At 37.1% G+C, this 61,023-nt stretch overlaps 2 protein-coding genes across 4 annotated transcripts in view; both read left to right on the forward strand.

Moving 5' to 3' along the window:
- Positions 1-6,835: 6,835 nt before the first annotated feature.
- Positions 6,836-40,098, forward strand: DSC1 (desmocollin 1). Of its 2 annotated transcripts, none has more exons than XM_004386895.2 (16): positions 6,836-6,898; positions 9,711-9,795; positions 11,286-11,488; positions 12,870-12,989; positions 13,796-13,951; positions 21,240-21,384; positions 23,729-23,895; positions 24,374-24,508; positions 25,316-25,501; positions 27,489-27,748; positions 27,907-28,049; positions 35,883-36,095; positions 36,525-36,767; positions 38,084-38,205; positions 38,704-38,958; positions 39,807-40,098. In XM_004386895.2, the coding sequence occupies exons 1-16, from the start codon at positions 6,836-6,838 to the stop codon at positions 40,002-40,004; spliced, it is 2,694 nt and encodes an 897-aa protein (XP_004386952.1). In that variant the 3' UTR covers positions 40,005-40,098. The 2 variants fall into 2 exon arrangements, with proteins under 2 accessions (XP_004386952.1, XP_004386953.1); XM_004386896.2 differs by having other exon boundaries at positions 39,676-39,919.
- Positions 40,099-56,973: 16,875 nt separating this feature from the next.
- The window catches only part of LOC101349838 (desmocollin-2), a 34,307-nt gene continuing 30,257 nt past the window's right edge, over positions 56,974-61,023 (forward strand). For both annotated transcript variants that reach the window (XM_004386897.2, XM_004386898.1), the window contains exon 1: positions 56,974-57,042. In XM_004386897.2, coding sequence (XP_004386954.1) covers positions 56,974-57,042 — 69 coding nt within the window. The remainder of the gene's footprint in view (positions 57,043-61,023) is intronic.

Genomic DNA, 61,023 nt, shown 5'->3' on the forward strand with positions numbered 1-61,023 from the left:
CAATGATTGTGAGGATGGCTCAGGACCAGGCAGTGTTTCGTTCTGTTGTACATGGGGTCACTATAAGTAGGAACCACCTCGACAGCACCTAACAACAGCAACAATACACAGAAAAGGGCTTTTTATAAAGATAGTCTTTATAATAATGAAAATTTGAGAGCAACTTGAATTCCCAATATTAGGAAGCGGTTAAATCAATTATAATGCGTTTATTTGAAGGAATTTACAACTAACAACGTTAGAGTCACTAACATAGACGCTTGTCATGATAGGAATAGGACAAATGTTTGTTTTATATAATTAAGCTGGCAAGCAAGCTAAAAATTAAATTTATATCGTAAGTATAACAGTGTTAAAAATTCTATACAGAAATTAGATTGGAATAATACATACTGAAAGATTAACTTTAAATGATGGATGAAGTGTTCTCTACTAATTTTCGATCTTAACAATTTTTAGGTAATGAATATATATCCTTTTGTTTAAAAATCAACACTTAATAATGTGATTATTAATATCAAAGATAAATCATTGCCAGTAAGAGTCCATCAGTCATTCAAAAAATTTTTTTTCAAATATTTAACATAGAAAATAAAAATTGGAAGAAATAGCAGGACATGCAAAAAAAGTCTAAAATATTTATTATATTTATTTCAACAAGATTTTACTCCTGATGGTCATGAGAACCACTTTAGCTATTTTTTTTAATGCATAATGAATGTTAAGCTCCTTGAGGGCAGAGAGCCTGTTTTCTTCAGCTTTGTATCATCACCGCTGTGCATAGTGCTTAGACTATAGAAGGTGTTAATAAATGATTGATGGGTAGATGATAACAAAGAAGAGGTCAGTTTAGTGAATGTTGATTTGTCAGTCCATCTCCTATTCTCTCTTTTTCAGTCATTTGCCCACGGTTTCCTTTGTGCTACCACCTCTCCATGACTCTTTGCCCATGTGGTTCTGACCCACAAATGCCTTTAGGTTTATGTACAAGATTCATACCAGACCAATCAAAGCTTTCAATCATCCTGGCCAACTGATTGGTGCAGGGAGGCACAAGTGACTAAGTACATGCCAGTGGGATTGTGTTTTGCTAGAACTGTTGGGAACAGGATATGCTTTTTTAACCACAAATGACTAAACCAATAGAATGTAGTCTTGGAGCTGGTGGCTGTCTTTGCTTTCACACTGGGAAAACTGAGTAATAATGAAACCAACACAAAGGAAGGCAAAGCTGAGGAATGGAGACAATCTTTTAGTGACATCCTTTGGACACCTGGCTCTGGCTATGCTTGAATCTAGGTTATCCCTGAACTTTCCAATTACATAAGCTAAGAAATTCCCTTGTCCTCAACAATTCTGTTTTGTTTCATTTTGCTTAAGCCAGATTGAGTTAGGTCTGTGTGTACTAATAGAGAGAGTTCTAAAAAACACAGAGATGTATGCTGAGATTTCTTTTCATAGATCTGCCAACAGTTTTGATAATAATGGAGAGTGATCATTTTAGGCCCAAATTAATCAATATTCTGTGAAAATAGCCTTAAGAAATCATTGCTAGTAATTATCACTTGAGTTACTTTTAATTTTCAAAAACTCTTTCACCCAGATAAAAGGCTACAAGTTCAGCGGAATTGAAGGGGCTTCAATCACACTACGATACATTGAACTCATGGGACCCAAGATATTGTCTTTTAAATCTAAGACTTCCTTTCTCTTTGTTCAGCATTCATTCTGTTCTATGAAGCTGACTGCCACATCTTTCTTCTGCAAAGCCGCTGGTGGTTCTGAACCACTGACCTTTTGGTTAGCATCCGAGAACTTAAGCACTCTGCCACCAGGGTGTGTTAAATATTATATGCCCTCTTTTTACTCCTGTAGTTTCTGATATGTTCAGTCATGTGTATTTAACACAAAGTGCCTTGATTGGCTTCATTGGTGTTTACAGCTTTCCTACCAATCTGAGGTTTTAGAATAAACTGGGTCACCTGACAGATAAGAGCTCCTTTGCTGAGTGGGTTTTTTGAGGGCTTGAGTTTATTCATAGTCGTCCTTTTCTGCAAGCTGGCTATGCATAAACAATTGTTGTGAAATTTGTCACTGTATTTCAGATAAGACACCGTGTTTGAAATGTGTAAGAAAGCATATTTTCTCAAAGTGCCTTAAGCTACAAATTGAAAAAAATGCAGGGTAATAGTGGTCTTTTTAAATTTAAATCTTTCTCTGCATGATCCTGAATTTGTGGTGGAAAACAGATTAGGCAATATTTTTATATTTAGAATATATTCTCCTCTACAAGAATCTCTGCACTAAGAGTTAAATCATCATCTATTCTTAATGTCTCTCTAAATTGCTAAGGAATTTAATATTTACAGCCGTGTCTGTTTTTACCCTCTCTTTTGAACCAGAAGGAGAAATATATTTGTGTTCTCCTACACAGTGTGCTTTTTTTTTCCCAAATAATAACATTTTTGTCTTTTTTTTTTTTCTCTCTGAAGCCTAGTAGATGTCTGAGCCAGCATATGGCTCTTTAAATATTTTCCCAGTGAAAAAATATGCTGTATATCTTTGGATGGCTTCTACCAAAAAGAGCCTGAATTTGCACTAATGATGTGTTGTTTCATTTGAAGTTCAGTCTCTTTAACTTTTTATTGCATGCTTAGACAATTAGATGGTGTATAACATTAGTGCTTGTTATGAACCAGATATTGCCCAAAGTGCCTTTTATGTAATATAACATTTAATCCTCATAATAATTTATGAATTAGTAGCTATTATTATCTCCATTTTATAGATGAGGAAACTGAGGCACAGAGAGGTTAAGTAACTTTCCTAAGGTTATAGAATAGTTAAGAGGTAATAAAGGCAGGATTTGACTCTAAATGGTCTAGCCTCAGAATCCACACACTTAACCACAGTATCAATCTTTCAATTATATCTGTTAATAGTTTTTAAAAAATACAATAAACAACCATACAGATAAAAACAAAACAGAGCTCTAACTGAATAATCCGATGGCAGAAAATTGGAAAAGCTATATCTTGTTTTCATTAAACATAATTTTTAAAAGTAGAGTCAATTTTACTATAATAATATTCTTTTCCTACAAAGTACTTAGATTTTTTTGGGGAAAACTTTGTGTAAAAGTAGCAAATGTGGGAGACATATTACTGATTGGACACCTTTGCAAACCAATGCTTCGGGGTTAGCTTATGTACAAGTTTTTCTGTTACGTTTGAGAAAGAGAGATAATGTGAGAAAAGAGCATAGCAGGCAGGCTAAAAGAAGTAGATTCAAGAGAATCATATTCCAGAACCATGGAGAGTATTCTGGATTCACTTGAACTGTTCAATCCAATACCTGCTAACTTTTGTAGTATCACCAATATAACTTTTGTTTATGCATCTTTTCTCATTTCACTGGAGAATGTCATTTTACAGGAAGGAAGAGGTAATGACAACTCCATTAGCCAAAACTGTATCCCCACTTCCCAGGGTTGGAAAATTTGTCTTTAATTCTTTGAGCTACAGGAATACACACATATAATTAGACATGTACTTAGATATTTATTCTTAAGTGCAACAGAATTATACTTAGATCTGCATATATTGCTCTCATTTCTGTTTCCCATTCTTTTCTTTTCTCCCAAAATATCAAACATAAAAATATTAAATTACGGTGATTTTTTTTCTGATTGACAAACCAAATTCCAGTTCAGATACCAAGTATATTTGTTGGTGATTGTGTCTTTGGCAAGGTCATTTATTTCCCAAAAGTCCCTAATTTCTGATTCCAAGAAGCTGTTATATTGTTATTTCCGCATCTGCCCACAAGAAGGAATTTTTCTTACTGTCAACTAAGCAAAAGAAAATCTTTCATTCTTCCTTTCTCAGCAGCATGGGTATTGCACTGTACCTTTACTTTTTAGTCAAACATGGTGCAGATATGTAAGTAGCAAGAGCTGGAAGAGTGATTTCTTTTATAAAAACTTACGCATTAAGTAGCTTAAAGGTCATTTTATTTAACCATAGAATGACTCTCACCAAACAGGATAGAAAGTCCACAGGATTCTAGTATGACTGGCTGTTGCTAGAGTTGTAGGTTATAACTGCTTCTGAATATATTTTATTAGTCTCAAATTTGCTTTTGTTCAGCGAACCAGGATTCTCACTTACTGGACCATCAGTTTCTGTTCCTTTTCAATATATTGGCATCAATTTGTTGTAGAAATGACATGAAGGAGTAAAAAGAGTATCACTTTGGTGGCAGACAGACTTGGGTTCAAATGTCTACTTCTTCACTTTCTGTGGATCCATGGGCAAAGGACGATTACTTACTTTCCAGAGGTTTTATCATCTCCTGAATGGTGTCCTCATTGGGCTGTTAGAAGGATTCACTGAAATGTCTGCCATGGGGTAAAAATCATGTGTATGGACAATGCTGGTGTCTGACCTCCTCTAACTTCATGAGGCGGGAGAGAAATCACCATCAACATCAGCCCAAGGTGGATTCCTATGATGAGGTGGAGGTCAGGCATACCTCCTCTCTCTAACCTTTTTACCAATTCTGACACTAGCTGTCCCTTCCACAGCACTCTCTATTTCTCTGCTGGGTTCATTAATTTGTTGCAATGGCCATACAGAATTCACAGGCCATACTCATAGTTATGGGGTTTATTAGGGATGTAACAGGTCACAATTCAGGATCAAGATCAGGATCGGGAAGCATGTAGGCAAAGTCTCCCTTCTTCAGTGCAGGACAGCTATCTTTGCAGTTCCTCTCGGCCATGCAGGGCCCCTCCTCACTCCCTGAAGACAGACTCTTCTCAACCCCTTGAGGACAGGCTCCTCTCAGCCCCCATGAAGACAGGCTCCTCTCAGCCTCCTGAGGTCAAGCTCCTGTTGGCCCCCTCAGGACAGGTCTTCGAACCATGGGCAAAGGATGATTACTTACTCTCCAGAGGTTTCATCATCTCCTAAATGGAGTCCTCATTGGACCATTGCAAGGATTTGCCTGGCCTCTGTCCTGTTCAGTCAAGTGTTACAAAGCTCTTTAGCTCTGCCAATAAGTTCCCAGAGGCACCCCCACTCCTTCAGCAAGCCTCCTGCCCGAGGGCACTCAACTCTTGCACTCCGTGAGTCAGCACGCCCACTGTAGCTGTCTTGCTCCACAGGCTGGGAAGCCAACTGTGCCGTTTTGTGCCAGTTCCCTTGGTCTAGGAGGTTCTCAGTGCAGGCACCCTGGGTCCAAAGGACACACTCCACTTCTGGCTCTTCTTTCTTGATGGTAGTGAGGTCCCCTTCCTCTACTTCTGGGATTGGCTGCCCTTAAGCTTAGCGGGATGGCAACACTGACCAATCCCCTCGTTAGGGTTCCATAGACTTTATTTGCATGGTCCCATCCCTGCAAGCCTCCCATGCACCTTATTTGCATTATTACCAGGCTGTCCAATTCTTTTGGTGGGCCATAAACACCTTATTTGCATAGTCCCAGCCAATCATTTTGGTGGAGTCGCAAGACCATGAATGGCTAAAATGGCCACATTAAGTAATTCACTGCACCGCGTATGGCTTCTGATTCATAGCGGTGGCTCAGTAAATATGAATTTTAGTTCCCTCTCTGTATATAAAACTAAGTAATTAACATTTGAAAACATTTATCCTCCTCCTCTAACTTCCATCACTGCCACTGAGTGCAACTGATAGCATTGAGCTCACTGAATTGCGACAGGAGAGATAATGCTAAAGTCCTCCTTGCAAAGGTCATTAGTGCTTTAAAAAAGCCTAAAATCGATGGAATTATTGTACTGTTAGGCTAGGGTAACCTGCATCTGATGTACAACAATTTAGGGCAAATGTAGTGATCTTAGTGAGACGTGATCTTATAGATAGTAGTTGTCCGCAAATATACTCCAGAAAAAAAAAAATATATGGCTTCATGTGTAACAGAAAGAAAACAATAAGAAAATCACACCCCAGATATTTATTTATTTTCTTACTTTGTTCATTTCAATCACACATTTAAATAATATTAGGTTTTGATGAGGTCTTTGCATTCTGATAAATTCCCTTGTGGCACAGATAGGACCAAACTGCAATGGACAGACAAATAACAGGGACTAGACACAAAGCATCTGTGAAATTGTTGCTTTAAACTGGAAAGCTAGATCTCTGGCAGAGCTGCAATGCTATATGTGACAGACTACACCTAAATGCCTAGATAGGGAGATAACTTTTGATGGATGTGATTACACATGTTTATGTCTCCTGATTTGCCAATGGCAGCTGAGGAAGGAAGGTGATGATTCCAAACATCACTTCTTGCATGGAGTTCGTGCACAATTTATGCTTGTACCTGGGGGCAAAATAGATTAACAGGGCCAGGAAGGAGGGGAGGACGTGGGAGTGGGTAATAACTGTGGAGAGCTTCATAGCATCAACCTGGGGGGAAAGGGAGGAGGGCTGAGGATTGAGGGTGTTCCCTCCTGCTTCTCTGTCTCACGTGGCAGGGGAAATTTTGAAAGCTGCTGTGAGGAGGAGCTAGTGGCTGGCTTTTGGGGTGTTTTGTACCCCACCCTCCCCACTTGTAGGAAAACCTCTTTACAAGAGGTAATTGAATGGGAAGGAGGAAGACAACCCAGGAATAGGAGGAAAGCAACTCTCGGACTGCTCTTCTCTTATTATCTGCCTCCTGACTCTTCTCCAAACAAGCTCATCCGTGCCAAGGTGGCAGCAGAATACCCTGCACAAGTGCCAGCTGCTGGGCATCGGCTTAGCCTCCCGGTGCATGCCAGGCTGCCCTATTATCCAGTCACCATCCTTGGCCACTGGGACCGCTTCTGATGGCTGTGGCCTCTGCTGCCTCAGGGAGCACCTTCTGTAAGCAGCTCCTTTTCTCTCTCCTGGTGAGTAACAACAAAAAGGATTAGGGAATTCAAGCCTGTTGGTAACCGTGTCCTTGGTCTAGTTTGGGCTTGAAAGAGAGAGGGGTGAGGTGGAAAGCAGAGAAGACAGACCAGGCAAACGAAAGCAGAGCTGAGAAAAATCTCAGGAGTTAAGAGACTTGTGATCTGGGGTGTGAGATGTTTAGCATTCTCGTCAAGTGCCCTGCCATGATGTTAACGTTTTTTTCCAAGGGAATTCCCTGTTCTTGCTATGGTGTTTTTATAAGGAGTAGCAGAGTAATTCATTCCTCAGGCATTTGGCCAGAAGGTTCTGAGGTTTGCTTTTGAGACTGGCCATTATATAATCTCTGGTTGTTTAACATGTGTTGTTCCACTGAGCTTCGGGAAGAGAAAAAGGATTCTGGGTGAAGATGCGAATTATCCAGGGCTTTCTTAATTTCACCGAGGAACAGCCAAGAGAAGGGCAGAAATCTTAATTCAAGCAAGGAGTTTAACCTGAGAAAAATAAGCTTTAAAAAAATGCGACGGTCATTAAACAAAAACAAACAAGAACTTGGTTTCCACTGGGTTTTTAGTAGCTTTGTAACCATGTACTAAGATGTTTATGTCTCCATGATGGGGATTGGGGTAAGAGAAGTTGTCCTATCTCTCCATCCAATATTTTTGATCTGTGAATTTCCTTTTTTTTTTTTTTTTAATTTTAGCAAAGATTTTAGCTTCAAATTATATTTTTGAAATTTGAAGTTTTTACTGTATGGAGGATAAACACTTTCTCCATATAAATTATGTACAATGCAAGACTAATGGTCAAGTTCTCATCCTGTAACTGACTGGGGAAAAGAGAATTCAGAGACCAATTATAATTAGTAAGGTAAAATGTGGAGAAAGCTCCCCAAGGGATTCACTCAGGTTTGTTTTGTTACGGGCCTCTGCCCTGTCCAGTTTCCTTTGATTCATCCCCTGCCCATCCATCACCTATCCACATACTGGCTAAAAGATTGTCTGACCCCCACTCCCTCTAAATCAGTACTTAATGGAAGACTGGAATACTGCTTAATGATTGGAAACTTCCATTGACTATGCCTGCAGAGGCAGGACCACCAAGATGGGGTTCTAGGGCAGGCAAGAAAGAAGATAAGAAATGATGGTGGGAGTGGGAGTGTGGATATACCCTATGAGAATAATGTCATATATGTGTGTATCTATGTGTATATGTATATATACGTACGCAAGTATATGCGTAAGGCATAATGTACATATATAATGTCATGCATGTACACACACGCATAATATGTATGCATATGCATTTTTCTAATTACAAAATACCCTTTCCATGTTATTTATTTAAACCATTACTAATAGGATGGTTTTTGCTCAGAAATTCTTTAGATATAATTTAGTGCATTCCTTGTCATTAGGAACGAACAGATGAAAAAGTAAAATGAACCAAAATGCCTTCTGTTTTTAAAAGTGGTTATTTAAATTAAAACTGAATACAAATGTGACTTTTTATATTCAAGTTTTGATATTATCTGCTAAAAGTTTTCGTAAAATTACAAACTGTTTGAAGAGGCTCCTAGACTTAGACTGAATTAGGGTGAGGAGGAAAAGAAGTGCACATCCTTAATATAGATATTCATCTCTTCTTTTTTCCTTCTCCCAAACTAGAAATTTGTCCTCATAGAAAAGTTGATGAGAAAATAAAACTGTTCCTGGAAAATCTAGCTAAGCTCTATTTTACATTTAAATGAGCAGAACATAGTTATTCTGATAAAGAGAAGAGAAAGCAAATAAACAGAAAATGCCAAGAAAAAGAAGGAAATTATGTTTTGAACTTGTAGACACTTTTAAACTTATGGATTTGATTTTTTGGATAGTATCTGTCTTCTTTCCTTGAACTATGTAGCTTTTCAGCAATAGCTGCATCCTAGAATAGGCAAGTGTATAGAGACAAAAGTTTCTTAGTGATTACCAGGGACTGGTGTGGGGAAGGGAAGGGAAGTCACTGCGTAGAGAACACAGAGCTTCTGTTAAGGGTGATGAAAAAAGTTGAAAATGAATAATGGTGACAGTTGAATGACATGATAAACATAATTAATGTGGCTGAATTGTACATGTGAAGAATGTTGAAATGGCAAATGCTTCGTTACGTATATTGTTACCACAGTAAAAGAGAGAGAGAGAGGCTAAAAAGAAAAAGAAAAAAAATATATTGAAAAGTGGAGGAGATAGCGTAATGGCTACCAATATATACATGTATTTGTATAATTTGAGATCTTTAGACTTTGAAGCTTATGCAAAGCCAGTATGAAGAGTGATTTTTTTTAATGAGTTTAAAAGTAATCCTCAAATATTTTCTGGATATCATCAACTATATCCTCAAATAGTTTAGCTGTGAAAACGATGATTTGATAATTAGTACAAATATGTGACTATTGTATTCCAGAATCAAGTACCATTTTTCATGCTAAACATCAGAATGGCATTTTGAAATGGATTTAAAAATAAAATCTGGTCTTAGAGATGATAACCTTTACATGAAGTCAATAGCTAGTAACACTTTTCTTGAAATGATATAATATGATTTAGATCCTAAGAACTACTGTTCACTTTAATTTTTTTCATTGATACTAAATAACTGTGGTGCCCCTAAAGCCACTTTTATTGCTATTTCCTTTTAAAATGAATATGAAAAAAATCGAAGGTTTGAAAGAGTATTTGTTTCAGAAACTGACAAATTTTTATCAGTAAGACAAAATGGTAATGTGAAAACATGACCAAATGTTAATTCCTGACTTTTTCTTTCTTTGAGGTTCTAATATTATTTAGTGATGCTTGTAAGAAAATTTCTCTTCAAGTTCCTTCTCATCTTCAGGCTGAAACACTTGTAGGCAAAGGTAAGAACTGCATTAGGAATTTCATAGTTGTAATTTTCAGCATTTAGCTTAATGCTATTCTTGTAAAGTTTTGGGATAAAAGCTTCCTGGCATTAAAATTGGACTTACAATGAAAGATGCACTGTTTGTTTTTTGGTAGTAGTTAGAAATAATTAAAGTAACAAAGTTAGTTGTGTATTTTTCTTGCCAGAAAAATTAGCAAGCACCAGAGGGCTAAATTATTTTAGCTTAGTTTAAACAAAGCAAGTCATCAAAAACAAAAGCATATTTTAATCCGTATCCACAAATCTACTTCTAAATTTCCAGAGTCCAGTTCTTCAACTGATTAGACATAAAACAGAAGTGTCAATTTTTTAATTATTTTATTTATTTTAAATGCTTCAGAATAAAAATTGTATTTGAGGTTGATTTACAATGAACAAGTACCTGCCAACAATTTATATGTGATCGATTTCACAGAGTAACTTGGGAAATTCAAATAAAATTGTGATGGGTCTTACTACCACAGCCACCCTTGACTTATGGGCTGGTTGTTCTTCTGAATCCAAAGGTAACATTCCTTTCATCAAGGTATTTCATTAGCCTTCAGTTTACAGTTAGAAAAATACACCCTGAATATAAAAGTGGTATCCTTTTCAAGATAGAATTGTTTCACAGAGTGCTTTGAAGTATTAAATTAATGGCTTATCTTTCAAAAACATTTAAAAGATATATAGTAAATACTATAAAGACATAATATATGCTGTAAATGTGTTGTATATGAATTGAGTAGGAATTATTTTGATAGCAGCCACAATGTATATGAAGCATTGGGGTAATTAAACCTCAGAAAAACTATTATAGAATGATTATTTACAATATTCCTGGGAAATGTTACATAAGAATAGACCAGTTTTCTTATTTGTTACAGGATAGTTTTAACTATTAAAAGAATATTGTGAATAAGTTCAAAGTTCACTGACTTCATACAGTTATACTACAAAAGATATCAAACAGCAAATTTGCAGATACATATTTAAGGACAAACTATAAATAAGAATGAAAGTAGAAACAGAATAAGTCCAGTGGCCCTAGAAAATATTTTATATCTAGTCATAAATTAATTTCTAACAACCAAAACCAAAACCAAACCCATTGCCATCGAGTTGATTCTGACTCATAGCAACCCGATAGAACAGAGTAGAACTGCCCCATAGGGTTTCCAAGGAGCAGCTGGTGGATTCGAACTGCCAGCCTTTTGGTTAGCAGTCAAACACTTAACCACTGTGTCACCAGGGCTCCAATTTATAACAAAAATAGTGGAAAATATGACTGCATTAATTATTTAATTTTCCTGGGCTCTATGTTTTAGAATAGCTGGTACTCAGCAAACTCCAAGTGCAACCTCTCTCTTTCTGCTTCTCGTGCACTAACTCACTGTCGTCACTCCTGCAAAACCAGTTCTATTCCTGTTTCACCGTACAAATTACTGTGGAATTTCTCCCCTGCAGTGAATCTGGAAGAGTGTCTCAAGTCCGCCAGCCATATCCTGTCAAGTGATCCTGACTTCAGAATTCTAGAAGATGGCTCTATTTACACAACAAATGACCTCATGTTGTCTTCTAAAAGGAAGAGCTTTTTCATTTTACTCTCAGACAGTCAGAGGCAGGAACAGATAAAGATCGAACTTGTGCTGGCAGCAAGAGAAAATAAGGTATAATGAGCAAAGGCTTAAGTAGCTTAGCATATTAATCTGCTTACGAAATCCTTCATTTCACCTCCTTCCAGGTTAAAATCAGTGTTCTTGAATGCTCATGTATTGGTCTATTCCACTTATAATTTTACACACACACACACGCACACACGCACACACACGCACACACACACATACACACCATACTGGATTGTTTTAAGGAGTGGCAGAGCTATATACAAAATTATGTAAAGTAAACAACTCTGTATCCAGGCAGCAAGGAATATCAAAAGTTTCAGATAATGTTTTGAGGCGTGGCAATGAGAACAACCAACTTGAAGAACAAGGCAGGGATGGGTCTAAAGCTCAGTGAAAATTGGTTCAGACTGAAGATGTGGCACTCCACCCTGAGTGGCTTTCTCCCAGTTCACTGTGGGTTGAGTCTTGCTTTGAGGAGAAGAAATTGTCTCAGGCTTACTCATGTGGTAATTGAAACTTCTATGGATTCCCTCTCTTCAGAGTGGAGCCATGACCAGTCCACATCTAGGCTCATTTTCTTGCAATGAGAGTGTGACTGGTTCAGGGAATGGAAGAGAAGAAGATTACAGAAATTAACATAAATCTCACTTTATGCACACTCAGCACAGTGATTTTGATCTTAAAAAAATCATTCATTAATAAGTGATTCAAATTATAAGGGGCCAGCAAAATTACTTTTGATTACAAGAAAACGTCTTCGTGGCATTTAGAATGACTAAGCCCACAAAACATCATTTTATATTCAAATTGTTAAAAATCTCTACATTATGTAAAATAAAATATATACTTGAACAAATGCTGACCTGTGTCTTTATACAGGTATAAAGATATGCTTGTAACTTTTAAGAAATTTTGACCACATTACTCCTAAACCCGTTGCTATTGAGTCGATTCCAACTCACAGCGACCCTAAAAGACAGAGTGGAACTGGCCCATAGGGTTTCCAAGGAGAGGTTGGTGGATTCAAACTGCTAACCTTTTGGTTAGCAGCTGAACGCTTACCCATTGCATAAAATTAATTCATAAGTATTTATTAATGGATTATCTATTTTTAGGGAGTCTGAAGCTTCTCAAGATGGCATTTTTTACCAATACCCAGTAACGTTCTGGTTAAATAACTGGTTAAATCAGAAATTAGGTAGAACTAGGACTAGAATGTAGTCTGAGGTCTTATTTATGTATGTGTGTGTGTGTGTGTGTGTGTCTGTGTATCTTACTACCAAATAATAGAAATCATTTTGGGATTATCCATGACATTGTTATGTACACCTCTGCTTATTTTCTCCATGTCAATGTATAAGTAAAGTCACAGTTTTTAGAATGTTAAATAATTCTATATTTCTTCGTTCTGCATCAAATACAGGCTGGTAGGAAGAGACATACCAAGGACACCAGCCTTAAGCGCAGCAAGAGACGATGGGCTCCTATTCCATGTTCAATAATGGAGAACTCATTAGGTCCATTTCCACAACGCATTCAACAGGTAAATACCAACTCGTTTTATTTTTTATGTGATAGAATTTTTGTTGTTAAAACTTTCCATTCGAACTGCCCCAGTATATTGAATCAGGGCTTTAGCCTAATGGTACGAATAAGATCTTATACACCAAACCAGAGTCACATAGTAGTGAGGCAGTGTCTGTTATCACTTTCTTTCATAAATCACATTTAAATATTTAGAAATAGGTCTTATACTTCGAGTTTCTGATGTCTTTAGTTCCGCCTTCAAATCCTTCCGGTCACTCTGCCAGACTTTAGCAGTCATGTATAGAGGGCATGTCTAAAGATTTTGCATAATTCAACTCTTGCTTAAATTAGCATTTATTCTCCCAAAAGATGATGAGTATTTCTATTTACCAAGTAAATGATGTAAATATAAACATAGGCCAGCTTTGAAAGTATGCATTCTTGAAGAATTAATTGTGGAAGGGCAATTGCATTATTTCTACTCTTTTAAATCATACAATTTTCAATTCAAAATAGTTCACTCACTGAAAGAATGAGAATAAGTGGGTGGAAGTTTAAAAATATATTCAACTTCACAAATTTTCCTAAATATGTAGACAACTCAGAAAGAAGTTTCTGATCAAATAAACGACCGAGTTTACGACTTTGTACATTGCAGAATGCAATGAGAGATGATGGGAAGATAAGCAGAAAAGAAAGAATAAATGAGTAAGAGGGATATGAGCGAAAGGATAAAAAATATAAACCATCAAAATAATTTAGGTTTGAAATCTTCAGGATGGCATATTTGTTATAATACTAAATTGTCACTTATTGTTATAGATCGAGTCTGATACTGCACAGAATTATACCATCTTTTACTCCATAAGTGGACCAGGAGTGGACAAAGAACCCGTCAATTTCTTCTACATAGAGAGAGACACTGGGTATATATTTTGTACACGAAGCATAGATCGTGAGCAATATCAACAGTTTTCGGTAGGATCATTGAATTATTTATTCAGAATTGTGTTTTTTTATTATTAGTTTCATTTTTTCAATGCTGCTTGCTTGCTTGCATAATGGGCTAACCAAATATTTGATTTAGTATCTTGAACATTACTAGCTTATAACATAAACTTCAAATTTGTATTGGTTGCATTGATGAAGAATGACAGGGGGTATTACAAGGGAAAGAAAAGAGGGAAAATGGTAAAGAAAATTTTAAAGAATTTTAAATAATGATAGAATTTTAAATAACTGATTCTGATCTATAGACTCCTAGGAGAACAAGAATTTTATTGAGTTCAAAATTCCGTATAATAAAATAGCTGATCATTCTCAACCCTGGCTCTGCATTATAAATCACCTGAGAACTTTTTAAAAATGCTGATGCTTGGGCCCATGCTCAGAAATTCTGATTTAATTGTTCTAGATAGAGCTCAGGCAATCTATTTTTTTTTTTTTTTTTAAGTCTTCCTAGGTGATTCTACGTATATAATAGGGTTGAGGTCCATTGCTTTAGCTGGCACAGACTGTATTCTTCTCTTTCCTTCCCTGGAACTGTTTTCAGCAATGAGCCTTTGGGCACCGTTTTATTTCCTTTATAATCCAGAATACTTTACACACTTATCTGCTTATTTCATTCAATCAAAGGAAAATTCTAATTCCTCTGAAAATGAAACTCTTTTATTTTTCTCTTCCAAACTTCACATATTTCCTTAGTGTTCTGATTTCTAAGCTGACGTACAAGAGAACTTTACAGAAGGTGTTCAGGGTGATTGTGAATAAAACTGATAAAGGACTTACCATCTTGAATTATAAAAAAGTTTAGTAAAGAAGCTCTTTGCTAAAGAAGGATATAAAAGGGAAACTCATCGCATACTTGGGCAGTCCAGAGAGTAACTAACATCTTAGCAGACATCTGAAAAAGGAGTGGGAGTTGATGGGAGTCGGTAGCTAAGTGTTTCAGGCGGAGACAGCAGTAATATAAAGATCTAATAATGAAAAAAAAAACAACAACAACAACAAAAGCAAACTCTGACTGGAGTGTAGCTTGAAGCTAAAGAAGAGTATGAACTACAAAGCTTGAAATGTAAGTAAAGACTAGAGTGGGAAGGATCTTATGAACGTACCACAGAGATTGAGCCCTGACCTAAGAATGTTCACCAAAGCAATCTGCATGGTAGTGAAATTTCTGAAACAACATACATATTTAACTTTAGGGATTTTATAATGAAATACAGTGGTAGGATTACAGTGACATATTTTCTTTATAATTTTATGTCCCTTCCAAGATTCTCTACAATAAACATTCATTAGTTGTAACAATACCAAACTGTTACTTAAAAAAAAAAAAATCTTGCATAGGCTTTTGCAGGAGAGGCATGTTAACCACCATTGCAAACATTTTCATCTTTTTATCAAGAAGCAAGATAGTGATAGAGTATATAGTTTTCTGCAGCTTTTACAGCTGCTTCACCAGAAGAAAAGATCTAGCATTAGCACTCACTCTTGTGTTTGCTCTGTATGTTGCCTACGCTGTATGTTGGGATGTAAACTTCATATCCTATTCTGCTGACAGATCATTTGATAAGTTTCTGTTTGTCAATTTTTGACTCTTCAGCTGCCTCTCATTGGTCATCCTGCTGCCATTTTGCTTCTTATTGTGATTGTTGCTAGAAGAAAGGGGAAGAGAATAGTTTAAGATTGGAAATAACTTGCTCTGTTTTTTTTCACATCTTTTAAAGGATGAATGAGTAAATTCTAAAATTTTTATGTTCCAAGTTAGGATTTTGAATCATGTTCCCTTCAGAATTACCCATATTTCTCTAGTTCTCATTAACATGATTAAGATTGAATAGGCATTAAGAAAGTCCATTTGCAGATTACTAAAATTCATAAGGAAAAGTAAAACAACCAGATGTAAACATGATGCAAGTTATAAAATCACTCGAAGGAGTATGAAAACGAAGCTTTCTTTGTCTACGTAGAGGATGAAATTAAAATGTCTTTGCTTTTCTACCAAATTAAATTTCATTTATTGTTCTATAATAAAAAACTCATTTCTCTGGAAATTAGTAGAGCTTTAGTTTCTTCCACTTTTACTTTTAGTCTTGGACAAGTCACAAGCATCTCTGTTTTACAGGCTACTAGTAACTGTCTTGCTGTCTCGGGGCTGTTGTGGTCATTGAATGCCATAATGTTGGTGAAATCACTATGTATACTGTAAAACTCTTAAAATTTTCTAATAGTAGATCAAACAATTCACATACTCCAGAATTTTGTCCTAAAGACTAGGATTTTGCTGGGATGTCCCAATTCTTTATTTGCATCTAGCACATATAAATGTTAAGTATCAATAATAGATTGTTGTCATTTGACATAATTTTATTTCATAGATGAGTGAGAATAAAAGCCATAGATCTAAGTTGATGCATATTCTATGTGCTCCTCTTACTTCTCTTGCTCCATATTGACTTGTCTTGGCTGATGAAGATTTTCCTGGGTGAGTCACACCATTATTACGCTTTGAGGAGTTTACCTTAAACTATTAAATTCATCTAATTTTTCAGGGATTTACATAACTCCCTTTTTTCAAGTTTTTTGAAAAACAGTTCTATAATAAGATTCCAATAATTCCAAATTATTCTATGAAAGGGGCCAGTTTTGATCACCCTTTTGAGTATTGGGTAAGAACTTGTTCCTTTTAAAAGTTGTTAGAGACAAAAACATTTTAGTCTAGTTCTTTCTTACCTATCCATCCAGATCCTTATTATCTTTTAACAAGTAATTTGTTTTTCTGACATACAAGTTTCTATCCATGGTCTTTGTAGACTTCTTATGAATTCAAACTGTGTACCTGCTCAGTCTTGGTGCCAGTGCTAACCCCCTTCTTCTTGTTCAGTCTACACCAGACATACCTCTCAATACAAGACCAAACTCAAGTTCTATCTTGTGTCAGCAACTGTTTGTATCTTCCCAAAGTGCCTAGCATAGTCCTGTTGCTATTATTCTTGTTTAATAGTTGCTATAGATTTTATTAAACAAACGCAAATGAATACTCACTCTGTAATAGGCAAGGTAAGGTATTAAAAGATGAATAAGACACTTTTACTTCTATCTATTAACTTATCAGCTTGTTGGTCAACCAAAATGTATAAATCATTATAATGTGGAACAGGTTAATGTATGAGGTGTTGATTTTATTAAGAGCTGTATCAGACTTCACATAAAGGGTTATGGAATAATAGTGCAAGAAGATATTAATTGCGTGTGAGTTGTGTCTCTATGGATGGACTGGGATTGGAGCTAGACCTTGAGTAACAAATACGATTTTGACAGGCAGCCATGGGAAGTGAAAGGATTCCAAGTAGGAGGAATAACCTCAACAAACAAACAAACCAAAAATATACTGGTGTTTGAAATATATGCCATTTATAAACACTTATTATGCCCATGTGACTGCTGAATAGGATGTGTGTGTGTCAGAGGTCAGAGAAGAGGAACATAGTGGGAAAAAGTAGAGGGGCATGGTATAGACATGAATACTAGAACAAGGAGATTAAATTTTCTATATATTCACATAAAAACATTAGATGGGTCATTGAAGGTTTTATTAATAGGGAGTGACATAATAAGTTCTTCATTTTAGGGGGATTACTGGAAGTGATATTTATATTGGAGAAGGATCAGTCCTAAACGTAAGGAAATGAGACAGAAGGCTATCTCAGAAGTTTTGGTGAAAAGATGGAAGAAGCAGTAGGGAAAAGGGGAGTCAGAAGTTAGAACTATTTCAGCACTTGACTCAGCAGGACTTGTTTTCTGATAAAATGTGGGGAGTTAAAAACAAAAATAAAGGAATAGGGGACAACTCTGAACATTTGAACTTGACAACTGGGAGAATGATGATACTGTTAATAAGAATGGAACATAAAAAATCAAGAGCAATGGATCTGAGGGCAGGGATTACCTTCATGTTGGGTATGTTATGTCTGGAACATATCTGGAGCATCTAAATTGTAAAGGTCAATCAGACAATGGAAGTAATAGTTGAGTGAGAGAAGACAGGAGTACATAGATGCAAGAGCTATTTACACAGAAATTATAGTAGAAGTCTTTCCTGTAAGAACTCATAGAATAAGAACAAGGTCAAGATAGAACCTTAGGGAAATAGTTATAGCCAAGCAGTAAGTGGAGGAAGAAGATCCATACTTAGAAAGAAAAGTCTGAAAAACTGAAGGAGAATGAGAAAGTACAGTGCTACGGGAACCAAGGGTACATAGATTTTCAAGAAGGGTGGCTAATAGCAACAATACAGAGAGTTAGACTTCTTATATATCTACTGAGACTTGCTATAATTAGGATACAATGAGAACAAAGAAAAGGATACTGGTTTTGGTGCATTGTTGGCATCCTTTTCATGAGTATTTTTAGCAAAATTACAAAATAGTAAACCAGATCTTGGGCTGAAGACAGGACAAATTGAGTAATAATGGAGGCAGTGAGTATGGATCGTTTTTCAAAAAGTTTTGGGCAAATGCAATAGTAAAAGATAAGCAATTTCAGCAAAACAGTGAGAAAGGGCTAAAAGAAATGAGGTTCTTCAAGCTATATAGAAGAACTCAGAAAGGAAACCTGACCCACATGCAACACCCACATGTAATTTAAATAGCAACATTTTAACTCACTGCAATATTATTGTCTTTGATATATAATAATTGAAACAAGACTGAAAGACCATTCCTTTTATTGAGTTATTTGAAAAATATTGCTTTCATAACTAAATAAGAAAATATTTGTTCCGTTCCTCTATTATATGAACATAAGTGGATTATCCTAGAGAGCTACACTATGCTTTAAAATTTAACTGCATTCTTATTTAGATCATTCTCTTTATAATAATGATTTCAATTTTTATTTACTCTGGAGATAATTGGCTGATTTTTAACAAAAAGTAAAACCAGAATAGTTTGTGGAAAAAAACAACCAAATCTGAAGCAGTGGAATTTGAAATAATGATATTTACTTAAAGTATATGCAGGTACTATTATTTTAAACCCAAGTGATTATGTGGTGGGAAGCAGCTGATCTTCTTTTCTATTGGGGTGAAAAACTAGCCAGAATTAGTGTAAATTTTAGCAAGATGGACTTAGGTTAGATAAGGAGACATTTTAATGCCAATGTGATGAGTTAGAAGAATGCATTACCAGTTCAATAGAATCTTTATGACAATTTTTACAGAAGACAAATTTAAGGGTAATTTTTATTTTCCTAAAAGAGTAAGATAGATGTAATTGGATGTAAAAAAAAAAAAAAAAAAAAACTGTTTATGGAAGACTTACTCAATTTAAGGCCCTGTGTTAATTGTTTCTGGGATATCACTAATTATCCTGAGGACAACTGTAATCTAACAGAGATAACACTGTCATAGTTTTTTTTGCCAGTCAAGAATCTCCAAATGGCAGCAGTTTAAAGGAAGAAAAATTTGTACCATCCGTGTGAGGGACAAAAGGGGAGACTGTTAAGAAAGCTAAATAGTGTAAGTGACATCTAGATATGATGATGGTGATGATGATGGTGGTAGTGGTGAAGATGGTGCTGCATGCACTCCTATATACTGCTCCTGAGTTCATAATCTGTTGAGAAATAAGCCAGAGGATTAAGATTGGTGAAAATCAAAATATAAGTTTTATGGCTGGAAAAAGCCCATCTGAGAGTTGTTTGAAGAAAAATAGGTGAGGGGCAGAGAGAACATGGGTGGTTATTTTGATACGTTCCATCCCAGAGAGGGGATGGAAATTCCTTTCCCTCCAGGTTAGCATGCGGAGTAAGACACAACGTTGCCTTCCATCACAATGATGAGGATTGCGTGGTTACTTTGGTAGATGATGATGGATCACTGAAGATTTTGATTAGACAGTATCATGATTAAAGTCGTGCTTTATGAAAATGAATCTGGTTCCTCAGTGCTACATAGATTGGAGAAAGGACTGTCAGTTAGGACAAGGGCAGGAAGATCAGCAGGACATCATTCAGGATATACTTGGAGGCTAATGAGCCGGATGGCAGTAGGAACAGAAAGGAGAACATGGATGATAGAGACACAGAATGCCGTGATCACTAGAATTTAGCTACCAACAAAGGTAATGAGGGAAAGGGAATAGTTGGATACCTGAGATTTTGAACTTGATTCACTCTGTGGAATGATCGTTGTTATCGTTAGTTACTGGGAAGTCAACTCTGATTGATGGCCACCTTACGTATAACAGAACAAACGCTGCCCAATCCCACACCATCTTCACGATCTTGGATATGTTTAAGCCCGTTGTTACGGCTATTTTGTCAGTCCATCTCACTGAGGGTTTTCCTCCTTTTCGCTGACCCTCTACTTTACCAAACATGATGTCCTTTTCCCACAGTTGGTATTTCCTAATGACGTGTCCAGAGTAAGCTAGCTGAAGTCTCAACCACTCTTGCTTCTAAAGAGCATTCTGTTGTAATGGAATGGTTACAATAAGGAAATAATCAGAAAGAGCTAGTTGTGATGAAGAACTGAATTATTACAGGGTTCACTTTTGGCAGGTTCAGTTTGTCCTGCCAGTGAAGAAAATCCATGTAATTCAACAATTATTTAGTGAGCACTTATTATGCACAAACCACATAAGACGAGTGCAAAAATGATTTGACAGGTTTTAAATGGAAAGGATATTAAATCCTGGTATTTGGAGCCAAGATACATCATTTTGAAAGAGGAAGACTTTGACATGGAATTTTTATATGCTTTTATTAGCTTTTTTATTAACAAGAAATGCATGTTTATAAAAGAAAAATGAGAAAATTCAGGTAAATAGAGAAAACAATCCACAATTCAGTCACTCAGAGATAGTCATTATATGTATGCATATATGTTATGTATAAACCTATAAATAAATAAACATTTTTACACACTTTTAAGAAATACTTGTTACTAGTGTAACTGGGTGAAATTTACATGCATTCTAACAAATAGAGCAGCATGCAGTTAATTCAGGGAAGAGAATAGGCTCATTCAGGAGCAGTGCAGGGTACTTGGTGAGAGAATAAAAAATAACTCTGAAAGAAGATTGAAGTCATGTGGTGCGTATAGGCTGTGCCATCGTGTTATCTTTCAACCGTTTGATTTCTTAGTTTCATACACCTCTGTGGAAGTTTTTTATAATGTTGCATCTTTCCTCACCTGCTAGGTTTAAGTGTGTGCATAATTTGTCATTTAAGAACAAGTTCATGGGGTATTTCTACCTTTCAGCTATATGGCTATGCAACAACCCCAGATGGTTATGTGCCCGAGTATCCACTCCCCATCGTAATCGTAATTGAAGACGATAACGATAATGCACCGTATTTTGAAAGCAAGTTGACTACGTTTACTGTGTTGGAAAATTGCAAATCTGGTAAGTTCACATTTTAGAGTATGATAAGATTATTTGACACTTGGCTGATTTTTAAGTGTTTAATTTTATCATTACATGTCATGGTTTTTTGGTATTTCTTATTAAGAACCCATTTCCCCTTTAGAAATTGATGTTGTAGGACATCATTACGAAGGGTCTTAAATTACCCTGAGAAAATTTTCTTAAACTAAGGCATATTTATAAGGTAAAATTTCATGTATGTTCCGCTTGTATATCATGGCTTTATAATTCTAGCAATATTTACTTGACTCAATTCTTTCTATGGTGGGGTTGGCGTCCGGTGTACATGTGCAGTACTGGAAGTCAGTTATTTAGCATAAAAGACATTAGCTAGGAATTCACAGAGAGCATGACAAAGGGGAGTTAGGACTGGGCCAAGAACCATTTTGTCTTTCGGAGAAATGAGGGGTCATTTTTAATTTTTTCATTTGGTTTTTAAATTGTGATTATGTAAGGATATGTGAAAAGTTTAGGAAAAATTAAACTTTCCCTTCTAAACCAGGAAAATACTCCAAAGGAAAGTGATATGAAAAAATCTATATGAAAGTTTATTATATGGTGCTGAACAATATTTTTATTTAATACACATTTGAAATTCAAAGGGATTGATTGTCTAGGCTATATATGTGTAATACCACTTCTTAGTGAAGTCTTATATGCTTTCGTGAATTCCCTTTATTAAATGACTGGTGGATATTAGCTTTCATTTTAGCCTAAACTTGTAACCAGTGTATCATATGATAGCAATTTTAGGGAAATGCTAGATTTTTGCTTCTATCGAATTCCTCATTAATGTTTTTAACACAGTAATGTAGACTATTTTTAAATGTTTGACTTTTAGGGGTATACTATGTAACACTTTAAGTAGTCCCAGGGTGGTGCAAATGGTTAAGTGCTGGACTACTAACTGAAAGGTTGGTGGTTCAAATATACCCAGAGGCACCTTGGAAGTAAGGCCTAGCAATATACTTCCAAAGTTCACAGCCTTGGAAACTCTATAGAGTGCAGTTCTACTCTGTGCACGTGGGGTCACCATGAGTTGAAATCGACTCGACAGCAACTAATGACAACATATAATAATACTTTATAGTCTTGTAAGATCATACACTTTTCCAGTTAAACCTCTTCATGCTTATCTTGCTATGCACTTGCAGATGGTAGCTAACATAAAGTCACTAACCAGCTAGAGTAATCTACAATGAATATGGAATATGTGACAGATGAATGTTGCTTCAATTTACTTTATTTTTGCCACGTACATATGTGTCGGAGCCCCGGTGGTGCAGTAGTTACGCATTCAGCTGTTAACTAAAGGTCAGCAGTTTGAATCCGTCAGCCGATCCTTGGAAACCCTATGGGGCAATTCTACTCTGTCCTATAGGATAGTTTTATAAAGTAATAGATAATTTAAATATTAATAAAGAATGTTTAGTATATTTTCAAGGACCAGAATTATATCATGGCATAGAAATGCTTATCTGATTTATAATGACATATAAATTGTTTTGCTTGGCATATCTTCCAAACAAATTGAAAAAGAAATTTTAAACTGGTTTGATGATATAGTCAGTCAAGATTGTGACCTAACCATACCAAGGGTCATAACAACATTGTCCAGTTAATTTAAAAAAATAAAAATAAAAAATTGGCAAGAAATGCCATTAGTTCTCATGGCCTCTTCCATTCTGTTGCCATGCACGTAGGTATATACAATACTGCTCTCCTCACAACAAGAGTTTTGTTAAAGCAACATTGCCAGTACTGTGATATCTGGACTATTAAGATTGTACAAGGGATAGTCAGACTGGTGCATAATAATGTTTGCGATATTACAACATCTATTACTTGCATATATAAATAACACATTTATTTAAAAAAAAATAAAAGCATAAAATCTTTGCTGTCATGTGCAAATCGGTGCTATACCTCAAATTAACATTATCAAGTTGGGCTACCAAAGAGACAAGATATACGAGAAGGACCTATCCAAAGACAGTTCATGAAGTGGGACAGAGGTAGGCGGGAAGAATTTGGAAACCAAGGTGGAAAAAAACCAAAAACAAACTCTTCTCGTATACATAAAGAACAAACCAGGTAGCCACTTAACTGAGTTTCAAGTTAGGGGCATGGAGTGAAATGATGGAGGGGCTCAGAGAAGTTTCAGAGAACATTTACACATGCCTCTATCTGTAAAACGAATCTACTTGTAGCCTTTTGGGAGAGTTTTCTATAACAATGCCTTGATTTTATTTTTTGTTTGTAATTCAATTCTATCATTATTTTAATTTTTTTTTTTTTTATAATATTGGATTTATCTAAACAGGAACTTCAGTGGGACAAGTGACTGCCATAGACAATGATGAACCCGACACATTACATACTCGTCTGAGATATAAAATCTTACGACAAATCCCAGATCATCCACAGCACTTCTCTGTACATCCAAACACAGGTGTCATCACAACAGTTACATCTTTACTGGATAGAGAAGTAATTAACTGATTAATTTATTTCCCAATCACTAAATTATATTTAAACGAATATGTGAATAGAAACGAATAGTGAGCTCTCAAGAGTAGTGACAATATGGCCATTGTGACCTCCTCTTCAAGCATGTTTCTGTACAGCTTTGATTAGGGTTGATCTAGAGAATTCCTTTGTACCTGCAGACATGTTGGTAAGGTACCAGGTGTTAAATGAGGTCTCACTTGAGATCATTGTGCTGATTTGATTTGTTGAGAATAAAAAAGCTTAAAGATTTTAAATGTTATATTAGACACACTGACTTTCCATTTTACTGATTGGCCCATCTCTTGTTCTGTATTTGTATTTATGGTGGTTTTTTTTTTTTAAAGATATAATAAAAAAGAACGTTTGCCAAATAATTAGAGGCTGCACAGTGATGACGAGAATTACAAGTTATAGGAAATAGAAGTGTTCATCAATGTATCTTTTCCCTTTATTTCAGTCCTGTGACACGTATACGTTAATAATGGAAGTGCGAGACATGGGGGGCCAACATTTTGGTTTATTTAATACAGGAACAATTACTATTTCACTTTTGGATGAAAATGACAATTTACCAGTGTTCACAGAAACTTCCGTGAGTATATTTCTCTATTCAATTACTTAGATTCATTTATTTTTTCAAAAAAAAATCAAATCGTTAATTTGGTAGCTCTGTGATATTCTAAGTTTTGGTTTCAATATCTGCCACTTACAAATAACATAGGGAGAAAAATATGATCTCTGTAAAAATAATTGACCATGTGAGAGAAAAAGCTGAAATTAAAATCTAGATCTGTTATGTTCCAATGGCTGCCAACCTTCTACAAGTTCATCTTATACCTCTAGCAGATTGTGATTTGCTGTTTTTTTTTTTTTTAGTCTTTTAATATTTTTGGCCTCTCTGGGGGAAGAACTATGATTTAATTTATCAAAAGGCTAAAACATTTTCCTTACATTGATTGCTAGTTAATCACAAGTGAATTTAAAAAGATCGACGTGATAAGTTACCCAGTAATTATAAGAAATCAATGTATGTTATAATTATCTACAAATATTGAGGGCTTAAAATATTAATATAAAACATTTATTAAGTCCTTACTATGTCTAAAAAGGCAGAGATAGTAAATATTGTAGGGGTTCAGAGAAGGGACAAATCTGAGTGTCAAGAAAATTGACTCAGAGAAGTTGAGAAATTGAGGCATGAGTTAGTCTTTGAAGATTGGGTAAGATTTGAAAAAGCAGTGTGTGCTGGAAAGAAGAACGCTATCCGTTAAATTTACAAATTCTTTTCCAAAAAATGTATGCACATTTCCACATCACTTTTCTTTAAATGCAAATTTTAGAGCAGAAAATCACATTGTTAAAGCTATCAATTTATAATAATAAGAGGCAATTGTTTCAGTACTTTGCAGAGGTAGAAGAAAACAGAATTGATGTTGAGATTTTGCGAATGAAGGTGTATGACAACGATCTGCCCAACACTCCTCATTCAAAGGCTGTATACAGGATCCTACGGGGAAATGAAAACGGAGCCTTCAAAATTTCCACAGATCCAAATACAAATGAAGCAGTCTTATGTGTTGTCAAGGTAAACAAATAAAATAATCAAGTACCGCTTTTAAAAAAGTCAGCTTATGTTTGGGCATTGATATTCACATACATGGCTGTAATATTGCAATGTAATGTAACGCTGAAATGATTTACATTGGTTTACACACACTTATTTTCACTTATTATTTTACTCTCATTTCCTCTCTTACGGGAAAGACATGGAAGGTACAAAACCCATCTCTCTGTATATGAGGAAAACCAAAGCAGAGAAAGATGGAAGTAGTAATCAAATATTAGCCTTAGACACACACTTGTCCAAATCTCTCATTTTATAGGTGAAGAACACACAATATAGAGAAATGGAGGAATCATTATTTGAAATCAAACCTCTTGACTTTTCAACTCCCTTCATGTTCATTATATATTTTACCTCCCCATAACGTCTTTTAGGGAGCCCTGGTAGCACAGTGGTTAAGAGTTCAGCTGTTAACCAAAAGGTTAGCAATTCGAACCTTTCACCAGCTTTCTCCACAGGAGAAACATGGGGCAGTCAGCTTCCGTAAAGATTTACAGCCTTGGAGACCCTATGGGAGCAGTTCTATTCTGTCCTATAGGGTTGTTATGAGTTGGAATCAACTCAATGGCAATGGATATAATGTTTTTTATAAGATAGATCACTGTATTAAATATTCAACAGCTAGTCCGATTAATAGGAGCCCTGGTGGTGAAGTGGTAAAGAGGTTGGCTGTCAACTAAAAGGTTGAAAGTTCGAATCCAGTAGCCACTCCTTGGAAAACCTTTGGGGCAGTTCTACTCTGTTCTATAAGGGTTCTGACGAGTCGGAATTGACTTGACAGCAACGGGTTTGGTTTTCGGGTTTTTTAATTCCCATTAATCATCCTATGTTTGAGGAAGCCAGTGCTTTGGGATTTTTAAAAAAAATTTAATTGCAGTTGCTGGCACCTAGAGTGACTGATTACTTTAACAACACATAGTTCCTTTCTGCGTCTTTCTACCCATGCCCTCACTGACTTCTTGCATGTCTTCCCTCATTACATTCTTCCAGGTGATGTATTTTCTTAGACGCTTTATGCAGAAACTGTGTTTTCCTGATAAGATTTTTAGAAGATGTTCTTTAATTATTATACTGTCATTTATTTATCTACTTATTTATTTATTTAGCTCCTAGATTTCTTTCTCTTCCTTCTCCTTCTTTTGTTATCATGATAGATTTTAGACTATAACCATTTTAACTGTTGTTTCAGGATTCTTTCTAATTATTCACTTGTGTTTTTATTAGGAACTCAAACCCAAACCAAACCCATTGCCATCAAGTTGATTCCAATTTGTAGTGACCCTATAGGACAGAGTAGAACTGCCCCATAGGGTTTCCAAGGAGCAGCTGGTGGATTCGAACTGCCTACCTTTTGGTTAGCAGCCTAGCTCTTGACCACTGCGCCACCAGGGCCCCATGTTAGGAGCTAAGCAGACCCAAATCTAACATGTTTTGAAAAGTTTCATAGGTGCTGCTAAATAATGTCATCATATCAGTTGACTCAAGATAACTTAAAGTATCTTCTCTATTATGACCAGATCTCATGTCCTAGTGATCTATATAATTATTTTATATACTTAGCCTGGAGGGACTTTGGCTATTATAGTTATCACTGTTATCCCACGTGTTAAATAATAAAATTATGAAGAAAAGTAGTCCATTTGAATTTTTTCAAACACACACTTGGTATTTCTATTAATATTTAAAACTTGTAATGAAAAAATGAGGCAAAATCTTCTCACATAAATGCGAGAAGAAAATTTTATTAAATCTTAAAATTGACAGTTTTGGTAGTGTTTGTCATTATGGAAACCTAATTATTTATCTTTAACTACATTAGCACCAACTTTTGGTAACATTTAATACATAAAAATGACTTTCCCTTTTGGGCTAAAACTTGCAATTATAATCATAAGTCTTCTATATGTAGTATTATATATTGACTAATAAAAGTATGTGTATTGAACAGCCATTGAACTACGAAGTCCATCACCAAATTATTTTGCAAGTTTGTGCACTTAATGAAGCACAATTGTCTAAAAAAACGAACTCACAGACTCCTACTACGTGCACTACAACTGTCACTGTTAAAGTTAAAGACCGTGATGAGGGCCCTGAATGTCGGCCACCTGTAAAAGTTATTGAGAGTAAAGATGGCCTCAAAGCTGGTACAGAGCTCATTGGATACAAAGCAGTGGATCCGGAAACGGGCAGTAGTGAAGGCTTAAGGTAATGTAATTTTCAAAAAGCTCCTTATTTTTAATTGTAATGTAAGTTGATTTCAAATTTAGGAAAGCTCTACGTATATTTCAAAATGACATTTTTAAAGACTGTGTTCCTTGGCTTGTCCTTGGCCTGACCATTGACATTTGATTTCTCAAAATTAGATATACGAAGATAGGAGATGAAGATAACTGGTTTGAAATTAATGAAATAACTGGTAACTTGAAAACTGTAAAAACACTGGATAGAGAATCAAAATTTGTCAAAAATGACCAATATAATTTTTCGGTGATTGCAAGGGATGCAGGTGAGTGCCATTTTCTAGAAATAAAACATAAACATATCATTTGTTTTTCATGTTGACAGCATTTTACCATGAGACATTAGGTACAATTGGATTGTGGGGCTAAACCTTTTGCTGTCCAGGTTTCTCCATTCACTTGGCATCCACTCCTCTGTGCCCACCACAATCCCTCCTTCCTCCAAGGTATCTGGGAGGGTGTCTCGTCTCCCACCTTCTACATAACATGTGTGTGTGTGTTTTTTTAAAGGAAATCTTATTTCCAGATCACAATTTAATGCAATGTTTGAAGTATGATTGCTCAGTTTTTTGAAGACCACTCAATTTAGGCTCCACTGCATCAGTAAACCCAAGGTTAGGATGTGAAAGCCCAAATCTAAGTTTCAAAGACCTTTGCTGTGGACACGGTGACATACTGGAACACCTCCATTTTGTCCAGGAGTACAGGTTTGGTTATTATGATATGAATTTGCTGAAAGGGGTCAACCCATTTAGAACAGTTGAGTTCAAGGTAGGTTTGTTCTGAGCCTTTCTGAAAGGGGAACAAAACATTTATCTTCGTTCCTAAAGAAATGATCAAACTACGGCTCGTAAGTCTTTTGCTATGGTTTGCAATTCCTGTGAAAGTTAATTCTAGGACCCATGTTGTAAAGAAATGCCCTTCAAATGTCATAAAGTAATGATCATGAAATACTTTTGAACATACAGTCTTATCAGTAAACCACATTTAAATACGTACCTCCATATGTTTAATAGTATGTTTATTTATATACATATACTATTATACTGGAGCCCTGGTGGCAAGGTGGTTGAGAGCTTGGCTGCTAACCAAAAGGTCGGCAGTTCAAATCCACCAGCTACTCCTTGAAACTCTATGGGGCGGTTCTACTCTGTCCTATAGGGTCGCTATGAGTCAGAATCGACTCCACGGCAGTGGGTATGGATTAGTGTTATATGCATTATAAAAATATACAAAATAGATACTAAAAGAAGACAATCAAAAATATAAATAGAGGTTACAATATTTAATTCTATCACACAAATTAATTACATACTCACTCATCTGGGGAAAATTGCCATAAATTAACTTAGATAAGCTTTTATGACAGACCCTATCCTTCTGACTGTCTGCCTAATCCAAGAAGTTTCCACCGTTTTTACCTACATACGCTGGGTGTTAGCTGATTTACCAATGCTGTAGTCTTTTTCTATAGAATCATTGAATTTCTTTAGAAGAAATGGGTGAGTGTATGAATAAATATATATCAAATCTCATGGAAATTAACAAAAATTGAAAGTAAGTAGTAAAAGTTTCCTGTTTATTCACTTCCCACCTTCATATTTTGATAATAAGATAAATAAAAAATGTTTTCTCATATATTACACCCCAGTTGTTTTCCTATAGCTTTAAAATAAAAGCCACATCTACTAAAGATGATTCTCTGACGAGAGAAAAAAGGTAAAATTAATGAAGTTCCTAGCTGCTTACAGTTGATAAGGGAAGGGCAAGCTAATATGTCTAACACATCTATCCCATTCAGATTTTTTCTTCCTCACTCAGCTTTGGTCTGTTCCTATTACCTTTGGTATGGGAACACTGTGTCTCAAGTCTTAATCAGTGAGACAACCAATAGGTTTTAAATAAATATTCCTATTTTGGTTTCAAAATATAAAATTTCCTCTGAAAGAAAACCTAGATGTGAATGTCATTGCTTAATCACATGTATGATCTTCCTTTCCTCTTCATACTTTTCACATATGTCTTAGTTATCTAGTGCCATTATAGCAGAAATACCACAAGTGGATGGCTTTAACAAAGATAAATTTATTCTCTCACAGTCTAGGAGGCTGTAAATCCGAATTCAGGGTGCCAGCTCCAACAGAAGGTTTTCTCTTTCTGTCAGCTCTGGGGAAAGGTCCTTGTCATCAATCTTCCCCTGGTCTAGGAGCTTCTCAGAATAGGTACTCGGTCCAAAAGACGTGTGCTCCTGGCTCTTCTTGCTTGGTAGTAATGGAGTCCCCCGTCTCTGCTCGCTTCTCCCTTTTATATCTTGAAAGAGACTGATTCAAGATACAACCTAATCTTGTAGATTCAGTCCTGCCTCATTAACATAACTGTCTCTAATTCTGCCTGAGTAACTTCATAGAGGTAGGATTTACAATGCATAGGAAAATCACATCAGATGACAAAATGGTGGACAATCATACAATACTGGGAATCATGGCCTAGTCAAGTTGACACACATTTTTTGGGGACACAATTCAATGCATAACAACATACTTTTAGTGTAGTTCTTTCAATATAGCTATAGGAAGGGGAAAAAAAAAACCTGCTAAAGAATGGGGAAAACATTAGTATAATCCTGATGATTTGCTGTTCTTTTACAAAGTTAAGTAAAGCTGAATGGGTTTAAGAGTACTATTATATTGTCAAACAAGGATTTATGTTTATTCATTTATTCCACAAATGTTGATTGTCTATTAAATTCCAAGTACTAGGCAAATTGTCATGGAAACTAGGATTCATAAGACAAAGCAAAATCCTCTCATGTTATCGGTTAAATATTTAGATTAGGTATTGAAATTATTATATTAAAGGATATTATATTCTCATAAGAGATTCTAATGGTATGAAAACTTTCTTACTCCATAAAGTAATGTATGGAAATCATCAGAAGTGGAGATCAGTTAATTGCTGCCCAGATTAAAAGATAAATGGAGAAAATTTCCCAGAAAAGTAGAGGCTTGATGAAAAGAAAATGAAATATTATTTGGAGAGAAGGAAAATATGGAGAACAAAAATATAAGAAATTAACTTTGTCTTTTGGTGCTAAAACACAACATCAGCACAATGATCGTAGTACAAGGAAATAAAAGCCAAAGTCTGAGCTCTATGAGTATACGTCACAAGGTCATGGGTAACTGGTGTACTCAAGAAGAAATAAAGATCAGGATGTTAGAAATTTTTAATGGAAGACCATATGATGACATGAAGATTTGTTTCCATGAATTTTAATCCATTAATACATACTTCCAACAACCAAATAAATAATTACTTATATTTGTGCATGAACATTTTGTTTTGATATTCATAAATATTTCTGTATAATGATCTAAGTATTCTAGCTTTCTTAGTACCTCATTTATTTCATTGTGTTTCTTTCGTTGATCCTCTTTTTCAGTCAGGCTGATTTCCTTGCTGTCACTATAGAAAGCATTATTTTATACACCCTCCACCTAGAAAAGCATTGTCTCTTCTGTTTGAAATTCAGGTCCCTCAGTGTCTTCAAATTAATGACAATCACAATTTCTGTGATTGTTCCCACTAGTCTCAATTCTTCTTGTAATACCTTGTAAGCATGCTTGCACTGGTAATAATATGTTAATTCTCATATTCATGCGTCTTCTATATAAAAGGGGGCCTTCATTTTTTCTAATGTACATTCTGTTACCCTAACTAGATTTTTTTTTTCTTTTTCTTTTGGTAAACCAACCCTTTATCAGGCATAGAATTTGGTATACGTTTGCTTAAAACAGATATTTGCCATCCCTTTATTTATTTGAGAGTCCCCAAAATCTCCAGGTCTAGGTTGTGATTTTCTCTGCCAAGAGCTTTGCAATTCCAAAGGTATAATTGGCTCTTGAACAATTCATTTTAATATAGAAAACTGACTTCAAAAGCTTAGAAAATGTTTTGTTATATTTGACTGTGCAAAAGTAATTTTCTTAAAATAAATATTTAAGGGTTGTCATGTGGGAGAAGTAAACATTTTGAAGGCATAGTCCAAAAAAAAACAAGCCATGAAAAAATCGTTGGAGAGTATTAGAAGGCATATTGTACTGTGACTTAATAAGAAAGAATCTAAGAATTTTCTAACAATTAAACTCTGTACATAGAGTTCTGATTCATAGTGACCCTATAGGACAGAGTAGAACTGCCCCATAGGGGTCTCAAGGAGCAGCTCGTGGATTCGAACTGCCAACCTTTTGGTTAGCAGCTGAGCTCTTAACCACTGCACCACTAGGGCTCTATCCGGTCCCTATGAGTCGGAATCAACTTGACAGTAATGGGTTTTTTAACAGGTTTGGTACACGGAGGGAGCCCTTGTGGCGCAAGTGGTTAAGCATTTGGCTGCTAACCAAAAGGTCGGCAGTTGGAATCCACAGGTCTTTCCTTGGAAACCCTATGGGGCAGTTCTACTCTGTCTATAGGGTCGCTATGAGTTGGAATCAACTCGACGGCAACAGGTTTGTTTTTGTTTGTTTGTTTTGGTACATGGAGTTGGAGTTCCCGGGTGGCACAAACAGTCGTTCTTGGCTGCTAACCAAAAGCCTGGATTTTTAAGCTCCCTCAGAGGCACTTTGAAAACAGGTCTGGCAAACTACTTCCGAAAAATCGGCCAATGAAAACCCTGTGGATCACAGTTCTACTTTGACACACTTGGGGTCACCATGAGTTGGAATCAACTCAACAGAACCTGGTTAACTAGTTGGAATTAGGTGACTCATAATGCAGTTAGTTATGGTTACTGAAAACATCTAAGTGGCAATAGGAAACTATTATTTTCAGAATCCTCGTTGTGAACATGTTGTGAATTTAGATTTTAGTTACCGTCCAAGATGTGCTTTCCACCTCTGAGTTTGTGGTATTCCTTACTCGCTGATGCTTGACATTTGTTGTGTGCTTAATTTAAAGTAAGATTTAGACGAAAACAAACGTGCCATTAGTTACCTTTTCACACTCTTCAACCATTACCAGTAATTATTTATTTTTGGTTCTATTTCCCAGAGATAAGGTGAAAACTTAACCTTTCGTAGTTTTAGAAGCCTATTATAATTTTATTTTCAGCTTTGGTCTTGATTATCATCAGATTAACGATTTCAAGCATCTTTCATTGTTTTTAACACCATCCTTAGAACAGAGACTATGATGGAAAAATAATAAGTTATGTGATAAATTTTAGTTGAATATAGGGTTAATAAGTGATGATATGCTTTCTGACAGATGGCATATTTCTTTTTAAAAATATTTTATTGTATTTTTGGTGGAAGTTTACACATCAAAGTAGGTTCTCATTTAATAATTTCTATATATTTTGCTCCCATTGCCGTGGAGTCGATTCTGACTAGAGTCGCTATGAGTCAGAATCGACTGGAGCACAACGGGTTTGTTTTGTTTTGTTTTTACATATGTATTGTTCAGTCATATTGGTTACATTTTTCAGCGTGCCAGCATTCCCATTATTTCCATTCTGGTTATTCTGTTTCCGTTAATCTAGCCTCCCTGCCCCCCTTACCTTCTCATCTTTGGTCTAGGGTAAATTTTTACCGTTTTGTTTCATTTAGACAATTATTTAAAGGAGCACAGTACTCATGGGTGTTATTTATTTTATGAACCAATTAGTAATTTGGCTGAAATGTCCTCCAGGATGGTTTGAGTTCCAAGTTCAAAGGGTATTCCAGGATAGATGCCGTATTTCTTTCAGATTTTTAAAGTGTGATTTCTCTCAATTTTTTCCATAGAGAAAAACTACTCTCTCCTTAAATTTTAAAAAGTAAAATCAGAGCACACATGTTGACTCATGTGTAGAGACTATAACTACATTTCTCAATAAAAAAAAAAGCTTTCTTTTCACATTACTCACTTCTTTGTTAGTTTGCTAATTTTGAAGTTGTTACTTGTATTCAGAGTTATTTACAAATTTCTGGAAGTCTCAAAATATTAATATTCTATTATGTATTTCTTCTTATAAGATCAATATCTCTTTTCTCTTTCTACCTATTTTAAAACTTGTTCAGATAGACTAGTTTTTAAGTAGCTTATACGGTAGTTACCACATATAAGTAATTGATTTAAAAGTCACTTTGAATAAATCTGTTTTTTTGCTTATTCAACAGAAAAAAAATTTCCATGATATTTACGACATGATCCAGCTTGTGTTATTTCAAGCTAAAAAGAAAAAATGAATTATATTTGCATATGATTTATTAGTAGTCTTTATGATAAATTTAACATCTATGTTTCAAAATTTAGACAAGTGTTCCAAACAAAAAAAGGGAAATTTCATCAATTAAATAATTAAATAATCTGTTTATTTTGGTTTTCAAATCTTATCACTTCTTGTAGTTTATTACCCTATCACAAATGGTAGAATTTGAGCATATTTTTGAACCTCATTCTCTCTGAAATACAAATAAAGGGCACTATTTTAACTAAAAATATTTATTGAGACTGAAGTGTGAAGAGTTAGGCCAGTAATAGTGGCACTGTAGAGATTAGTTAAGCGTTACTATTCTTGCAAACATCTCAACTAAATGAGGGTGGGGGTGCAAACTAATTTCCTGGTTTATTCAATTAAATTTTTGCAAAATATAAATATAATAACTGCATTATGTTCAATGCGTTAATATTAAACTATAAATTAAGCAAGAAATATGAGGCAGATCACTGGGCTTTCAAGATGATAAGACTCAGATCTTGCTATTAAACTGTGCACAGTGTAGTGTGAGGGCCAAGTATGAACAGTGTTTTGAGAAGTCAAAGGAGACAAATGGCTACCATTGTCTGGAGATGTCACATCAACTTATATGAGGAGGTGACATATGAACAGATTTTAGGAGGTTTTGCCAGACAGAGAAGAAGAAGTAAGTATTCCTGGCAGTGGCAACTCTACTGGAAGGGAAGCATTTAATGGTTTCATGAGATTTTTTTTTTCCCAGTTTTTCCTCTTGCTTTTTCAGAAATGCCTTTTTTCCTTCAATTCATTTTATTTTTTGTTGTTGCTGTTGAGAATATACACAACAGAACATACACCAATTTAACAATTTCTACATGTACAATTCAGCGACATTGATTACATTCTTCCAGTTGTACAACCATTCTCACCCTCTTTTTCCTAACTGTCCTCCTCCATTAACATAAACTCGTTGTTCCCTATTCCCATCTAATCTTTCGAGTTGCTGTTGTCAATTTGATCCCACATAAATAGTTCTTAAAAGACCACAGTGCTCAAGGCAGACATTCTTTACTAGTTAATCTAAACTATTGTTTGGTTTTAAGACTTCAGAGGATACTTCGGTTTAAGGTTTAAAGATTACCTCAGGGCAATAGTTTTAGGGGTTTGTCAAGTGGGTGAAGAAAAGGGTCAGGGGAAGAAGTCAAGAAACAATGTAGAGGAATGTAAAATCTTTGTATTCTAAGGCTAAGTATATGCTCTTCATATAGAAAGAAGATGTAAGAAATCCATTTCTTTTTTTAATTATTGTAAAAATATAGGTAACACAACATTTGCCAATTCAACATTTTTCATTTGTACAGTTCAGTGAAACCAATTACATCAATAATGCTGTGAAACCATCAGCAACATTCACTGTCATATTTTCCATCCCCATAAACAGAAGCTGGGTGCTAGCTAAACAAAGATTCCCCTTTCCCCTTCCCTTCTGCCCCTAGTAACCAGTGGTAAACTCTTATCCCTATACATTTGCCTATTCTAAGGGTTTTATATTAGTGAGGTCATACAATACTTGTCCTTTTGTGATTGACTTATTCCTGATTATTCTATAGTGACATTACTTATAATCTCATACTTTTTAGTTGTGAAAAAGAAAACAAATAAACAAACCCAAGAGATCATGTGATCCAGCCCCCAGTCTTCAAGGAAGAGTGAGAGGTCATTATTCTGTTCTTGTAGCAATCATGTCTGAGATGTGGGAAGTGTGTGTGCTGATCTAAGTTCAGGAATTTAGTAGAAAGCAGATGTCAATTATACATTTCAGAGTTGTAGAAAACAGATAAAATTTTAAGCCAATTAATAACCTATTTGTTATTTTCCTTAGATGGTAGATCTTGCACTGGAACGTTAGTAGTTCTTTTGGAAGATGATAATGATCACGCACCACAAATTACTGAAGAGTTGACAATTTGTCATACGGATAAAGACTTTGCTGTTTTGAAACCTGTAGATCCAGATGGGCCTGATAATGGTTCACCATTTCAATTCCATTTAGATAATTTTGCCAGCAAATTCTGGACTTTAGAATCAAAGGATGGTATGTAATTATGCTAAATTTTGTAGTCAACAGGAGCTCAAGATGACTGATGGTCTTGACTTTCACCTTAGTTCATCATAATAAATAAATATTTTAAGAAATTATTTCAATGATTCTAAAAGAAACAAAAGATAATATCTTGCTTTTTTATAGCAATGATTATATTTCTCTTTGCTGAGACCCTTGTTCCAAGTATCTTTTAAGAAAACATGACTCTATGTTAAGATAGACTAACACGAAGTGTAAAGCTACATTAATTTTTTTCCTGCTTTTCTAAGAAATCAATATCATTTTTAAGACAGAAAAATGAACCACTAGAGTGTTTCTTCTAAGCTAATTGTTTGTTTTGTTTTTCTGAGAACACAGAGTAGGAATAGCATTGCTACTGAAAGATCATATCAATATGTATTTTGTCTTTTATCTCCCTAGGTAAAACTGCCATTCTTCGTGAAAAGGAGCCTCTTGATTATGGCTATTATTCTCTGCCTATCGTAATAAAAGATAGACATGGTTTGTCTGCAGAACACTTATTATCAGTGAGAGTATGTGACTGCACAACTCCATCTGATTGTACAATGCCTGCGAAAAAGCAGAGAGATATTAAGACGTCAAATATCATACTTGGAAAATGGGCTATTCTTGCCATGGTGTTGGGTTCTACGTTGTTGTTATGTAAGTATAACTATCCGTAATATGTTGACCGAAGTTCTAGCTATTAGTTTTTTAAAATATATGATAGTTCGTTATATCAATGGGATTTGCAGCCTTTGGTAAAAATGTACCTTTAAAAAATTTTGTACCTACTATATAACTTGGAGTTCTGAGTCTGAGAAGAAGAAAAATATCAGTTAAGAGTAGATTAAACTTAAAGTAAGTTGCAGAAGTTGTAGCCTCAGCTCTTAAAATAATTAGCTGTGAGATGTTGGGTAAATCATTTCCTATGCTTTGAGTTCATTTTTCCATTGCAAACTGAAGAGGTTGGACAAGATTGTTAAGATTATATATAAAATATTATAGTCTTTCAACTAGCCAAATTTATGTAGAGAATTCATAACAAGAATTAGTAAAAACTAGGTAACTCCAAAATTTGCTTAGATGTTTATGATCAATGTTATTAATGAACACAAAAAAGTGATTTAGCATACATCTTAAGACTCCAATGAGTGGAAAATGGTTATATGGTGGGCCACTGAGAAAAAATAATGCACGCAAAGGTTGCTAATATTTTGCATTCTGCACTGTTATTGGAGATGCAAAAGTAATGGAAAGTATGGCCATAGACATTTTATAATCTATTTGATTACACAAAAGCCATTTGTATTTACAAAAGGTTTTCATAGCCTTTACTGTGTCCTAATTCATTGATTGGAGTTTCAGGTATAAACTGGATGTTCCTCTTAGCACTGTATTAGTTGATACACACTTTCAAAGCCGGACACTCGTTTATGTAATTGCTTTTCTTGTTTGCATTTACGCCTAAGGTTGTTTATTTTGTGGTAATAAAGCTATTGGAGTGTGTTCTGTATAATCTTAAGTACCAATAATACCAACTTGTGGTGTGTCTTATTGAGGAATAGAAAATTAGAGCATAGGATAGACAATAGGAGAGACAGGGCTGCCTGACAACTCAAACTTCTGACAAATAAAGTTACTATTTCGGTGTGAAGGAAATAAGAGAAACAAAAATTAATTCCGGACCTGGGAAGGGAAACTATTAATAAATTATGCTCACTTTATCCATCTTACTTTAAATTGATATGTATCTTATGTAGCCTAATGACATAATCTCCTTGAGACAGGGATCATCTATGTATTAATCCATTTGCTAATATTCTGTTTTAAATTTTATGACCCAAGTGATCTTAATTTATTAAAAGAATTTTTAAAAGTTCTATGAAGGAACTTTAGAAAATCATATAATTCAAATGATTTAATATATACCAGCCAGAAAATAAATATTATCTTACTTCAATCTTTTTATATTTTAGGTGTTCTCTTTACATGTTTCTGGGTCACTGCTAAGAGGGCAGAAAAACAATGTTTTCCTGAAGATAGGGCCCAGCAAAATTTAATTGTATCAAATACTGAAGGACCTGGAGAAGAAGTGATGGTAAATTGAATTTCACTTTTATTTGAAATTGTGTGGTGCTCCAACGATGACGGTTTGATTATAGCATCGTAATAAAAACCAAAACCAAACCGGTTGCTGTCGAATCGATTCCAGCAACTCTACAGGACAGAGTAGAACTGTCCCATAGGGTTTCTAAGGAGCGGCTGGTGGATTCAAACAGCAACATTTTGGATAGCAGCTGAGTGCTTATCCATCGCACCACCAGGGCTCCAGTATCATAACAGTAATAATAATAATAATGACTAATGTTCATTGAGCACTTATTATGCCAAGCAGAGTGCTAAGTGCCTTGCATATGCTAATTCATTTAAACATCACAATCATGTGACAGGGGTACTGTTATTATCCACATTTTATGTATGGAGAACTAAGAGTCATTGCAGTTAAATGATTTGCACATGGTGGGAAAAAAAATGAAAGTGTATTCTTTGTTTCAATTTGATTCATTCTTTTTATAACTCTTACTTTATTTTTTAGGAGGCAAATATTCGACTTCCCACACAGACTTCCAATGTTTGTGACACAAGCGTGTCTGTTGGCACCCTTGGTGGCCAGGGAGTCAAAACACAGCAAAGTTTTGAGATGGTTAAAGGAGGCTACACTTTGGAGTCCAACAAAGGAGGTGGACACCAAACCTTGGAGTCCAACAAGGGAGTAGGTCAGGGCGTAACGGACTCTGGCAGATACGCATACACAGACTGGCATAGTTTTACCCAACCTCGTCTTGGTGAAGTAAGTTCCAATGTCTTCAAGTTTGTATTATATGAAAGTTAAATACTATTTATAAATCAGGGTTTCCCAAAAGTTTTACTGCTCCTACACCTGGAGCTCATCACCTTCATGTCAAATTATTATATATGTGGGTGTTAGGTTCAAACTCAAAGAGAAAAATGATCTCATATATTTCAATTTTAAGAATCAGGTTTATAAACCATTACTCAGGAGTAGCATACGTAGATGTGCTTAGGGTGGATAGTTTCTTCTCCCCACATTATCAGGAAGACCATCTGGAGTGATGTATTTGTTACAGAGTAACAAGTAGATCATAAATTACTAGCATTTTTGTAGTGCTCTTGAGTCCTCTACGTGGTCATGAAGTTTTGACTATCAAAATTGCCAGATAGACCGTTAAAATTATATTTTGGGTTTTTAACTCCTAGTTTTGTTTTATGTTCAGATTAATCAATATAGGTTAACATAGGCCAGCTACATAATTGTGTAAAAACATAAGAATCATAGCTTATATTGCTTCCCCAAATATGTGAAGATGTTTTAGAGGTAAACTTCAACTACAGAAGTCTTACGTTCAAATGGAAAATTTTAAGTTAGTTGTGTGATATATGTGCAGCTTCAGTTTTCATAAATGTGTTCACTAGGTGCATATACTTATTTGCTATATCTTAAGAATGAATATAATACAGACCAATCATGTGCATTTTTTATATGTAGGAATCCATTAGAGGACACACTCTGGTTAAAAATTAAACAGTAAAAGGTAAATCAAAAGACATTATTTTTATGCTAATATGTTTAAGTGTTTTTAAAAAAATAATAATAAAATGTGCTCTTTTTTGATACAGAAGGTGTATCTGTGTGGACAGGCTGAGGAGCATAAGCATTCTGAAGACTACGTTCGTTCATTTAATTATGAAGGAAAAGGGTCCGTGGCTGGTTCGGTTGGCTGCTGCAGTGATCGGCAAGAAGAAGAGGGGCTTGCATTTCTAGATCATCTGGAACCCAAATTTAGGACATTAGCAAAGACATGTGTAAAACAGTAAACATGTCTTCATTGGAGTAACATCTGTAAATGGATATGTGGGATTTTATCGAATGTAAAATGATAGCAGCATCTGCTAATGTTTTTGTTTATTGGAGGCAAACTTCGAGTCATGTATAGACAAAGCTATTATAAATAGGAGGCGCCCCTAAATTTTCCTAGTTCTAATATAACTTCAATGTTTTCTATACAAAAAGGTTTAGTTTGTTAATTTTCTTTTATATACATGTATATATTTCCCGTTTCAGGACTGTACTCTGTGCTTTCTTGTACCTTCTAATTGAAGACTTAGACATTCATAACTATGTCAAAGCTATTCTTATAACTCCTTGAAAACTTATGTTACTATGTTTCTATGGAAGAGTATGTGGGAGAGCTGGGTATTGTGGAGGCTAATTAAAAGTGAATTTTCATTTCAGATGTGCAAATTAAATATTTTCTTCAAAACCTTGGGAAGAATCGTTTCTTTGGTGCCAGAGAATTGCTTTCTCTCTAATTGAATGGCTCTGCATTGAAGGAATTTTAAGTATTCTTAGATGTAGTCTTTGGTTTGGTGAATGAAAGCCACATTCTCACTACATTTTTCACCCTGCGGAGATGTTCCCAGTACTGACTTTTTTTCAGGAGCCTCAGAGCTCAGTGCTTGGCTCTCTTCTGTCGTGAGTGAAATAATCTATTTTGGTAATGCAATTTCTGTTGTCTGATGTACACAATGTTGTACATGGAAAATGATACGAGTTTTGATATGTGAGAATACTATGTTATAAATTTGGAGATACGTCATAATATCACAATAAGTTATTTTCTTGAATGCAGGTGTAGAATGCTTTCTGAGCAATTAAATGATATCCTTAGCTCCCAAATTAACTTACACGTGTTTGTTTGTTTCTTCATATTTTTCTTATACTTGCTTAAGTGTGGAAGAGACAATTAATATCTGAACATAAAGTACAATTAATTGCCTAGTGGATTTCTCAGTCAACAAGGGAAGATACTATAAAAGCATTAAAAGGATTTAAAGTGTGGGGAATTAACTTGTATTAAGCAGCTTTGGCTATTTAAAATATATTCCAAATATCGTTTACTCATGGAGGAACTATGACTGTCTTTTGTCTTAGTTGAGCAATTTAAAGTCATTCTCTACTTAAACGCAAAATAAAATGTTAATTTTATGATGGATGAAACTCATGAAACTCTATCAGACTGTTTACAAATTCCATCTGTTAATAAAACATTATATCTTATGAATTTATTTCATGTAAGTTGTCAGTTAATTAATTGTCAATAAGTTAACAGCTATGATTTTTTTTTTCTGTACTTAAAACTATGGTAAGAGAAAAATCTACAATTAAATTTTTCCTTCTCTTGATTTAGGTCACAAACTATTTCATGTGAAAAAATTTCATGGGAACACCAAGATAGGTGAAAATTGATATAATTATTATAAATGTGCTTCATTAAATGCTTTCTTAAGCTTATTGAGCTTTTAATCTCTCCTAAATTTATTAAAAATATTTTATAAATCTTGTTATCTCTGCATAAGTTTACTTGCAGAAAATGTCATATGCTATGCTACTTGGAATATGTTCAGAATAAATGTTTTAAAGGTGAGGGTTTTTTAATGAGAAACTAATTTGCTCTGTAAACTTTCACCTAAATCACAATTAAAAAAAAAAAAACAGATGAGGATTTTTATTATCACAGTAACGTGATACAAACTCCCTTTTCATAGTCTGTTAGTTGTAAGTCCTGTGCTAATTGAAAAATCTAAATGAAATTAGACTAAAGAAACAAACAATGTATTACTGCATCTTTCTAATCTCTTTTATTTGCCTTTCTAAAAAACCTGAAGCAATGTTGTATTTGCCCAGATATTGAAAAGAAAAAAAAAGTACAGCAGGAGAAAGCATAACTAAGAATAGATGGGCCCTTTTATGTTTCATAGGGCCCAATAAAATGAAGTGAGCATAATTTTTTTTAAACTCTTTGAAAGGGTAGTGTTTCACAAAAAATAAAAACTGAACATAAATGACCTCAAATTCTTATTGCAAACAATAAAACAATAATTACTTTCAAATATATACAAATAAACTAAGTGTATAAAAAACCTTATAAAAACAAATGTGCCAAGTTTATTTATAATAAACAACTTTTGTGACGATAAATCAAGTGATTTTACAATCCCTAATTCTTAATGTAAATTTTTTGCTCAATAGGAGTAAAATGTCATTTGATAAAACCAAACTACAGAGTTGAAAGTTATTTAGTTCATAACTTTAGAGAGAGAAAGATGAAAAACAAATATGGCCTTCCATTGGTCTGGATTTGTTCTAAGACTATATAGGATTTCAAAATCTTTTTAAATTTATTCTCCCACGTGTAGCAACTAATACCTATAATTATGAAGTTTTCACTTGTCCATGGTTAGAGTATTTTAAATAATATAAAGTGGAATCATTAATATTAAAAAGAAATGTCAAGGCTTCTTTTCAGAGATGTGCAATTTTACCTGGGTGGTGCAAACAGTTAAGCACTCGACTACTAGCCGAAAGGTTGGCAGTTCAAATCCACTCAGAGGTACCTCAGAAGACAGGCCTGGTGATCTGTTTTTAAAAGATCACAGCTTTGAAAACATTATGGAGCAGTTCTAGTCTGCACACATAGGATCACCAACAGTTGGAATCCACTTGACGGCAATTGACAAGAACAGAGTTATTTTCTAGCAGGTATAGCTGGAGCAAGCAGCCCTGGTGGCACAGCGGTTAAGAGCTTAGGCTGCTAACCAAAAAGGTCAGCAGTTCCAATCCACCAGCCGCTCCTTGGAAACCTTCTAGGGCAGTTCTACTCTGTCCTATGGGGTGGCTATGAGTCGTAACTGACTTGACGGCAATGGGTTTGGGGTTTTTTGGGTATAGTTCAAGAAAGGAGCCCTGGTGGCACGGTGGTTAAAATGCTCGGCTGCATTGAAAATACCTGGAAAAGTCGGCAGTTTGAACCCACCAGCTCCTCCACGGGAGAAAGATGTGGCAGTTTGTGGCAGTCTGCTTCTGTCAAGATTATAGCCTTGGAAACCCTACGGGCAGTTATACTCTATCCTATAGAGTCACTGTGAGTCAGAATCGACTTGAGGACAATAGGGGTTTTTGGTTTTACAGTTCAAGAAGAACCAAAAGAATCCCTGTTGGCCAAAGTGGAAATGAAAGAATTGCCTTGTTTTAGCTTTGCCTTTTCTGAAATATTTAGAAAACTTATGAATTAACGGGTAGATGATATTTATACAGTTCAGAGTCTCCCTTAAAAGCCAAATTCGCAAAAACATTATAGGCATAGTATCTCTCCTACAAGGATACCATACTGATCTAATCCTACCATATTTCTCACCACTTTGAGATCCATACTCTAAATTTCTAAACCAGTGGTTTTCAAACCATGATTCCTAGACCAGTAGCATCAGCATCACCTGGGAACTTGTTAGAAACGCAAATTTTGGGGTCCTTCCCTCCCCCAGGTCTCCTAGCCAGAAACTCTCGAGTGGGGCCAAGCAATTTGTGTTTTAACAAGCCCTCCAGGTATTTCTGATGCACGCTCCAGTTTGAGAATGCCTGCTCTGATGGTATCCGTCACCTCAGTACCTAGCTCTTTGACAGTGTTGTCTGCAGATCAGCAACATCAATCATCACCCGAGAGCTTGTTAGAAAAGCAGCTTCTCAGGCCCCACCCTAGACCTCTTGACTCAAAATCTGTATTTTGACCAGATTCTCCAGGAGATCCATATGCATCTGAAACTTTGAGAAGCACTGCATAGATGATCAGATGACTGGACAAGCAGTGAAAGCTAAAAGGCAAGTGAACGACACAATTAGCCAATTAGCAGAATGAACACCAAAAATAGCCTCAGGAAGCAGTTCCATAGCAGCAATACAGTACTTAAAATTTGTCCTAGCTCAGCTGGTGACCCAAATTCCAGACCTTTTCTCACTACCCATAAAGCAACAAACCTCACCCCTCTCAATTTTTATGTACCATGATCATTGAATCTCTATAAACTTGTAACAGGGCCATATATTGGACGGTATACAGCAACACACAATTTAACCAAATTTAGGTAAAGGATACATACATTCATTGTCACTTTATTTACTTCATTTATTTTGCCCTGGTAACATGGTGGTTGAAGCCCTGGTGGCACAGTGTTAAGAGTTCGTCTGTTAACCAAAAGGTCAGCAGTTTGAATCCATCAGGTTCTCCTTGGAAACCGTCTGGGGCAGTTCTACTCTGACCTATAGGGTCGCTATGAGTCTGAATCGACTCAATGGCAGTGGGTGGATATTTTGCTAACCCATAATTAAGAAAAATCACATTTTGATATTAGTTGTTTTTGGTCAGACCTATCCAACAAATTTGCCAAATTATGCTTAAAAACCAACCTGAATAACCCCGATAGCTTTAGTAACAACGCCCGTTAAAAACGGAGATAATTTTAACAAATAGGTATCTCCATGTAGTCTTTTCTTAAAGGGCCTGCTTATAATTATGCACATTTTTTGAGGTTTTATTTTTGTGGGTGTAGCTGCCTTCAAGTGTCATAGTTGTGGCTGAGAAACTGTCTACACCAGTTGTGGTGCGTTATATAACCGTGTTCTATCACGATTGTTCCTTTTTATTTCAGACTGTGAAATCAGGTAGAAGAAAAATAAGACAAGTTTCCAGAGTTGTTTTAATATTAAATATATTTAAAATTAAATGTTAAGAGGAAACTCGCCACTGAAAAACACAAGTCCCTTGATATTTTGAAGGGGTCATGTCAGAGACCACGGGCTATCTACCAACTATCCTCTCAACCTTTTCTTTCTTAAAGACGAAGCTCAGATTTCATTCAGGATGGCGATGTGTGTAACTATTGTTGCTGATATCTGCTACAGAGTCAGCCCCTGACTCATGGATATCCCATGCACAACAGAACTAAATCTAAACGCTGCTCGGTCCTGTGCCACCCCCATTATCCGTTATGGATCAGACCGTTGTGATGCATAGGGTTTTCATTGGCTGATATGCCTAAGTAGATCACAGGCCTTTCTTTCTAGACCGTCTTAGCCTGGAAGTTCCGCTGAAAACTGTTCAGCATCATAGCAACACGCGGATCTCCACTGACAGACAGGTGGTGGCTGTGTATGAGGTCATTGGCTGGGAATCAAGCCTGAATTATTTCCCATCCCTCTTGAACTAAGTGTGATGATGTTCTAAATTGTGGCCAATGCGAAGCAAATCAAAATGCTGTCTATGAGTCTTCTGTGTAGGTGTCTTAGAGGGAGCTGATTCAGCTGGAAGATTTTTGTTGTTGTTTCCTTCATTTCTGCTTCATGCTGTCAAATGCAGACGTGATGTTTGGTGCCCAAGCAGCCATTTTGTGAGCTTCAGAGTGGAAGCCATGTGCTAAGAATGGTGGAACATAATAAAGATAGGAGACTGGATCCCTGATGACTTTGTAGAGCTCCCTAACTAGCACTGGGCTTTCTGCCTCTGGATTTATTCATGTGAGTGAATAAACCTGTGTGTTTAAGCCAATGAAATTTTAGGTTTTCCAGTATATGTAGCTAAATCTAATCGATACAGGGAGAGAAAATAGATTGAATGGAAATAATTGATTTACCCAAGTTACCATTCAATGACGTTAATCTGCCTCAGGAACTCATTTTCTTTTGACTAAGAGTTCTTAAAACTTGTGAGCCTTTTCTCATATAATCATAACACAAAGATAATTCAGCATTCTCTAAACAGCCTTGAAGCATAGGGAAGTACTAATTCTTTCATGGGAATTTTAAAAAGTATACTAAATAGTTTACTTGAAGATACAAGGAGCGCTGGTAGCATAACGGTTAAGTGCTGACTGCTAATGGAAAGGCTGGCAGTTCGAACCCACCCAGCAACTCCGTGGGAGAAAAACCTGATCTGCTCCTGTAAAGATTACAGCCTAGAAAACCCTATGGGGCAGTTCTGCTCTGTCTCACGGGGTTGCTATGTGTCGAAATACACTCGATCGCACGTAACAATACCTTGAAAATACTGTCTCTGTCTTCTCTAAGCCTGATTTTGTGGAAAGCCACAGATCTAGGAGTCAGGGGACCTGGATTATTTTATCAACCTGTTATACCGTCTTTATTAAGTCATTGAGCCTCGTATATTTCAATCCCTTCAATAATCAAGGGATTTTATTTTTTGGCTTTATCAGCTAGACTGTATGTTTTTCAAAGCAGGGACTCTTTTATTCATTACTGCATTCTCCCTTACGTGTGTGCTTGACAAGGTGTTTTTTTTAAAAAAAAAAAAATACATATAAATGGTATTTAGTATTTAGTTGTAGTATTAAATTAAGCATATAGATGAAAACAGTGCCGAAAGCCACGGCTTTTAAAATATGGGACACTATTTCCACCATTTTCTCCTCTGTCCCTACGAACCGTGTGGTAGAATAGGTGTGTCCCCTTGTGTCTGAGAGATTCAGTATTCGGCTGCATTCTAATAGCCTTGAGGCATGTTCCCATTTATCAGTTAATCAATAGAAAGATAAATAAAACTGAATAAAATTTATTTTTCCTATTAATTAGCCCAATGCATTTCCATCACAACCTAAACTTTTTTTGTATGTCTACCTAAATAGACTTCAAAATGAGTAAAGGTGGGTTTAATAGACGCAGGGAGTTGCCGAGGTTTCAACATGTGACTGAGAAGACAATTTTATTGTGTGCTGTATGACAAATAAGTGATTCGAAATGCTCATTGACTGCACTGGAATTTTACTGTTCAACATCATGAGCAATATAAGAAAGTAGTTTAAAAACCTCAGTGCAATCAGCCAGAATTCTCATTAGGCTGCTGGTAACAGAAACATGAAAATGGCTTAAACAACAGGGTTTTTTTGTTTTTGTTTTTTTCCTAATGTAAAAGAGGGGGCATTGGTGGTTCAATGGTAGAATTCTTGCCTTCTATGCCGGAGACTTAGGCTTGATTTCTGGCCAATGCACCTCATGGACAACCATCACCCGTCTGTCACTGGAGGCTTGTGTGTTACTCTGATGCTCAGCAGGTTTCAGCAGACCTTCAAGACTAAGACCTACTATGAAGAAAGGCCTGGTGATCTATGTAACCATATGGATCACAAAGATCTGCAACCGATTATAGGGATGGTGCAAGACCAAGGCATCATTTCATTCCCTTGTGTGGATGGAGTCTCAGTGCGTCAGTGACCGACTCAAGGGCAGCTAACAACAACAATATAAAAGAAGTTCAGAGTCTTGGACTCGTACAACCCAAAAAACCTGTTGCCATTGAGTCGATTCCGACTCATAGTGACCCTATAGGACAGAGTAGAACTGCCCCAGATGGTTTCCAAGGAGTACCTGCTGGATTTGAACTGCTGACCTTTTGGTTAGCAGCTGAACTCTTAACCACTGTGCCACCAGGGTTCCCTGGACTTGTATGGAGGCTTCTTAATGTTGTCTATGTCCCAGGACCCTTCTCTTTCTGCTCAAAGATCCTTTGTACAGATTACTTCAAAGTCACAAGATGGCTAATGCGACTGCAGCCATTACTTCTGGGTCTGAAACAGAAAGAAAGGGGAAGAGGAAGCCCTTCTTTTCAGGGAGCTCTTCCAGATGCTCCCCCCAACAACTTTCGCCTGAATATCCTTGGGAAAACTTAGTCCATCTCTATCTGCAAAGGATAGTGAGAAATGTGGTTTTCAGTGAGCACATCGCTGTGTCGACAAAATCAGGGCACTGTAACTAATGAGGAGCCCTGGTGGTGCAGTGGTTAAGAGTTCATCTGCTAACCAAAAGGTCAGCAATTCGAATCCACCAGCCACTCCTTGGAAACCCTATGGTGCAGTTCTACTCTGTCCTATAGGGTCACTATGAGTCAGAATCAACTTGACAGCAACAGGTAACTAATGAAGAGGTTTGTTAATAATGTTAGGTAAACTAGGGATAAATATGCAGGAGGAATACTGTTTTTTCTTCTTAACCATTGTCATAGATTGAATCGTGTCCCCCTCAAATATCTGTCAATTTGGCTAGGTCATGATTCCCAGTATTGTATGATTGTCTACCATTTTGTCATCTGATGTGATTTCCCTATGTGTTGTAAATCCTATCACTATGATGTTAAAGAGATGGATTATCAGCAGTTATACTGATGAGATCTACAAGATTAGATAGTGTCTTAAGCCAATCTCTTTTGAGATATAAAAGAGAGAAGCAAGCAGAGAGACATGGGGGACCTCATACCACCAAGAAAGCCACTCTAGGAGCAGAACGCGTGCTTTGGACCAGAGGTTCCTGCTCTGAGAAGCTCCCAGACCAAGGGAAGATTGATGACAAGGACCTTCCTCCAGAGCCAACACAGAGAGAAAGACTTCCCCTAGGGATGATGCCATGAATTTGGACTACTAGCCTACTAGAATGTGAGAAAATAAATTTCTCTTTGTTAAAGTCGTCTACTAGTGGTATTTCTGTTATAGCAGCACTAGATGACTAAGACACCAATGTAACCCTGACTCAGGTCAATATGATTCTTAGCAAAATCTGTTACCCGTACATATAGTTAAGGGGCTATATATTTAGAATGGAGGGCCATGCTCTTTCCCTTGATGAGTTTCATAAAATATGGCAGAGCAAAAAACTTACTTATCAAGTCACAGAAATGAAGCATCAGGTTTTTTCAGAGATTCAAATCTGATTATATCCTTAGGACATATGTGATATGGTGCAAACTTCTTTGGGGGAGGGGAGCGTGGGCTTTTATATTTGAAAAAAATTATGAATAAATTGCTACATTAAAAATCAGGAAATTTTACCTAAAGTGCAAATTTGTGACATCTCTTGAAAAACTGGAAGACCTGGTAACACTGGAGGTCCATGGGTGGTGCAAATGGTTTGCTCTCAACTACTAACCAAAGGTTAGCAGGTCAAATCCACCCAGTGGGGCCACAGAAGAAAGGCCTAGCCATCTGCTTCTGTAAAGATTACAGCCAAGAAAATCCTATCCGGCTGTTCTACTCCGGAACACATGGGGTTGCCATGAGTTGGAATCGACTCAGCAGAAGTGGGTTTGAGTTTTTGGCAACACTGGACTGGTGGCTGGAGGTAACTAGTGGTCTTCTCTCCAGACAGTACCCTCTACAGCTTGCCATTCAAGTCTCAGACAGGAAGGCTGTCAATTGGTATTTTATCACGACACTTGCCCTATTGTTTTCTGAAAGCAGATGTGGGGGAAAGAAGAGATATATTTATGTATACTATTATCTCTCTCAAAAGTAGAATAAAAAACAGCTGCTCTTTTCAACAACCTGCCTTATTTACTTTAGTTTCTTTCCTGGCCACAGCAGGAACTGGAGTTTGTGACTACTTGCACTATGTAAATTTTCAGTATAAAATGAATTACGTTGCCGTTTGACTTACAATATAATTTTCCTTTTCATTATGTTAATTGTTTATTTTTTTTCTCTCCGTGGACTCATATTAGAGTGTAAGCTCCATGAGGACAGGGATCTTTGGGACTAGAACAGTGCCTGAAACATGAAAGGAGCTCAAGAAATATTTGCTGAAGAAATTTGTACAGCACATTACAGCATAGGTGTTATTTTTCCTACTACGGCCAAGAGACATTAAGCAAGTTAAGGAAGATTAGGTTGCTAGGTTGTGATAAAGCCAGTATTTAAAGTCAAGTCTGACCAGTGATCAACACCTGAATATTTCTTTTTAAATGGTCTTCTCATACCTATAATTCAATGGAAGATGCTTAAAACTTCTGAATCGTAAAGGGAAAATATGATCCCTATGAATTTGTGTTAAATATTTCACATGTTCACATTTTTCCACAATGTGAATTTTGATCTTCAGCTGATCAATTTCTGTGAGAAAAAGGAAGGAGACACAACGGTCTTCCTCATCTTCTCAAAGCTCTCCCTGAGCAAGCGCTCTGTGTACCAGAATCAGTGTGTTAAATATGGGTTGCTTTTATCTGTAGTTGCACTATGTATGTATTAATACTAACCAAATTTGCATTGCTAGATCAGGCTTCTCTTTTGAATTCCACACTCATATTGTTTACTGATTATGCCCATCTCCATGACCTGTAGGAATCTCAAACTCAGTACTTTTAAAAGCAAATTAATTAACTTTTCCACAAACTAGCACTTTCTCCAGCTAACAATCTTTATTACTAATACTATCATCCACCTAATTGTCAAAAACAAAAGCAAAAACAAAGCCAGTTGCCTTTGAGACCATTTAGACTCATGGTGACCCTAACTGTGTCAGAGTTACCACATTTCTCACAAATAACATGCCAATGTAAATAACGTGCTCACACATACAACACGCATAGCGCGCTTAGGAAAATAACATGCTAGAGGGTTGTGTGGTTGGCAAAAAAAAGTATAATGGCTGTGTTATTTGTGTAAAAATACCGTTGAACTGCGCGCCATAGTGTTTTCAACACCTGTGAGCTTTCAGAAGTAGATCACCAGGCCTTTCTTCCAAGGTACCTCTGCATGGTTTCAAATCACCAATCTTTTAGTTAGTAGCAAAGCACTTAACTGTTTGTGCCACTCAGGGGCTCCCCAACTGTCCAAACATTTATTACGTCAAACCCAAAACTTTGCAATTATCTAAGCATACAGTAAATAGAAATCGCACTCCAGAAGAAACTGAATTTACGAATCTAATAATTAAAAAACGTTGCTAGGTTGTAATAACGAGGCATATACCAAAAACTCGGGCGCACACAGAAGATGAAGCTCTTTCCTTGCGTGGGAAAGTCAGGGAAGGCTTTCTAGGCGATGTGGGACGAGGCACTCAGTTTAAGTGGAAGTAAGGACTCTCAAACAAAACCAAACAACCAAAACCAAAACAATACAACCAAAACCAAAACAATACAAACAAACAAGAAACACTAGAGTTCAAAGGACACAGTTTGTAAACCACTGCTGTGGAGGATCGGAAGGAGGGGTTGTAGAGCTGGAAGCCCAATAACGATGGCCCAGATGAAAGGTGAGAGACTGAATACAGCAATGATCCCACAGACTGATTAGATGAGCGGGTGAGGCAAAGAGAGGGTGTCTAGGATGGCTCCTTCGTTTCTTTCTTGAACAAGTGGAGGGGGTCATGAAACCATTAACTGTAATGAAGAGAAAAGCAAAAAAAAAAAAGCAATTTTGCTATGGGAAGGTAGTGGCTTCAGTTTTGGACATTTTGAACTTCAGGTATTTCTGGAAGTTTCAGGGAGAAACTTCCTGTTTTAATGTTGGAAATAAAGGACAGACCTGATACCCTCCTTTCTGTTACTCTCAATAGCCAATCAAATCTATCCCAAAATACTGGAAATTCATATAGGGTAGAAACTACTTTTTATTTAGCTTTCTATCTGTGTGACTATTTTTTAAAATATTTTTTCTGTATGAATATTCAAAGCATCGTTTCTTTCTTCTGCTCAATAAAGACATTCCCTTACAGCTTTTTCCTTTCAACCCCCATCCTGTACCACTCCCTACCTCCACTCTAAGATCTTCTTATGCAAATCAAGCTAATCAACAATAAGCTAGTGAAATTTACTAGTGGAGTGAAATAAAATGAACAGAAGAAAGATAGAGGGAGAAAAGTACAGAAGACAATGTGGTTTTCATCTGAAGTTATTTTGTTTTATTGTTGTTGGAAGTAGAAAGTGGGAAGTAAGAAAGAGAGACATTTAAATTTTTCAGAAACCAGCAGCAAACTACGTAAAGGATATTGAGAAGGTTAGCCACGGGGAGAAAGGAGTTGAAAGATGATTGCTGTGTGTTAAGGATGGCTCCAGAAGCGTCTAGGGAAGATTTGAAGTACTTAAACAGGTTTTTGTTTTGCTAGACTGTTTCCTCGAACACCCACTCTGCTGAGAATGTGTAGGAGCGGGGCAGGGCAGGGTTGGGTGGCGTGTAGTGACACTAGCAAAATATCTGGCAGAGTAAATGTTTGGGGAATGATTGGATTTCATCAATCTCCAGTCCTGCTTGATTTTGTCCAGTAGATTAATTTGACTCCATCTCCCCTCTATCTAAACCTCCCACTCCTAATTCCAGGCTTCTCTGATTCTTGACCAAACATCTGCTGTGGTCTTCTAACGGGCATCCATTCCTCCAGTCTCCTCTTGCCTCCTATTAAAAGGAAGTTTTCTATGTTTGCCTTCATTGCTACATGATTTACAACCTTTCAGTGGTTCCCCACGTATGCAACAGTGCTCAAGACTGACAGCCCTTTGGCAAATCCAGCCTACAGGCAGTTTTTATGTGTTTAAATAGTTCTTTCTAATGTGATAGCTCTCAGGTGGTACAGGCATCCCCGCCCGTCTAAATTCTATTGTATACCCTCAGTTCCAATCACATGACTAGTGACAGGACTGACTCCTAAGGACATTTCAATGTGTGATTCCCTGGCACACAGGAAGGAAAAAGGAAGGAAGGAAGGGAGGGAGGCAGGGAGGGAGGGAGAGAGGGAGAGGCAGGGAGGGAGGGAGGGAGGAAGGAAGGAAGGAAGGGTAATCTAGAGGCGCAATACAATTCAGAAGTCAAATAGAGTAGAGTGAACCAGCCAAGAATGATAGGCACAGCCAGCAGTGGAGGGAAGAAACTAGGAGACACTGCCGTATAACAAGTCAAGAGCAAATGCATTCCAAAACGGAACAGGTTATCTCACAAAATAATGAGTTTCTTGTCTCTTGGTCCTTCAAGAAGAGGGTGACATTTCATAATCCATAAACAAATATTAACAAATGATTGTTTATATTGTAATTTTTCATCCTCACACAATGCTGTTTATATCTCATTTTGTACTTAACTCGAGGTTTATCTTCTTTCAATTTTCTTTCTCAAAGGATTCAACATGATGTAAATTCCAGGTTGAGAGGAATTCTTGTCCTACCCAGTTATGTTTATACTTGATTAGGTGCTTCCCTTAAGCAAAGGCCCTTTCTATCTTGTTCACCTCTGCATTCCCAGTGCCTGGAACAGTGCCTGAGATGTAGTATATGCTCAATAAATACTTGTCAAATTATTTAATTAGTAAAGCAAATTAATAAAAGTTTTGTAGTTTGAAGGATATATTAACATTCCTAGAGGGCGTATGTCAACAACATCTATTAAAGACAGACCAGAGGTTGTGAAGCATCTGTAGTCCTATTCTAAAGAATTCTTAAGAATTTGTTCATTGGCTTATGACACGTTTTTATTGAGAGCCTGCTCAGGGCAAGGAACTGTGTAGGAATTGATTGACTTTATTTCACACTTGACCTTTGATTAATTTAAAAAAATATACTTTGAAATGTAATGTAAATTGAGTTTGACTAGTACAATATGTTTTATTGAGGTCAATTTTGGAAAAACAAACAAACAAACCCAACTTTAAAGAAATAGAAATAGCATTTAAAAATGTCTTACTTATTGAACAATGAAAAATTAAAAAAAAATTCTCCCATTATGGAAGGTTTTTTTTTTTTTAAATGTCTGAATTTTAGAAAAGCACACAAGTAACAAAAACTGCAAAACCTAATTTTATTATTTCATAGCTAACCCTTTCGTGTCAGATGTGGCCTGGGGTTGGTGTTAAGGGGAAGGAGTTGAAGATTTGGTAGTGGTGAGTGAATCAGCGCTAGCATTCAGGCCCAGACCAGGACAAAGAGCCACATAAGCAGAGATTTTGGAAGAACAGTAAAAAGGGAGCCTAAGGTCTGCTAACCAAAAAAGGTCGGCAGTTAAAATCTACAAGCTGCTCCTTGGAAACCCTATGGGGCAGTTCTACTCCGTCCTATAGGGTCGCTATTAGTCGGAATCACTCAACAGCAACGGGTTTGGTTGGTTTTTTCATAGGGGTGGGGTGGGGTGGGTGATCTGAGTAGGTCGCAGAGATGTAGTAGCAGCATGGGGGAAGAGTGAGGTGGTGGGTAACTGTATTAACTAGCATTTATGGAGCACTTAGAATGTGCCAGCTCTGTTCATGCAACCTATCATTTAATCCTCACAACAACCCTGAGAAGGAAATACTTCAGTTGTGCTCATTTTATTGTGATTAACAATGTTTCCCTTTCTACTCCCGTCTATAAAGTAACCAGACAATACCCTTCCGTTTTTTTTCTCCCTACATCTGCGTTTCCCTCGCTGTTAGGTTCCATTCTGTGTTACACGCCATGCCGAGGTTAATCTGCCCTAAACATTACATGTGCACATTCTGTGCCCTTCTTCCCCAGGCTCCAGCAGTGGGAGGACTGGCAGGAATCACACAGCAAAAGGAGAGCCTTCTCCATGTACACATCAGTGAGTAAATGGAATTATTTGTTGACTTTAATATGCTTAGTTTAATATGCTTCTGAAATTAGCAAATTGTGAAGCTCGGTAGGGAAGATTTGGCCCATGGACCTTGGGTTGTAGATTTTCTCCGTAAGGGGCATTCTGGCTTTGACGTTGTACGATCTCTCTGAAAGGAAGACCCATTTCCAGAAATGATTCTCGAAAAATCTGTCATAAGAAGTCTAAATAGTTTAATTTTAGATGTGGAAGGTACTTTAGGCAGCATCCAGTATTATTTTACCTACATTAACAAATGGGAGTGCTGAAGGCTCAAAAGTTACTTCAGCAGCCCAAGACATAAGAAAGTCACTCCTTCCTCTTAGTGTGGGATGCCTTTTACTACAGCACAATGGAAAGCCAGTTCAAGTCCACAGAATCATCTTCATAGCCAAAAGATGTTTTTTTTAAAAGAAATTACTTTTACCTATATTTCATTGTCTTCTCAAATTTATGCCTGTTACTTCAAAACTCTTTTATAGAGGAATCCCTTTCAGCAACTATATAGTCTCATTTAAATACATTAAATAAACTGAGCCTTTTTTTCTAAGTAGTTTATATTTCATTTATTTGTTTGACATTTTTTTCATGATGGAAAAAAATCACCATTTTAACAGTCTCAATCAATTGTCTAGTGTGAAAGATGAAAATAAGGATCTATGATGAATTCAAATCGCTCTTCCACCCTTTTCTGGAATGAGGAAAAATAGGAGCCACCCTTAAGGCATTAGAGGTTAAAGGGTAGGCAAGAGTTTGGAAATGTTTTATTGTCAAGGGCTGTGATGGTAGTCTGAGTGGATTTCTAGAACCTGAAACTAGCTGGCTTCTGTCATCTGAAAAGCTTCCCAGTGGAGATCATGATGTCATCCTTAATAGGATGAGGTGTATTTATGAGAGTCCAGCTCATAATCATTGCCGGAAAAACATGAGGGTTAAAAAATACAGAAATGGAAAGATGTCAACTACGACCTTACACTAATGTCCCCAGCTTATTTTACTAGCAAAGCTTCAATGACAATTTTATAGATAAAGAAACAACAGGATGGCTCATTATGCGGTATTCAGTAACAAGACAGAGCGTGGGACTAATACATAGAATATAAGGCATGTATGTATTGTTTGACATTAATTTGGGATTTAAATATATGCACAATATTAAAATAATTTTGACTCTGTGTTTAATGGTATTAGGATGGGAAATGTTTGCAAGAGCTGAAGTAGTGTGAGTGTCATAGTTAGTTTTTCAAACAGGTCTCTCCAAACATCACTGAGGAGATTTAAACCAAACAAAATGGAACAGACAAATTTCTCCTTTGTGGTCAGACTTACCTGGCTTAAGTCAGTACTTGAAAAGAGGTGCAGGAGGGTGACTCAGAATGCCAGATCATTGCTTTCTGAAGAGCTGAAAACATACCACTTTTATATTTTAACTCTCCCAGCTTAAATGCAGCAATCATTCATCCAGTTTAAGTACACTTCAAATCAAAATGTAAATTAGCCTATTCTGTTTCTTTTCCCACGTAAGCTCTGGTTTTGGAGTAGGAGTAAAGAAAGGGAGATATCTCCAGTAGGAGATGTTCAGGAGTCTAATTCAGCAGATAAGTTATACAAGGCTCAAGCTCGCCTTAATTGAGACAAGCGAGGTTCTTGGAGAAATTTAGTGGCCCATTTAGTCAACGTCTAGGACCCCAAGATGTTCATTTGCCGTACTAACTTGCCCTTGGTTTTATTATTTTCCCATAACCTTCATCTTTTTTTTGAAAAAAAATTTTTTTTGTTTATTGATTGATTGTTCTTAAGTTATGGTAATCTTCCTGTGCCAATTTCACATTGCCCATGAACTCTCTAAAAAAATCAGTATCCCAAAGAAAAGTATGCCACAGGTTAAAGTCCTCTGTAACCGCACTTGGATGCCTACAGCACCCAGTAAATAGTGTGTAAAATAATCTCCCCGGAATCAACCCTCTACCATGTAAGCTAAAGACAGCTGTGACATAAAACCTCACTTCTCGCGCGCCACTGGTGTCTGTAACTGACCGCAGGGCAGGCACCGCGGCAGGCGGCGGCTGCACCCCTAGAAAGGCCCGTAGGGCGGCGGGCAGGGCGGAACTGGGCCGGGGAGCGCGCCGGACCCGCGCCCCTTCTCGCCGCGCTGGGAGAGTGAGTCTTTGTACAGTCAGGGCTTCTGCAGGGCAGGGCCGCCTCCTAATCCTTCCAGGCGGAGGGGCGGGGGGTGACACGGGAAACATAGGTGGCGTCCGCCGAAGAGAATACACCTAGCGCAGGTAACAGGGTGGAGACGAGAGGGAGTTCCCACCTATTGCTTTCTCAGAGAAATGAAGACTTAATACCAAGGAGGGGCCGCTCAGTGCCTTTCAGACTCGTCTCGAGCCCCACCCTCGGCCAGAGGAAAAGCCCCTTGGGAGAGACACAGGAGCCTCAGAGAAACCCAGAAGAAAAGCGCCTCTCTGCGCTCCACCTCCTCTCCCCGCACTCCTCCTCCGCAGCGAGGCCAGCGCAGGCGGCAGCGACCTCTCCCAGCCGAGCCCTCCCACCGGCCTGCCGGAACCCCGGCCCGCGACCGGCCCCGCTGCCTTCTCCCATGGCGGCGGCCATACCCTGGAGCTCCCCGAGCGGAGCCCTCTGCAGGCAGCTTCTGCTGACCCTCATGGTGAGTGGCTGCCGGGATCACCGGCTCCTGGCGAGGGGACACGGCGCAGCAGCCGCTCCGCCATCGCGTTCGGTCGACTGGAGAGAAGAGGGGAAACTGGGGAGCAGGAGTGGGGGTGGAGGGCAAAGCTGGGGTTAATGGGCCTTGGGGACCCCTGAAAAAATGGAGTTGGTTCGGGGTGGGGGAGGGTCGACAGGAAGCCGATCGGGACCTGGGCGCTGCTATCTAGAAGGGGAGGAGTAAGGTGCCTCCGGTAGATGTAATCAGCGAGGGCACATAGAGGCAGAACTGTAGACGCCCATCCAAACCCGTGGCCTCCGGGTCCGAGTTGGGAAGCTGCGTACGCCAGGGTTGTTCCTTGGCTCCTCTCGCCAATTCTCGAGGAATTTGCTGTCCGACTTTTGACTCAGTATCCCGTTCAGGCCGCGGAAAGGGGAGTCGCTCGGGGCGAACAGGACGGAAAGTGTGTGTCCTTAGGTGAAAGAGAGGACTACGCGCCTTTCGGGGATTACTCTTGCGGGGTGGTATGTGGAGAGAGGGTTGGGGGTGTCTAGGCTCTCCTCGCCGCAGGACGGTAGATGAGCGGGCCCGAGGTGACCTTTTGTAGTGTTTCCATTGTTTGTCAGCGTTTGAGGTTTCCTGTCTCCTGAATCTTTGGGGGAAATCATAGTCCAGATCGCTTGTCCTGGAGGAATCTGGATTCTTCTCCCCCTCTCTCATCTGAAGCCTCTCCTCTCCGTCCCCAGCTTCTCTCCCACTTTAAAGAACACAACAGCAAAGACCCCACCAGGCCAGCGCATTCCCGGAGCTGGGATTGAAAGGGAGTGGTCTTATTTGGTGCAGCACAGCCCTTTTCCCGGGCAAAATAGATCACTGTGGGGTTCGAGAAGATGCAGGATCCCGTGGCGGGGAGCAGCCCCTGGGGGACTTTAGCATCAAACGTGCCCAGACTGGACTTCCTGGGTTTCCTGGAAAAAGTTAAACCAACCAGGTGCAAAAGCGTACTGAACTCGATAGTGTCCTTTCACGTTGAGCCCTGAAGGACAATGGGAAGAGCTCCGCGAACCAAGGGCGGGAGCAAGGGGTTTGGATAGGAGGCGGCGCGGTACGTGCGTCCAGGCCGTGGACTACGCACCGAGGTGCCGAAGACATGGCCTTGCCGGGCACTGGTCACTGAGGGGGCAGAACCGACGGTCCGACGGCCCAAAGTGGGAACGGTGGAACTGGGGAAGCTGAAATATTCAGATAATTTCCCTTTCTCTACCGCTTTCATTTTACATTCGATTCTTTAAAAATTTTAAGGAGTAAAATTGTGGTTGTTATTAGCATGTCTTTTCCAAAGACTCAATAGACTTCAAGGCGTTAACAAAATCCCCGTTTAACATAGAAAGGGCTAGGTGCACAAATTAGTATTTTACAGTTGAGGAAACAGAATGGAATAAATAAAGGTCACCACATGTTGTTGATAACAAAGGAAATAATTTTAATTAGATACCTAGGAACTTTCCCATTTCGTTAAAAACCGTTGGCCATTATTCTCTGAAGGAAAAGGCGGGCTTAGCCACATGCAGTAAATACCACTGTGCAGCATATAGCAAACCAAACCAGCTGCCTTCCAGTCAGCCTGACTCATGGCAACCCTCTGTATGTCAGAGTAGGCTCTGTTCCATAGGGTTTTCAGTGACTGATTTTTCTGAACTAGTTCACCAGGTCTTCTGAGGTACATCTGGGTGGACTGGAACCTTTAGGTTAGCAGCATTAACCCTTTGCACCACCCAGGGACTCCACTCTGCGTATACTTAAACGCACAAAACTTACAGTGTGTCATCTCAGATGCCTTCTAGAAGAAGGCCAGGTGTAAATGAATACACTGAAATTGAATAATCCCCATTCTTTGGTCTTCCTGAGCCACATAGCTTGATAGACAAGGAGTGAGGTAGCAAGAAAAGGAACCCTGGCCCTTGCTGCTCCCTTTGTTTTGCAATTTTCTAGCTGGAAGGCCTGGCATGAGTACCTGAAATTGTTCTGGTTCTCTTATGCATACCTGTGCTAAGTCCTGCCAGCCTCAGATGACTGTTGTGGTTGTGAGCCTCAAGTGTGATAAATGTGTGAAGACTATTTAAGTCTAAGGTATTATTAAGTAAAAAAAATGTCTTTTGGGTGAGCAAAAAATAACAAAACACTTCTCTACATTTCGTCTTCCATACAACCAAGTAATCCTTAACCATTCCACAAATCGGCTTCCTTCCACTTCCTGTCATTGCCTCGCTCACTGGCAGTGGGTTTGGTTTTGGTTTGGTCACACTTCATTCTTATGCAATTTCACCTTGTACATTACACCCTTGTTTTTGCAGTTCACTCTGCTATTGTCTTTTGTTAAAGTGATTGACTGCTAACAAAAGATCAGCAGTTTGAAACCATTAGCGGCTCCTCAGAAAGATGTGGCAATCTGCCTCTGTATTTCTAGCCTTGAAAACTCTATGGGGTTGCTGTGAGTCAGAATCTTTTGACCTTCCTGACCACTCAGAATTTGACTCCTGCGCTCTTAAATGTTGATGTTCCTTGGGACCCTGTTCCAGGGCCCTCTCACCTGAACTTTACACCCGCACCTTAACCCATCTCATCCACTTTTATAGCTTAAAATGTCAACATATCCTAAATTTATATCACTAGTCCAGATGTCTACCTTGAGCAATGGGCCTTTGTATCTGTCTACCTACTATGATGTGTCACACAGTATTTATTATCTTCCCAAACAATGTTGCTTTTCTTTTAGTGCCCCATATTTCAGTAAATGGCACCACCATAAAACCTTGTTCCTCAAGTAGGAAGCCTGGAAGCTGTTTGCTCTTCCCTCCTCACTGCCCCCCACCCCCAATCCATCATTAAGTCCCATTAAGTCTACCATCAGAAATATCTCATGCATCCATTTTCTTCTGTCCATCACGTCTGCTAACACTTTTTGTTATTACAAATAATGTCACAATGAATAATAATGTGATGAATATATGTCATTTCATATATGAGCAGGTATATTAATAGGATAGATTGCTGGAAGTGATATTACCAAGTCAAAGTATAAATGCCTCTATAATTTTTGTCAATATTGCCAGCGCCTCTGTAAAGACAGCAACTTTTCGTACTCCCACCAACAATTTATGAGTCTGTTCCTCCACACCTTGCCTACAGAGCATGCTGTTAAACTTTTGAATGCTTACCAATGAGAAATGGCATTTCAGTGTAATTTTTAATTCACCTTTTCTTATTATGAGTGAGGTTGACATAATTTTTGTGTGTTTAAGGGCAATTTTTTATTACTTTTTATGTGAATTGTTCATGTCCACTGGGTTGCTGGATTTTTTTCTTCTTAATTTATAAGAGCTCTTAATATATTAGAGAGATTAGCCTTTTGACATATTAACTGCAAATATTTTTTCCTGTTTATCAATTATCTTTTAACTTTGTTTGTAGTGGTTTTGTTTTGTCTTATTTTGCCTTGAAGTGTGTATTTTTAAAAACTATAATACATTTTCTCAATTTTAATAAATTGTCTTTTGAAGTTCGATTCGTAGCTAGGCCTCCTTGGCACCAAATTTACATAGGAATTTACCATGTTTTCTTCTATTGTCTGTGTGGTATCATATTTTAAATTTACATCTTTGAAGTTTTTTGGAGTTTTCTGGGGTATTCTATGTGATGTATGGATTCTGCCTTATCTTGAGAAATGCCTGCCTAGCTCAAGTAGTCCCAATACCATATATATCCTCAATGATGTGAGATGCCATCTGTCATAGAATAGCTTTATGCTGTTGTTGTATGCTGTCGAAGTGATTCCAACTCAGAGTGACCCTATAGAACAGAGTTGAAATGCCCCATAGGGTTTCCGAGGAGCGGCTGGTGGATTTGAACTGCTGACCTTTTGGTTAGCAGCCAAGCTCTTAAATACTGGGCCACCAGGGCTATCCAAAGGGTATAGTATAT

This window comes from Trichechus manatus, unplaced genomic scaffold (genome assembly GCF_000243295.1).
Source record: "Trichechus manatus latirostris isolate Lorelei unplaced genomic scaffold, TriManLat1.0 scaffold00175, whole genome shotgun sequence".
Lineage (NCBI taxonomy): Eukaryota > Metazoa > Chordata > Mammalia > Sirenia > Trichechidae > Trichechus > Trichechus manatus.

Excerpts from the sequence above, each read along its gene's own strand:
- DSC1 (XM_004386895.2), top strand. The coding sequence starts at position 6,836 with ATGGCTGTGGCCTCTGCTGCCTCAGGGAGCACCTTCTGTAAGCAGCTC. Across the intron at positions 13,952-21,239 it reads AGCAATATCAACAGTTTTCG|CTATATGGCTATGCAACAAC; the intron begins GTAGGATCATTG and ends TCTACCTTTCAG. Across the intron at positions 38,206-38,703 it reads GACCTGGAGAAGAAGTGATG|GAGGCAAATATTCGACTTCC; the intron begins GTAAATTGAATT and ends TTTATTTTTTAG.